General features: G+C 37.8%; 1 protein-coding gene across 4 annotated transcripts; it reads right to left on the bottom strand.

Moving 5' to 3' along the window:
• Positions 1–274: 274 nt before the first annotated feature.
• On the bottom strand, positions 275–40,818 carry fignl2 (fidgetin like 2). Of its 4 annotated transcripts, XM_049462864.1 has the most exons (4): positions 40,647–40,818; positions 37,659–37,806; positions 22,089–22,192; positions 275–7,685 (listed from the first exon to the last, which is right to left on the bottom strand). In XM_049462864.1, the coding sequence occupies exon 4, from the start codon at positions 7,669–7,671 to the stop codon at positions 5,659–5,661; it is 2,013 nt and encodes a 670-aa protein (XP_049318821.1). In that variant the 5' UTR covers positions 7,672–7,685; positions 22,089–22,192; positions 37,659–37,806; positions 40,647–40,818; the 3' UTR covers positions 275–5,658. The 4 variants fall into 4 exon arrangements, with proteins under 4 accessions (XP_049318821.1, XP_049318820.1, XP_007257936.3 ...); XM_049462863.1 differs by lacking the exon at positions 22,089–22,192 and having other exon boundaries at positions 275–7,682; XM_007257874.4 differs by lacking the exon at positions 22,089–22,192 and having other exon boundaries at positions 40,647–40,817.
• Positions 40,819–60,948: the final 20,130 nt, after the last annotated feature.

Below are 60,948 nucleotides of genomic sequence, written 5' to 3'. Positions count from 1 at the left end.
CTAAACTTTAATATGGAGCCCCCACAGTCTTACAAAGTTAGTTTTTGCTTTTCTACTAACTCAACTGGCTAAATCACCAGGGTCCTGATTCCTGTTCCAGTTTTCTTTCAATTAATCATCTGCTAATGAATGTGTGTGACCTGCCCGCCCCGTACCGCAGGGTCAGGAGAGGATACGAGCGGAGAGTGCGGTTAGGCAGTTTATCTTGGTCGGCTGCCAACTGGAGCGCAGTCGGCCACAGGAGCGTGAGAAGTGAAGCCCAGTCCAGTCCACATGTTGACATATTCTCTTTAATATTGTGTGATACTTTTCTCTTAAAATACAGTCTTTTCTGAGGTAGACCATTACAGTTCAAGAACATTATCATTTTTTAAAACAGACATCAAAAAAGACATGAAATAAATACTTTCATGTACAATATGTCACAAAAAAATGAGGTAGAAATGGTTACAGAAAATGTACAAGAACAAGAACCAAGAACAAAGTTACTGTACTAATGGATTAAAAACAGCTAGGATGTGCTGGATGTGTTGGACAAACTGTTCATTAGATCATTAGTTAGGCCTGTATACTATGGCAGTCAAACAAATATATATATATATATATATTTACGTTGGAAGGTGTGTAAAAAGGTTGAACTCTTATTTTGGATTATATTGGCATGATCTATAAACTATGCAACATCTAAAGCCCTAAAATGTCCTAAACATGTGATGATGAGCTAACCCTATAACCACAAAACAGCAGTAATGACATTTTAGTTTGAGAATTTTGCAGCTGAATGAATGTTCGTAAAACGACTTGCCTAAAGCCGCCAGACCTTTGGTTCAACTTTTTTGATTTAACCACTTTTTGGTTTGCCACTGACTGGAAACACTTCAATATTATTGTCACTTCAATATAAGCCACTGTGTTTAATTTGTACATTGTGAGAAGAGCCCATTATCTAAACGATCCTGTATGTTTTGTATCTGTTTTAAAAAAGCAATTTTTATTATTGTTATATTATTAATATTTAAAATCATAATGCTACGTGATTTAAAAAGGTGTAACTGCAGTCTATTATATATAACTTATACAGCTCTGGAAAAAAAATAAGAGACACTTAAAGATGATGAGTTTCTTAGACTTTACCAAATTTAAAACCAAGCTGAACTGCTTGAATTTTTGCACCAGGAGTAAAGGCATAAAGTTATCCAAAAGCAGTGTGTAAGACTGGTGGAGGAGAACATGCCAAGATGCATGACAACTGTGATTAAAAACCAGGGTTATTCCACCAAATATTGATTTCTGAACTCTTTATGACTTAATGAATATGAACTTGTTTTCTTTGCATTATTTGAGGTCTGAAAGCTCTGCATCTTTATTTTTTTTTCATTATTTCAACCATTTCTCATTTTCTGCAAATAAATCCTCTAAATGACAATATTCTTATTTGGAATTTGGGAGAAATGTTGTTTGTAGTTTATACAATAAAACAACAATATTTCTTTTATTTAAACATATACCTATAAATAGCAAACAAATAAAGTGGTTTCTTAAATTTTTCCATAGCTGTATGTTATCATTGACATAAAATAGTAAAATAGTCCCAAAATGACAATAATATTGTTTGTAAGCGAATTGCAATTATTATTATTATTATTATTATTATTATACAGCACCCCCAACCCCCCCCCAAACAAAACAGTTATAATAAAAATGATCTGATACCTGTTAGATACCTTTGTTTTGTATGTAATTTGTTACATAACTAACATGGTGTTTTCAGATGGGGCTAAAATCACTGAGACACTGATAATAATAACCCCCCATCTCATCCATGTAAAACTAATCCTAATAAAAATAATACAATAAAGCACATACATTTGTCCATTTTCATTCGATTTTTCGATATCTAGTGTGTATCTAATGTGTATCAATGATGTAACAACATCTGAGCAATTCTTTCTGACTGCCAGTGAACGCTGTGAATCGTTTTTGCGCCAATATTTAGTCTTTTTATCTCGTTTGTAACTGTATTAAGCAGAAAGAACAGATCTCTCTATGTCTGTACTGAGACCAGTAGAAAGCAGTGGTCTCTCCACCGGATCAATAATTCTAAAGTGTGTGGAGTGAGAGGACGAGTCGACTGGGTTTTGTAGTTTTTCTTCACTCCAGCACAGATCAAGTACCCGCGCTATTGACCCGCCCGTACGCCGATGACTGAAGCCACCAACTGGGCCTGCAGGGTCATATGGTGCTATAGGGTTACTGGACATCAGGGAGAATATGGCCACTCCAAACGGCAGTGGTGATGTGGAGGAGGTGGGGGAGGGGAGCACAGTGAGCCACATGACCACACAGGGCCGGACCAGGCCTGCGGTGGGGGAGGGGGAGGGGCCGGCGCTATTACATCACACTACAGGCCATTCAAACAAGCCAACACACGGCCCAACCCAAACAAGCCCATACACGGCCTACAGCTCTCCAGCTACTGCATTCAGACCTTCACAACTTTTACTCACCTTTTTTATTATTAGTGCTGACCTTTTGAACCATTATTAATGAGTTTTTATATCTTTTAAATATCTATTATCTATTATCTATTATATTTTGTTACTAATTATCCAGGTAATTTTAAACATGGGCTCATGGACAGGCCTTTAGAAGGGTTTAAAGGGTGGTAACATGATATGCATGATTATCACATGAAAATTAAATAAAGTTTACAATTTACTATATTTTGTGATATTTTGTAATACAATAAGTAATCTGATTTAATATATCTGAATTTGTGAAATAAATCTTGTCAGAAATGTCAGAAAATGTCAGAACAGAATCAGAACGGTGGGATTTAAAGACCCTTAAATTATTCAGTTTACATACTTTTACATATAATTAATACATAATGCTGTTTTAGTGGAAAAGGTGTTGAATTGTTACTATCACGAGAAAACCTTAAATAGGTAAATATATATATATATATATATATATATATAGAGAGAGAGAGAACAACTGTTGGTTTATATTAATAATAACGTGTGGTAGCAATAACAAATGTGGTTGATGTGATAAAAAATATGGATTGATGTGAAAAGAAAAGCAATGTTCTAGAGAAATATATCTACTCAGAATATATTTTAGTGGTGGTGATAAGAAACTGACATTAGGACTTTAACTGTTTACTTGTATATAAAGAAAAAACTTTTGACAGGCATTTTAAATAGCTAAAAATGGGTTTTTTATTACCTAAAGGGTCATTGCTCTTTAAAAGGGTGTAACTGCATTATTATGGTATTATATCAGTGGCATAAAATGATCTTAAAAGCACAAAAATATTACTTATTGTTACTTATTATACTCATTTCTGGGATAATATATGGTCCAAAATAAAAACATTACTGGTCAAAACATTTTTTTCATCCATGACACAAAGTTAAGAATAACTGGCAGATTTAAATGTGAAAAGAATTGAAGTACAAGGTTTTGCAATACAGATGATGATCATATACTAAGCAGGTATGGATTTCATGGTAACTGTGTGATAGTAATTTAGATTATAAAATATATTTGTTCTGAAGTTTTGGTTATATGTGGTTATAAGTCATTCAGTGATGTTTATCGGCTAAGTTGGATGCATTTAAAGGGGCCTATATCTAGTTTTTGGTGTTTCTGTAGTAGTTTGGTGGGACGGGTCTGTGCAGAGATTCTGTAAGTGTGGTGTTGGTGAAACTAAATGAAATGCTGAATCTGTTGTCTTGCAGTAAAAGCAGAACACTGAGAAACTTCAACATTGGTAGAAGCTGCTCCCTCTGGATTGTCTACATGTTGAGCGTGTACGCGGTCTGCGTACGTGCGACACATTTACAATCAATTATTAGACATGATTAGCTGCCAATTGCATACAAATGTGCTCTGATTAATCTTTGGGTTGTTTACTATTAAATTCTAACTCAGGGTACTGGCAGTACTGGCTTATGATTCTGCACAGTCCGTGTGTTTTTAAAGATGCACCAAAGTACATGTATTCATTATAGAACTGAGTGTTTCTCTGAACAGTTTGTCCAACAAAATCCAGCAGCATGGTCTGTTTATCTACTATAACATTTCATGAAGACAATCATCACTGCATCGAAATCTACATCAGAAATAAAGGGGGAAAGGATGAGGGAAATATGTATTTATATAGAATTACAAAAATGTGGATTTTTATGGCATCAGACATCCTCTGAAATACCTGAATTACATTCAATGTTAGTCTTTGTAGCATTTTCAAGTTTCTCCTATGAGGTAATACCCCAGCTGCAGTGTGTGTACAGGTCTGTGGCGGGTTTGTCTCTCACCTCTGAAAAACACCTCATTTCTCACTACTAAGACCCTAAGGTTACATACATTCTTTATCATTTCTGAGGTAAAGAAATTCTTCCTGAGTATTTCAAACAAGACTACATATACTAAGAAACAAAACAAAACAAAATCAGAAGAGTAAGCAGAAGAGAACACTAGACGTCTGAGGAACCCATTCTTCTCGCTGTTGTGTCCAAATCCAAAGCAACTGTCTCAGGAAATTTGGGAAAACTGGATGAGGAATGTGGAATGAACTGCAGGAAACTTGCGCCGGAGGTTTATGGGTTTAATACCCTCAGAACACAATCTCTGGTCAGGTTTCTGCTGCCTAAAGTGTATTATTGTACGTTTTTTTTTTGTTGGTTTTGATGGTTTGTTCAGTGTACAGAGAAGATTGTTGTGCAGACAGTAAAGTCCAGTCTTTATCTCTCTTTTTCTCTCTCGTTCTCTTTCTCTCACTTCTTCTCTTATCTTTCCTCTGATATCTTAATACTATTTGGGTAGTTATGCATACACTGTTCTTAAAAAGACCGCTCTTGGACAAAGTGCACACGATACGACCGCGGTCTAACAACGACCTTCTCATTCTCACACAGAATACTGTTGGTTTCAAACAGGTTGTATAACGGTGGTTGCCTTTTGGTAAGTCGCTGTTGATAGTGTTGCCCTGGGCAGATAATATTTAAAACAAGTTATGGTGCTTCTTTGATCATTTTTGGTCAAATGCGTTATTACGTTTTCTCCGATATACCCCAAGCCCTTTATCACCAAATGATCGTTTTAAAATGAGTCACTCTAAAATAATAAACAATATAATGCCATTGGAGTGGACTGGCAATAAATATGATTCTGAAAATTGCAGTTAACAGGGGTATTTCTCCAAAATAAAAAAAAATATCCAGGTTCAATCCAGGATCAAGGCTAGTCGGATTTCTAGTGAAACTCCAGAATATATTTCAGATTTCCTATCCAGAAAAGCAAGCAACTAACAATTGCCCCCTTTCCAAGAAAAGCCTATTATTAATTTCTTTGGGGGAAAAAATAAAGTATATGTATATTTATAGAAAAAATAACACACCACGGCATGTTTCCAAGAAAACAAAACGAAAAGAAATTGCATTCAATCCAAAAAAAAAAAAAGAAAAACGCTTCTGCACCAATAAAACATCATCTCCCAACAAATAAAAAAAAAAAAAACACTTTTTTGGCTGCAAGTAAGTAGCTACAAAAAAGGAAAAGGAAAAAAAACAACTAAACTTTTCTGAGGCTTTTAAGCCTCGACACCGAACACAAGATGTAGCAGTCCCGATCCAGTGGCTGACCTTTCTCTCAGTGGCTGTTTATCTTGATCCATTCCATAAAAGTGTCAGGTTCTTTGGGGGTGCCGTGTGGCCGCACCTTGCAGAAGGCGTTCTCGAAGTCTTTGAAGGCAGGCGAGGAGGAGAGGCCGGCGGAGAGGCCGTGCATTTGGCCGGTGGCCGAGGCGGCTGATGCCAGGGCCTGCTGGCAGAGCTGCTGCAGCTCCATCATGGAGAAGTTCTCTGCCCGCTGCAGCACAACGGCCAGCTCCCTCTCGCTCAGGCTGCAGCCTTGTGGTGCCAGTGCCTGCAGCACCACCTGCCTCCGTGTGCCCAGGTCCGGCAGGCCCACGTGGTAGCGCTTGGACATGCAGCGCAGGAGCGGCTCCTTTAGCAGGTCTGGCCGCCTCGTGGAGCACACCAGAAGCAGTGGGCAGGCCTGGCCACGGTGGGTCTTCTCCAGGTGGACCTGCAGCTGCTGCCTGAGCCCGTCCTCCTCCTCGATGGCCTCCACCTCGCTCAGCAGCACCACAGCTGGCTGACGGGCCGAGGCGACCGAGAACAATGTGGCTAGCAGCTGCTCTGCCTCGCCCTTCCATTTGGAAACTAGTGTGGCACAACTAAGCCTGTAGAAGGCAGCCCCCAGCTGGGAAGCGATGCAACGCGTCAGTGTGGTCTTGCCACCTCCACGTGGACCAAACAGCAGGACGGTTCTGGGTGGGCGCACAGCAGGATCAGGGCGCAGTACAGGCCAGAGAAGGTCCTCCTCCAGGGCCTCTTTGACGCGATCGTGTCCGGCCAGTTCTGTCCACAGCGGGGCAGGGGTGCAGTCCTGCAGCTCGCTGTTGACCACCTCCAGGAGGCGCTGGTCTATGCTCTTCAGTTGCTCAGGACGTTTGTGTGAGAAGCTGTGTTCCACTCCTCCGTTTTCCCCCGTCATTGCTGCAGGAGGACTGTAATCGCCTGCTGCTCCATAAGGTGGGGACATCAGGGGCTTCAAGCCACTGTACTTGCCTACCTCGTCGCCCCCCATGCCGGACTGGGACGAGGGTTTGCTAGGCTTGAGGGTTTGTGGGTCTACAAAGCCATTGCCACGACATTCTGCTTTGTCACCAACACCGTACGCTGAATCTCCGCCAGATTTCAAGGGGTCATAACCGTACTTTCTGTACCGCGAACCGTCCCCATCTTCTTCATCCAGGCCCATCTCAAATGCTTTTCTCTTGAGGGATCCCCCAGGCTCTGAGCTGCCCAGGCCGCTGTTCTGATAACCATAGCTGCCCCCCACCACTGTAGGTCTTGAAGTGATTGGGGTAGGGGCGGCGATGCCCGAGGGCAGGTAAGGGGCTGTGGGGTGGCTGTAGGTTGGAGGGAGGCTAGTCTGGTGTGGGTAGGTGCTGGGGGGGTAGTTGTACACAGGAGCAGAGGGTGTATAGCTAGGCACGAGGGTGGGAGCGGACTGAAGGGCATGCAGAGGGGTTGTGGGAAGTGCTGAGCCAGCTTGAGGGCAGTAGCCTGAGGAGAGGTAGGTGCCATTATAGCTGGGGGGATACTCGCTGGAGTTTGGGCCGCTGCAGGAGCTGCTCCCGCTGTAGCCCGAGTCCGACAAGTTGCTGCTGACCGCCGAGACAGGCGGTCCTGCAGACGTGGCCACCACCTTGGGGCCAGTCAAGGAGTCATGGGACGAGGGTGGTACTAAAGGGTAAGCTCCATCAGTGCTGTGTGTAAGAGGCCAGGGCTCTAGTTCGCTCTTCTGGCTCCCATTGAGGGCTCCGAAGGCCCCGGGCTCAGGGTAGGCGCCCACAGCTGGGCGCTCGTAGGGCGAGTCCAAAACGCCAGAGTATTTCTCAGCATAGCGTTTGAGCAGGTTGGAGGCAGTCAGGGCAGAAATGTCATCGTTGGCCCAGGCGTAGCTGTAGGAGCCGCGGCCGCGGTGAGGGTAAAGTTCGGACTTGTGGGCCGGGGAGGAGGTCGTAGAGGACACGTCCAAATGCTGCTCAGGCCATTGGCTCAAGGGCTGTGCATGCTCCGGGTTCCAGTGCATCTTCAATAGGCCTGCTGGAAACGGACAACACACAAACACACATTATGTTACAACATGAAACACTGAAGGGGGGATAGATTTAGATCTAATTCACTCAACATGCTGAATGGGGTAGGGGTGGGAGTGTGTGTGTGTGCGTGCGGGGGTTATTATAATCTCCTGGAATGCTCCTTTGTTTTTCTATGAAATAATATCAATTAACTAAATTATACTCAGATTTCAAATCACTTTATAGGGTAAAGGTTAGTCAGTATGCTTTGGTAAATTTTTTTAAATTAATTATGAACTAAAGAGAATAAGAATACGAAATCATTTTACTTTAGTAGCTTTAGTACTTTATTTGATCAATCTGAAATGATGTTCTATGTAAAACCTTCATGTTTAGCTACAATCTTGAACAAAAATGCTTAGAAAAAATAAACAATAAAAGCTTTCAGCTGTTACACACAATGTAGAGTTGTTTAAAGCCCACTATAAAAACCACAATTTAAAAAAGGAAGTCCAGCAAACTTTCTTTATATGTTGAACTGTCTGGATAAGTCTTTTTCACGTATGAACTCCAAATATAACCTAGAATTTATCCTGCCAATTCCTTAGTACAAAGCCTTTGAAAAATCTACATGAAAATCTACCTGATCTATTATATGGACTCACTTGGACATTTCCCAGGGGGACTTGTAGGGTAAAGTCTGAGTAATATTTGGTTCAGGTAATACACATATTTACAATCACACATATAGGCTCCATCAGTTAATTTCCAAAGACAGTTAGGGTATCTAAATTAATGAAGAGAGCAGGCAAAATTCAGAGAGGGTTTGTTATGGATAAGGACTCTACTTTTTTAAATTTAGTAACTCATGACATGAACTATGGGTCAAAATCCATGCAACCAAATATATTTTATATTCTGTCCAGTAAATGTATTAGATATTTGATCTGAGTTCTATATGTTTTTGCCTTTACTATGCCTAGCATGCACTTGTCTGCTATGTTTGCTTTACACTATGTCATAAAACAATGTTTCAGGCATTAGGCAGGGTCATTTTGACTGATTATATGTCTCAACGTTCTTGTAATGTGGTGTTTAAGCTTTTAGACACATTCAATTTGTTAGACTTTACAGTACCACTTTAAAATAAGACTACCTTTATAAAGGGTTTATAAATGGTTTACAGTTAGTTTATCAATGGTTACTTATTAGGTTGTAAATGCCTTAAAAATCATTAATTTTCCATTATAACACATACATAGAAAGGGCAACAATATGGATGGCTGTGGGTTCACTATTTGGCAAACAACAGGTCCTTGCTGCCCTTTCTACGTATGTGTTATAACTGATTATTAATGATTTTTTTAAGGCATTTACAACCTAAATAGTAACCATTAATAAACTAATTGTAAACCATTTATAAACCCTTTACAAAGGTAGTCTTATTTTAAAGTGGTACCGACTTTACATTTGCCACCATTTTATTTAAATATCATTATATAAGTTTATTAATGATTTAATTACACAGAATTTTAGAAAAAGAAAAACAACTTCCTCTATATTATTAAAACAACAAACACAGTGAGATATGAGAATGTTTGCTTGCTAGTTTCCTACACACACACACACACTCTCTTTCTCACACACACACACACACTCACACACACAAAAAGAGTATCTGTGTATTCCCCTGTGAGTATGAAAGGAGTGGATTTGTTCTTTCCCAGTTAGAGCACATCCCTGCCATGTGCGAGCATCTGCAGCCTTCCCAGAGGAGCTATTGTTATCACCCAGCGCATGTTCCACTGAACACCTCCCCACCTCCACCTCAGCCCCTTCACAAAGCAATTCTCTTAAAGCCCTCTGCAGCCCGGCCACAGAAGGGTGGGGTGGGGTGGGGTTTGGGCTTTGGGGGGGGGGGGAGAAAAAAAGGGGGATGGGTTTGTAGAAGAGAGAGAATAGTTGTGCTACTCATTGGCTGCTTCTCATGAAACTCTGCTCAGCGTGGAGTGGCTTTTCCTCTGGCGGTCTTTGCCTCCGCACCCTGTGATTCATTATGCTGGCTTAATGCTGAAGGGTTGAAAGAGGGACTAATAGAGTAATGAGCAGGAGGAAAAAAACTAAACAGACATCTCTCTCTCTCTCCCTGCCCCCCGTCCACACAAACACCAAATTCTCTCCCTTAATTCCGTTTGGCTGGAGAGACGCTGGAGAGTCATGTGAGAAGAGGTCAGTTTCCTCTGAGAGGAACTTCAGAGGAGCTCAGAAACTGTATCCAAAGTGCATCCAACAATAAGGACAGCATCTAAAAAAAGAATATTCAGTACACTGCTAGAAAACATAGCAGAGCAAAGCTTTAAAACATGGAAAGCTTCCGCCAAGAGTTCACCAACTCTGGGAGTAAGATGCTTTGTGTTAAATGGTCTAGAGCAGGGGTATTTAATTAGAATTCAGTTCGGTCCAGTTAGAGAAAATTCTGTCAGGCCAAGGTCCGGATCGACCTCATTTTTAACTTGTGTTATGATTTAGTGTTTTATCCTGTATAATGAAAAAGCATAGTAGTTCTATCAGTATTTTATGTTATCAACATCTGAAAGACAATTTACAAACAAATTACAAATACTATTCAGTATATTTCAACAATATTTATTGTTTTAAACAGGCCTGTCACAATAATTACATTATTGAGTTATGATACAATAAATGGAAACACCCTCAATAATATAACTTATCGAGTCTATTAATGTGAATCTGTAAGTCAACTTTGTTTCAAAATGCTATATTTATTTTATATGATTTTTATTTATATTAGATTTAGGCCTGCCTGAAACAGCAGTTTTGTTTTATTTAATATTATCACTGTAAGTATGTTTTATAAATGTAGTATTTTAATCTCTTTTTCTGGAGCGCACCATCTGAATTAGCCTTTTTCGCTTTATTCTCCGCCTGCTGCTTCTCACTGCGTACTTCGCCCGTGTGTGCTCTGTGCTCCCGAATCTGCACAGATCTGATTGGCAGAAGAGAGTGTTTGGTGATCTTACAGCGCACGTGATTGGTCTGTGAGTTTACTGCGCCGCAAAGCACGTACTGCATACCGTAAAGACAAGAAAAGTTCTGCTGCTTTAAATGAACACTGTCAGAATTAAATCCTTCTCAGTAGTTTATCGGTTTGGGTCCACATGGAACAATGTCTGGCTATTAGTGACCTCTGCTCTGAAGAGTTAAGAGTAAGAGCTTGATCACTGAAATCACTGAAGTCATTCATTTAAAATAACTTACAAATAATAAAGCATCCAACAATAAAGGAAACATCTTAAAAAGCATCTTCTGAAAACTGCTAGAAAACATAGCAGAGCAAAGTATCAAAGCATGGAAAGCTTCCACCAAGAGTCCACCAACTCTGGGAGTAAGATGTTTTGTGTTGAATGGTCTAAAGAGGCAAGAGTAAGAGCTTGTGGTTAATATGCATCTACTAATTACACAGCAGAACATCTTCTAAAGGCTGTCTTTGTGATGGAAAGGACACTGATAGTCACTAAATCACTTAAATCATTGAGTAATTCATTTGAAATAGCTTACAAATCATAAAGAATCCAACATTAAGGACAACATCTTAAAAAGCGTCTTTGGTAAACTGCTGGAAATCCCAACAGAGCAAAGCATCAAAACATGGAAAGCTTCCACCAAGAGCCCACCAACTCTGAGACTAAGATGCTTTGTTTTAAGAGTAAGAGCTTGTGGTTAATATGCATCTAAAAAGTACAGAGCAGAACATCTTCTGAAGGCCTTCTTTGTGATGAAAAGGACACTGATCATCACTGAGTCGTACAGCTTCCAACAAAAAAGACAGCATCTAAAAGAGCTTCTTTTGTAAACTGCTAGAAAACATAGTCGAGCAAAACATGGAAAGCTTTATCTGACCCACATGTTGACCCATTTTACTTTAACCAGTGTGGACATGCACACTCCAGGGCTGAATCTAAATAATCTGAAGAGCTAAGAGCTTGGGTTAATCTGTATCTACCAATTACAGAGCAGACCATCTTCTGAAGGCTGTCTTTGTGATGGAAGGTGCAGATCATGAAGGTTTGATTTCTAAAAGCCAAAAATACATCACAGATCACAGGGAATACAAGAACAAGAGCGTCATCCCATGGTAGCAAACAGATATCTACAGTCCATCATCCTTGGGAATAAATATAATTGGTCTAAAGAGTTAAGAGCTCTAGATAATATGCATCTACCAGAACATCTCCTAAAGGCTGTCTTTGTGATAGAAAGGGCACATTGAGAAGGTTTGGATTCATGATAATTGAGTCTAAAACATATCACTGATAATCCAACAACAACATCTCCTGAAGTCCTCCTTTGTGATGAAAAGGACATTTATAGGCCTTCTCTGCCTTTGTATTTTTTGGCACACATGTGACACTGCCTTGCCATGAGAATGCTGGCCAGGGTTCAACCTCACTCAAGATAACAAGATAACACCTAATAACTTAGACATGTGTGGGTGTACCCAAGCCTTCCCTGCCCTAAAATAATACTTCATGGTCAATTTTCACACTGCTCTCCCATTGCTTTTGTCATTTCAGTGTACCGGTACAGTGTATACAACATGCTGACCTAATTTATCACTAGACTGTGAAAAATGATTTTTTTGACTTTGTAAATATAATTAAGTTTATTTAAGTACAACCTACAAGAATAATCTAGTACAGACTAGTTACTTAAGAATTTCACATCAAACTACTTGGTGTTTCTTTGTAACTGTTTGTCATTAGATACATTTGTAAATTTTAGTCTAAATGCCAAAGTAAAATTTAAAAAACTTTTAAAAACTGAAAATTGCAAGAAAAAGGTCTTTTACAGGATTTACGCATGTTCAGTGACATCAGCTTTAGTTCCAAGTAAACTTTTTTCTCATGGAATTAAAATTAATACCACAATAAATACAATATTTGGCAGGTAAGCATTACTAAATAATTTTTTTGCAAAGTTTTGCAAAGTAACATTTACCGAAAAAAAAAATGCAATTAAATACACTGAGATTTATGAGTAAATATTACTTGAATATATGTACTGTTAAATTTACTTGCTGTTGTTGCGTGTAAAAAAAATGTCCACGTTTTTTTAAGTAAATCCTACTACAAGGACCCGTGCTGTGCATACTATGACTATGACCTACTCTGGGGCTGGATTTGAATGGAGTAAAAAGTTATATAAAGACTGACTGGACTGCAGAAGATGTGTTGGATACATGTGATATAAGAGTGCATTTTTCTCTTTCATTTAAACATCGAATCTTCTTCTGATCTGAAGGCCTCCTTTGTGACGGAAGGCACGCTAAAAGCAGCCACGTCATGAAGGTGTTTGGTTTCCTCTTGGCAGAGCCATTAGCTTGAAATTCCTGGCATAGCTTGGCATTATTGAACTGTCACAGTGCGGCCCGAGGTGAGAGAGAGGGAAAACGTAGAGGTAAAAGAATAAAAAAATCCACAAGTCTTCATTACAGAAAGCACATCTCTGCCTTTAGAGGAGAAAGTGATGATTCATTATTCATACTTCTGCTAGTGTGCGCGGCTGGGCGGGGCGGGGTAGGGGGAGGGCCGGCGCTGCTGCTGCTTTATTGCCATTTAAATCAAAACTCAGGCTTATATACTGCGTTCTCCTTCAATCTTCCCTCTAAACTTTTCCCTCCCCCACTCCAGCTCGCTTTCTCTTACTCACTAGCTCTCTTTCTCTCTCTCTCTCTCTCTCTCTCTCTCCAGATGGCCACTGGACTACACCATGTCCTTCATATTTAACCCAAGGACTGTACATATTCTGATATATAACTGAAAAAATCTTAAAAAAATAAATCCAGCCTTTTTTCTGGTTTTTGAAGTGATTACATTAAAAGTTACAAATTAAAGTTCATTTTTCATAAGATCTAGTAAGTTCTACACTTACTAGAGAATCATGAATGTCCACATTAAGAACCATGTATTTTAACCCATATTTCAAAAGAGAAAAAATGCATTTAATTGACTTGATTTTAATTTTTTTAATCTGATATATTTGATTTCAGCAAATAAATGCATCTCTTTTTCTCCAGCAAGTGCACAAAGTGTTCTGTCGGCAGCAGATCTGAAGATTTGAGCTGTGGGTCGTGGGTTGTTGTCCAGGCTGCAGAAACAGTAGACGTCCTGCAGGCTATTCCCATCTGCAGGCTGTGGTCAGAGCAGGGGCTGTGGAGCCCAATAATGGGGCCAGTGCGTGACAGAGATGGATGGCAGCCCAGGGGAGCTCATAAAACCTGCAGCAGAGAGGGGAGGGGAGAGAGTGGACAGCAGACGCTCTGGCCAGTGTGTGCGTGTGCATGCGTATGTGTGTGTGTGTGTGTGTGTGTGTGTGTGTGTGTGGACAGGGCCTGACATTAAGGAACTCAGCCAGGCGGCCAAACTGCTGTCCACTCCATCAATATACATGGAGCCGTGCGCACAATGCCTGCTGTACAGTCCATCAATATACACAGAGCCGTGCGCATGTGTGCACACGCACACTCACATATACACAGTTTTGTATTTATATGCATGCATACACAGACACTTATAGATACATAGATATACATATAGATATTGATTTACTCTATATGTTCAAATATCTATGGACACCCCTTCTACTGAATGCATTCAGCTACTTTCAGCTAAATGCACCCATTACTGACACAGATGTGCAAATGCACGCACGAGCACTGCCAAAAGAATAGGACTCTCAAGAGCAGATAAACAAACAGCTCTGGACAAAATTAAGACATCGCTTCAGTTTCTGAATCAGTTTCTCTGATTTTGCTATTAAAAGGTAAATGTTTGAGTAAAATGAACATTGTTATTTTATTCTATAAACTACAGACAACATTTCTCCCAAATTACAAATAATTTATTTGCAGAAAATGAGAGAAATGGCTGAAATAACAACAAAAAAGATGCAGAGCTTTCAGACCTCAAATAATGCAAAGAAAACAAGTTCATAGTCATTAAGTTTTCAAAGTTCAGAAATCAATATTTGGTGGAATAACCCTGGTTTTTAATCACATTTTCATGTTTTCATGTATCTTTGCATGTTCTCCTCCACCAGTCTTACACACTGCTTTTGGATAACTTAATGCCACTCCTGGTGCAAAAATGCTTTGATGGCTTGTGATCATGCATCTTCCTCTTGATTATATTTCAGAGGTTTTCAATTATATATATATTATATATATCGTTGCTGTCACGATAAAACCTGGTATCTCCAATAAAATGGCAACTTTTCAGGTGAAAGGAAAAAGCTTTCTAAGTTTCAGTGAAAGTTAATGTAAAACAATTTATTTCCAAGTCATTCTGGAGCCTTTCTATTGGTCCATTCATCATGAAATTTGGAAACAATGTAAAGAGCAGCTGCCAGATTCACATTATGTCCCAAAGTGTCATTTTTGTGTTACGTAAAACAACACACACACACACACACACACGCACTCACACACACACACCCCATGCGGCCGGAGCGCCTGCTGTCCACTCCCCCCCTCCCCACACACAGACCCTCTCCTCTTTCCAACTGGACTGCATGGATGAGCTTTTGGGATGGGAGGAGATATCTGTGCCCACATGAAGATGAAGAACAGGCCTCCTTCCACATTCTGACCTTCATCCACAGCAACTCACGGCTTCCTTTTGTCCTCTAACCTCGCTAAACGCTCTCCCGTCCAGCATTAAATGGACCGGACACAAGCTAGAGGCTCGCAATTACGTCCCGGCCTGCGAGAGCGGGGGTTTAAAACACCCCAGCAAAAGCGTCTCACAGTAATCTGGACTGGGTTTAATCCACACTCCTGATTAAATCATAGCCCTTCCACAGATTCATTTACTCCAGCCCTGGGGAACCAATAGTGAGATTAGAGCGGGGAGAGGAGGAGGATGGGGGATTGAGAGAGGGATGTAAAGCGTTAAATTATTGCGGAATCAAAATGGGAGCGCAAATATCATTAAGACAATATTAAGAAATGACATATCACGTATGAGCTCTTCACCAGCACATATGAGCTCTTCTGAGTGGATCTGATTTTTTTCTGAAGCACTATTAAAGGTAGGGATGGGGAAATGATTCAGTTAAATAGATGGAATAAGTGAAAAGACTGAATTATTCAGAGTTTTTTATTAGACTATGCAATTGCAGATGGACAGATAAAGATTAGGTAGAAAATACTGAAATATCTCTTAAAAAATTGTATATATTTTCGCTTACATGCAAAAAACTTGTCTCTCTGAAATGGTAACTTTATAATATAAGGAAAAAAGGGCTTAACTTTTACTGGAAGTCAATGTAAAAATATTCATTTTTGGAGTATTCCTATTGGACCATTCATCATAACATTTAGACATGATGTACAGAAGTGAAAAAGGTCAAAATTGAGATGCAAAATTGAAGTTTTCGCGTGACAGACTGAGAAAAAATGTTATGTATTTTTTATTTTTACACAAGATCCTTGCAGGAGGAGGAAAAAAATAACTTTAAATGGACGTCAATGTAAAAATACCTTTTTCTATTTATATCGGTTTATTCATAATCAAATTTCAACACAAGTACAGACCAACTGCAACACTCACATCAAGTCGAAAAAGGAAAAACAACAATAATCATGATTCAAGGAATTTACACGACAACATAAGACGATAAGTTCTGTTCTTTTGTAGCGCAGTCCCACTGATAGCACGAAAGCTGGACTCATAAAGATGAAGCCAGGCTGGTTTAAACCAGGATTTACCTCTCTCTCTATCTCTCCCTCAACTTAAGCTCCACATATGCCTCTCCAAACACACCCAGATAACCATAAGACCAGCCCGGGTCACACGTCGCCCACTCCAGCGCCATAATCAACATGGGAAGGCGGCTAAGTAAACAGAGGCACTGCCTCCGGATTAGGAGCAGCGGCCGCTCTGCACCGGGCCGGCCCATTGTCCACACGGGGGCTCCTGGCACTGCTTTGTGTGAGTCTGCGGGCCGGAGCTCGGCCGTGCTGCGCAGGTTTCTGGGACGGCGGGGGAGACAGATGTTTCCACTGACCGCCTTACTGTCTCTGCGGCTATTGTTGAGGACGGCCGGTCCTGTTGGTTCTGAGACAAAGGAGAGGGATCCTATTGTCAGAGGCCTGCCTAATTATGGAAATCTTATTAATCTATTCAGCGCTGGTCTGCTGACAGCTTTTGTGCTGCTCTGGGATTTATGGAGGGAGTTTGCCTGTGTTGTTTGTGTTGCATCTTGCATTTTTTTCTCACTCTCTTTCTGTGTTTGGGCTTGTTCTGGGTTTGACACCAATAGAGCAAGGATGGGAGATGGGTGATGAGGGGTATTTATCACAATATAGGTATATAATCATGATAAACTGTCACAATATACTTTTTTATATCAACAATGATATCAGATATAAAACACTCAGATCTGGATAAATAAGAATAATTAACTTCAACTAAAATCTACATAAAGACAACTTTACAGTGGTTGGAAAAAAATCCCCTAAAAATACAGAACTCCAAATCATTTTGGTACATTTCTATTGGTCTAATTATCATAAAATCTGGATACAGTATACAGAGCCCCTGCAAGATTCACATTATGTCAAAAAAAAGAAAAAAAGAAAAGAAAGTCACGGGTGGGCGATATGACAATAGGTTATCTTTATAACACAATATATGTATATAATCATTATAAACTGTCACAATATACTTTTATTTTAAGTATAGCAACAGTGTTATCAGCTCTAAAAGACTAAATGAATAATGAACAGTTATATCAATGGTATACAATCCTCACTGTCCTTCAAAAACTCCTTCAAAAACAAAAATCTAAATAAAGACAACTTACAGAAGCCATTTTGGTCATTTTGGAGCATTTTTATTGGTCCATTCCTCATTAAAGTTGGACACAATTTAAAAAAAAAAACCCGCAAAATTCACATTATGTCAATAAAAGAAAAATTTCTCACGATAAACTTTTTTATAAAAACATTAACACTCTAAATTAATAATGAACAGTTATACTATATCAATGGTATATAATCCTCCAAAAGTCCTGCAAAAACCTCCAACAAAAATCTACATAAAGGAAACTTTACAGTAGAAGGAAAAAAAACCTAAAAATACAGATTTCCAAGTAATTTTGGAGCATTTCTTTTGGTCCACTCATCATACAAATTTTATATAATATGGAGATGTACTGCAAGATTCACATTATGTCAGGTTGGCGAAATGATGATGGGTTATTATTATCACGCTAAACTTTCTCAATAAAGTTTTCAGAGTGTATCAACAGTGTTCTTAGACATTGGACAGTATAAATAACTAAAAAACAGTTATATAAATGATAAATCACATGAAAATGTTCAGAAGCAAGCAGCTGATTAGTTTTTTTAACATTATGACAGCTTATGACAGTGTTCTATTTGGTTTCTTTTCACTAACAAATTACAATTATTGGAAAACATAGAAGACTAAAAAGCTTTATAGGATTTTTAAAACTATGGCTCTGCTGTTTAGATGATACATTACATTATATAATTTTAACTTCAAACTCTCCAAAAACTTGCAAACCTCATCTACCACGTTAACTAAGAACAGCTCTTTTAGTTACGTCACTGATCTTTACAATAGACGTCATCTGGGACAGAAGGCGGGGAGGGTCAAACCACCTGCTAGGCATCTTTAGATTCGGTTCCCAGCAAAACATTCCCTCCCTGCCAGGAGGATGAGCTTTCATTACTAAAAGTCTGAGTACATGTGGTTCTAGTATGTAAACTAGGAGCCCAATGCAAAATAAATTAGTTATATTGTATGAATGTATTTTGTTTTTACTTTCTTTACTTGCTATTGCTGAGCATTCCACATGCCACGCTGGAGCTTCACCCTGGGTTAATAATGTTTTATAGAAGCATTCATAGACATATATTCTTACCATAGTTACTCACCAGTTAGGGATGCACTATAAAAAAAAAAGTTTTTACAGGCTTTTCCCTGTAAGTTTCCCTGTAAGTGTAAGTTTCCCATTTTTTCTCTTGATAATTACTGTTTCCAGATTTTCAGGATACTAACTGCGAATTTTTTTATTTTTATCTGTCAAAAAAAAGAAGTTTGTTGCATTTCACAATTTTACAGCATTGTAAAAATGTTTTCTCGTGATGCTTTGGGGTTTATTCAGGGTTTATATTTAGTATAAAGAAAGGACATTTTGATAAGTATTACTATTTTGGGTTTTTATGTTCTAAGAGACATTTTGGTGAGGTTGGCTGAAAGTTTTTGGGTAGTTTAAAGCCTTAATTCATCATCATGATGGAAACTAAGCTGAGACTAAGATTCAGGAGGCGTGTCAATATGAGAAACCTCCAGTTTAGAGACCCTGTATAAGAACATCCTGTTAATTTAGTTAAAAACTGTGTTTTTTAATTATTTAACCCTGTTTAAACCCCTTATGTTTCAGCAGAGGTCTTTATTAGTTTATGAGGGTTTTAGTAATACAGAAGTACTGATTTAACTTAATGTGATAATTTTGTGAATGAATAGTAAAATAAGGTAAAAGAAAAATTAAAGTTTTTTTTAAATCTAACGTTATTTTAGTTTTTTGAATAATAAAAAGTGTATAAAAATGTTATTTTCTGGTTGCAACAACATTCATTTGCCATTTTGTAACTTACTTAACTCTTAACCATTTTTAATTTTTTTTCTGGCATCCCTGCTGCTAGAAAATAACTGTTTTTAGCATAGATTTTTTTTTGAATGTGTAAAACTATACAATTATCAACACATGGGGTGTAATTATGTAATAATGAGCCTAATTGCTGGTCTCTGATACCAGTGAAACATCAGGTCTGAAATATGGACTCCAGAATTTCTGTAACGTGAGAAGAACAGACTGGAACCCACTGCAGTTTCACAACTCCCCTGGGGTCCACATGCTCTCTCCATCTCTCTCTCTCTCTCCATCCGCCCCACTTTTGTTTTCCTGTCCTGAGAAACAAAACCCACTCGGATGCAACATGCCTTCTGGGACAGGCGGCCATTACCGCAGGCCGAGAGCAGAGCTCAGAGAAACCGCTGGTGAACAAGAGCAGAAAGAATCAATCCAATCAGACCAGCAAACCCCCAGACTCCTACCTCCACCCACAGCCCCGTAAACCGGCCTGAAGACCGAGAGGAAAATAGAGATGGAGAGCCTCCACCCCTCCCTACCCCTCACCCACACTAAACATACTCTAATAAAGTCCCAAAAAAGATTATTCTGAGTAAAGCCATGAAGAACTGCTGCTGTTTTCCTAAATAACCTCTCCAGAGATGCTTTTCAGAGTGGAGATGCTCCATGTTATTAAAGGGTTAATTAAAGGGTTTAGAACCTAATATAATTAAAAAATGTTTAATATCATTATATAAGCTGTATAATAATAAAGCGAGCAAAGAATCCATTAAACTTAAAGCACTCATTTTCTACCTTTTTTGTAAACTTCACTTCTACACCATTAAAACATTATTATTTATTATTTTTTTTTGGCTAAATGTACACTAATAAAGGTACCAAATTAAAATCCTTCGCATCATTCTACACTTAATAGAGGGTTTTAGAGCAAATCACTATTTATACATTTTTTTAATAAAAAATATTTGATTTAAATAAAATTATTTAAATCAGTATAATAATAATACAACAGACTAAAAAATGCATTAATCTTATAAGAATCTTTATGCAAACACTCACTTCTACAGTAAGACTTATCATTATTATTATTCAGGTAGAATATGTATGAATTCACACTAATATTAAAATTTACTTTTATTATTAAATTGCCATCCATCAATTTTTTCCTTAAATCTACATACAATATGTATGCAAATTAGTTTAGAATTAATTTATATAAGACCTCTGTATATATATATATATATATATATACTATATACTTATAATAATTATACTGTATTATATATATATATACACTTTCTAAGCATGGTATTGGGCTAAAACACTACTAATAAATCCACACAAATAGGCGGGGCTAAATGCTTTATAAGCTGTATAAATATAAATGTGCTGCTTTCCATCTCAGAAACAGGTTAGATATTATTTGGGCTATTTAGACTGCATGAAGTTAATCTAGTAAAACTAGGACTGCACAATACATTATTTAATCATCATTATCACAATGTGCATATGAGCAACAGATGTATCGCAGAGTTGCAGCATGTGCAATGTTTTGTGTAATATCAAACAGATTTTTTACAATTTTTTTACTTTTTGCTGCTTGATACAAAATAACAATGCACATTAGTTTTAATTTCCGGACATATCTACCAGAGGCACAATGTATCTGCCAAATAAAGGTTTTAATGTTACAACATTTATTGCAGAAAAAACATATTGAAATGACAGCTTTTTACAGTATTGTGCATTAGGGGTGGGCAATATTATATCGTATACAATATATCGTGACACAGAAATATCATGATATTAAAAATCCATATCATGATAATAGGGCTGTTCTGTCTTAAAAGTAGTCTATTATTTACTGTGAAGCTTTAGGTGTATTTATTGTATAATTGTTTTAGTTTGCAGTTTATATGCATGCACTAAATATTCTGCAATATTATTTGCTGCATTATATTATTTTATGCTATATTATTTATTTTGCCACATTATGATTATTCTGTTATACTATTATACTATATTTCTGAAATTAATGAATTATTTTAGTTTTCCTATATCGCCAAGTATATTGTTATCGCAAAAATACCCTGAAATATCGTGATATTATTTTAGAGCCATATCGCCCACCCCTATTGTGCATCCCTAGTACTAACCATAGTACTGAACTATGTAGTGAACAGTACATTCTACAACAGTGTTCACAATACAGATTGTATCGACGGACACAGCAAGAGAGAGAGAGACAAGCAAAAAAAGAAAGAAAAAGAATGAAAGAAAGTAAGGAGGAAAGAAAGAAGAGAAAGAGAAGGAAAGATAGTAAGAATGAGAGAGAGAGAGAGAGAGAGAGAGAGAGGCTTGTTTACATGAATTAATCATGTCAGTGCTCGGAAGATAAGACAAGAGCCAGCGCTCCAATCATTAGCTGATTTGTATTCAGCTCAAACAGTGCAGGATCAATGATTTAGGCAGAGCGGTTTACAGAACTGTAGAAAACACTTTCAGCAGTTTAGTGGAGTGGAATGAGTCCAAATGTATTGCTTAGGTTGGAGCTGGAAGATCACAATATAACTGTTGATTTTGAGCAATACAATATAATTCCAGTATTTGTGTTTGTGCCTGAAAACTTATGAAAACTGAATTTTTCAGTTCACAAAATGCATCCTGTAATCAAAGTCAGTCAGTGGCTGATGCTGTAAGCAATCTACACACAGTTGATTATTACCATTGGAGGAGAGGGAGTGTCTGACATGCACAGAGTGATGCCCTCAATGACTCCTGAATCCTGTTAGTGCCCACACCATTGGCAGACGGCTGCACGATGCAGGACTGCAACAACAATGCAACAACATCTTAGCATTTGTTAAAATATTGCTATCACTTTAGAATAAGGCTCCCCTTATAAAGGGTATAAAAATAGTTTATAAAGGAGTTTATTAATGGTTATAAATTAAGATGTAAACATCTTAAAAACATGAATAAGCATTTACAGTGACAATGACTTTTATAACTATGTAATAAAATAATATAGAAAGTCAGTGTAGTCATTTAATATGTTATTATAGTTAAATGAATAAAGTTATTAACAGAAATTAAGTTAATGATGACTAATGGAAAAGACAAAGTAAGATAAACATCTGAGGTCATTTAAGTAAGATCTGAGGTTTAACAGTTTAAATGAATGTGGAATCACTATTTGGTACATGGCCACTGTTGTCCTTACTATGTATGTGTTGTAACTGCTTATTAATGGTTTATAACCTAATTAATAACCATTATTAAACTCCATTATTAAACATTTTATAAAGGAGCTTTATTTTAAAGTGTTGCCACAATATCTTATAAACTATATACTGTATGTATATAAGCTTTAAAGCTTAGTGGGTGGTGAAAGAAATGTATTTACATATATGGGCAAAGGTGATGAGATATTTTCTCCTTCCTTGTTTGTTCTGAAATCAAGGGTATTAAAATTAGTCTATTTTTTTATTTGGAGATCAAAATGAACCTATTGGCACCAGGCCAAACGCTAGCATTGAGCTGTGAAGCTCTGTGTTCTCTGGAATTAGTACGTTTTGGGAAGGATGATTTAGGGAGTTTGGGATGAGGTGTGGTATAGTGGTGCTCATCCAATAAATATATTAATCTTTCTGAAGCTCTTATTGTGGAATACAACTTAAACTTTATTCAAAAGGAATGCATTATAACACCTGACTTTGGGACTGTGCTCGACTGAATATTACTGGGCCTCAGAGTAAAAGTACTGACCCAAGATTAGCCCTTGGATCAGCTGTCTAACTGGATTCAGAGTATCGTAAAAGGTAAAACTTCTATTAAGGCATTCTTAAACTGTACGATTTGATAAAAACTGCACTTTTTTTTACTTATCTGTCCTCTGTTGCTAAATGTACATCATTATTTGTAAGTCTCTTTGGAAAAAAGCTTCTGCCAAATGTAATGTAATGTAAAATATGGGCCGACGTCAAATGACATTTGTAATCTGCACACATGTAAAATATTCTCAATATTCACTGCTTGAACCGAGTAGCTGCTACACCAGAGCAAGTCTACAATCTGCAGGCTACTGGAGTATTGGAGAAGAAATTCTCCAGGCAGGTGTGAGGTCCCGGCAGATGAGCAGAAGCTCTCTGCACACTCTGCTGCCGTTAGCCTGGGATAATGCCCCCGCACCGGACAACGGGCTGTCGTTATTTATAAGCCGTGCATAATGGGGCTTTGCTGAGAAAATTATTATAAATCTATGCATTAGTCACAGTGATGTGATCAATCAAAAGAAACCCAATCCCAGCGCTGCGCTCCTCCCCGGCTCTCTGGAGCTCATCTGCTCCCTCTTTCATGGCCCTAAAAAGATGTAATAACAGAAGAGTTGGAGGGCTCTTACGAGTTTTCACACCTGCTGCCCAGTGGCCTCTATTCACACAGGCCACGCAGGATCCCTGGAGGAGAGGGCCTATCTTCTGGAGTGGCAGTGAAGGATCTGCTCTTCTATCTCCTCCTATCTGCTTTAACTCTCTCTCGCCCTCTCTCTCTTTCTGCAGCTCTGTGTGTGTGTAATCTTTAAGCTTTGAAGGCATTATCGCTGCTCCACACGTTCCTCACTGTAAGTGCAGCCAGCCGTGTGAGATCAGCCCTGATCTGTCCTGATTACGGGCCGCGCGCTGTTTACACCGAGAGGAATAAGGAATGATAAGTGCACTGTGGGAAAGGGAAATGGGGCTAAATCTGTGTACAGCCTCATCCGGACGGGATTAGTTTCTCAGGGGGGGCGTCTGTGAAAAATATTTCACACTTCTACTCAGTCATAAAACTCTTGCACCAGACTGCAATTAAAAAAACAGGAGGACCAGTGAGTTTTTTTTGGCTTTCTCGGTCACGTGACATCATCATCGCGTTCAGTAGCTCCTTCATTTCCACTTGCTGTTGTGTTTACTACATGGTCTCCATGGAAACACACATCCAAAGTGTCTCTATTATCCAAATCTGTCTCTAGTAGATATATAATAAAATATGGAAACAGTGTACATTTTTTTTTTTGCTACAAACAGCAAAAAGTTGTCCCCTGATGACCACATTTTAGGCTATTTTTGCGATAACAATATTAAACAAAATTTTTGGGCAATGTTATTGTGTATGATATGATATGGCACAACCATTAATTAATACTATTAGATACTGTAAGGTATATACTGTATGCTAATCTTAATAGTGCTGCTTTTGTGGGCTGGTATATAAAAAAGTGTGGGTGGGATCACAGAGTTTATTGTTACTATATACTTAAAATCTACTCAGTATTAGCCATTAGTATGTAATTGGTCAAATCTAATTATGTCAAAAAGTGAAGAACAGCAGAAATGAAGAACGTTTTTGCAAGACAGCAACGATTTATACATTACATTAAGAACAACTGCCAGATTTATACTGCCTAAATCCCAGTTGCTTACTACACACTACTCACTCAATACTAGGGGTGGATGATATGGTCCTAAAATAGTATCACAATATTTAAGGGTATTTTTGCGATAACGATATTTTTGGCAATACAAATTCAAAACATTGAATTTAATGAATGAAGATACAACAATTTTGCATTTTGCGAGACAGCAACCATATACAATACATCAACACAATTTTCAGTTTAGATCCTTCTGGCAGCAAATACTGCTGCAGGAGAGACATAAAACCTTGTTAATTTCAATGGAAGTCAATGTAAAAAACTGTTTATTTCAGGTACTTTTGGAGAAAATCAATTGGTCCATACATCAAGAAATTTTAACACAGTATAAGGGACAGTTGGCTTGTTGAAAAAATTCAGTAATCTAAAATTTGACAAAAATGGAGATACTTTTTATACTTTTTCATTGGACAGCGACAATTAACAATTAATTCTGTGCATCATCTTCAGCTGTGCTCTGTATCTGAAGCTGAGGCCTGCAGTGGTCATCTGCACAGAACGGCAAGATGCTCATAATTTTAGGAACAACACCCCCACCCCCCCTGGTCTGCTAATTCACGTCCACAAATGGCTCAAAGCCCCCCCACCCAACCACACACACACACACACAGTGAGCCACCCCCTCCCCTATAAGAAAAACAGGGTCCCTATTTTCTGTGGCTGCAGGCTGGGTTTAGGTCATTGTGTCCACTAATATATCAAAGAACAGCTGTCCTAAGGCTCTGTGATGACCAATCACCCCCTCCATCTGTCTCCCTCACCCAATTCTCTCCTTCATCTCCTCCTTTTTCCCTCCATCCAATCTCTCTTCTCTTTCCTTCTCTCTCTCTCTCTCTCTCTCTCTCTCTCTAGATATATATATATCTCTTTCCCTCCATCCCTCCCTGCCCCCTCTTCCAGTCCCAGCGAGTGTGTTGCATTCCCCTCCGTTAAATCCCCTGGCCTCCCTCTCGTTCTCTCTCTTTTTCTCTCTGTCTCTCTCTCTGTCTTTGTTTGTTTATTGACTGACTCTACAAGCAGCTCGGGATTTCTCTGTTTGCGCACTCGCGAGTGAATGGTGGGACTGCGGCTTAGAGCCGGAGTGAAGGTGGTCCGTTAAAAAAAGTGGATCGAGACACAGCGTTCTGCACACGGGCCGCGTCTATTTTCATAATTCTCCTCACAGAGGCCTTAATTAGGAGAGCTATGGAGAGTTACGCACAGGGACCTCCAGCCCTCAGATTCCTCTCAGCCAGTCAGCTGCATGATGAGCAGCAGGCAGACAGCAGACATGAAGTCTGACCAGGCCGGAACAGCCTTAAAGCAGCAGCCTGGAGAAATTGGTCAAATTCAGCCCCATCAACCCAGATAAAACTCAAACAGCTGAGGCATTTCTTTAGTTTTACACTGGGTCTATAAGTCTGACAGTGTATAGCTAACAATTAACAAAACCATACAGCCAACTAGTATTGTGAAAACTGGACGCCTACATGATCCTGAATTAAAACTGCATTAAGACTAGGGCTGGCCCGAATAGCGTTTTTTGAGCTCCGGATATTCGGCACTGATTCGAAGCGAATATTCGAATATTCGTTTTTAAAAAAAGAGGTAAAAAAAGAGGTAAAAAAAAAAAAGAAAATCACGGCCCCCTTAAGACATATTCACCCCGGATTTTTGGTGTTTTTATCCCGGATTTTTGTTTTTCACCCCATATTTTTTCTGTGTTTTTAGCCCAGATTTCTTTGTGTTTTCATCCCGGAATTTCTGCTGCCGCACACCGCGTCTTATCTGCTGCGTAAGAATAAATAAAGAAAATAAATGATGTAATTACTATTATTATTAGAAAAATAACAAACAAAAATAAACCCAAAATGTTGACAAAAATATAGTCTAACGAATAAAAAAAAATAAGAAACGAAAAACTCCACAGGACCAAAGAAAATTACTAAGACATGTAATACTGAAAAAAAAAACGGAAAAAACAAATACGCGTCTGGGGATAAAAATTAAACAAACCAAACAACACTCAAAGAAATAAATGTATATATAAACAAAACAAAAGAATGGACAAAAACAACAATCCGTTAAAAAAACTCATTTAAATCCATTAAAAAACTCATTTAAAACAATCACAGGCTTTTTGCGCAGAATAATAAAAGTTTCGGTTAGTTTCAGTTTCAAATCATGAAAACAGCTCACCAAAACCTCAACCTATCCTTTATATTTGACAATATTTGATTAACTTACAGGTCCTTACTTATTTTTATTTAACTGAACTGAGTTGTAAATTATTTATAGCCTCGCGCTGAATTCATCTCCCGCTGCGAAAGAGAGAGAGAGAGAGAGAGGCGCAGCGCATTTTGCCTGATTTTAATTAACAGTACATTTGTTGGCTTTAGTAAGTTTAATAACATTAATTTTAGTATACTTGTCAGATCTTATTTATAAAAACTTTTTTTAGAAGACAGAGGTTATTCTGCGCGCAATGCCGCGCCGCTGCGCCAAGCACCACTTTGCGTGCCTGACATTTCAGAGTGCTGGACGAGATTTTAATTCATGAATTAATATATTTAATATTTTAATAAATTTGCCCTGGTGATAAGAAACGAATGCTAACATATAGCTTTATATTTCTGTGTATTTCAAATGTTTTAAGTTTTATGTAATTGACGGGCAGCACCACGCGCCAGATTGACAATGTGCTTTATTTTTCAGATATAAAAGTGAAATTCAGTTAAATAATAGCAAAGTTAACTAAAATAAATTTATGTTCAGTCAAAGTTATTTTCTCTTTTAATTTTCCATTTCAAAACTCCAGCATTTGAGTGAGAATAAGCATCTGTTGAAATTTTTAAACAGCAGAATGCCTAGTTACAGTTATTTAGTCTGTGTACTAAACATAAATATAAATCCTTATAACTGACAGAAATAAATATAACTAATAATAATTTATAGTTACAGTGCAGATTTTTAAGTATATATATTTTTTCATAGTTGATTGCTGAAGGCTCTGGGTGTGGTTTATTTTTATGTGGTAAAGATGTGATGGTATGGAGTATTTTGGAGCGCAGGGTGAGCAATCGCGCTAAGCTTTTTTCCGCCGCCAAGATAGAAACACGCCAGAAATTTACCTCAACACACATCATTTCCAGACCACCACGCCCATCGGTGTTAATATATTCCAAAGTCCAACGCTATTTTAAGGACGCGTGCAAGGCCTAAAAATAGACTGTTGACGGGTGGCAAAGCGCCACGCTACACGCCTTGTGCGGGGTGTATGATAGGGCTCTTTGTCTGTATGCGCAAAGTTTAAAAAAAGTTCATTCAGCTGCTAAAGTAACGTGCAGTAACGGAGTGTCGAAAATGGTAACGGCGTTATAGTTACAGTCATAGTAATTAGTTAGATTACTCCTTACTGAAAAAAGTAACGGCGTTAGTAACGCCGTTTATTTTAACGCCATTACTCCCAACACTGTCGTCTGGATTAAACTCCCGCTCCAGCCAATAACAGTTCAGTTCTGTCCCGCACGCAAGATATTCTGACGGGACCCGCGAGAACAGAAGTGGTTAGAGTGAGGTGGAGCTCTGGAAAGTAGAAAAAAAACGAATATCCGAATACCAAAATTAAAAACCGAATACCTACTCAACGAACGAATATCCGAATACCCGAATATTCGGGTCCAGCCCTAATTAAGACACGGGTTGAGTAATTTCAAAGCACTGTATTGCTGTCACTGTTATTTCCTCACACTCAAACTTTTCTTTATTATTCCCCAGTGGGAAAATGTATTTGTCCAGCAGCAAACAGACACAAAAAAATACACACAAATGTACATCACAAAAAAATCAACATGACCACGATGAAAAACAAGATAGCAATAACATAGTAATAACAATTTTATACAGTCTTATAGTGGTAGTAATGAGGGATCTCTTCTAGGATCAATAGCTCAAGAACTGCTTAATGCAGAAACTTCTTTTATCTATTTATATCTGTATAATACTGTCTACATAATCAGATTTTTTTGTATAATGGATTTTACAGCTTTATAGGTGACACTGTATCCGTGGGACTGATTTTTTAAAATGAGGCTTATTATTTAGCAGCCAATCAGAACACAGCTCTTACACCTCCTATGAACAGATTTTTATCAGCTAAGTGTATTATTATAAAGTGATTATCCCAACAATAAGACTGACATTGCTTGTAAAAACTCCAGAACACAGGTTCATAAAATCTACAGATATATAGATATCTCATGGGGAAGTTTTCTCCTGAACTCCTTTAGCCAGAGCCCCAGTGAACGTGTTCATTTCTACCTCCAGATCAGATAATGGAATCAGATCATGACAATAAATAATACTAGACCCTCATGAGGAGAGATTTGGAGTTGTGTTAATAAACACAGTGATATAGAATGACTCATTAATTAGTGATTTAATTCTGGCACAGTACTGTTTTCTATACATATACATAATAAAGAGAGGCTGCAGCATAAACGCATAAAGCATAAATCGCATAAATCTCAAAGTGCATCTCACAAAATTAGAATATCATTGAAAAGTTATTGTATTTCATTAATTCAGTTGAAAACGTGAAACTAATATATTATATAGATGTATTACACACAGAGTGATCTATTTTAAGTGTTTATTTCTTTTAATGTTGATAATTATGGCTTACAGCTAATGAAATCCCAAAAATTAGTGTCTCAGAAAATTAGAATATTATATAAGATAAATTGGTACTTTTGGCAGTGTGGGCAGTGTGCCAAGTCCTGCTGGAAAATGAAATCCGCATCTCCATAAAAGTTGTCAGTAGCAGAGGGAAGCATGAAGTGCTGTAAGATTTTGTGGGGAAACAAAACTGCACTGACTTTAGACTTGATAATAAAACACAGTGGATCAACACCAGCAGATGACATGTCTCTCCAAACCATCACTGATCATCAGTAAATTTTACATTTAATTTGGAAATCAAGGAAACAGAGTCTGGAGGAAGAGTGGAGAGACACACAGTCCAAACTGCTTGAGGTCTAGTGTGAAGTTTCTACAATCAGTGATGGTTTGAAGAGATATGTCATACATATATAATAATATATGAGAATCACATTTTAAACTGAATAACTGAAATAAATACTGAAATAAACTTCAAGAAGCAGCAGTTCAAGAAACTTCAAATGTCAAACGTGTCAAACTCAGCCGATCGACTACAATCAGGTTAAAGAGTAAACACAAATGTGTATATTTGATTTCTGACCAAATTACCACTTTAATTGGGAGTGTAATCACAGGGGGCTTAATGAGCCGGCCTACACGGCGATGAGTTGAAGAGGACGGGGCGGGGGGCCGGGGCCAACTGCGGACACAGAGAGCCGAGCGCATCTCTAACGCCTGCTTTTCTACGGGCCCTGTTATTTCTCCATCCCACACAGCACGCCGAGGCCTAATTAAAGCCCATTCACACCCGCCGCTAATGACCCCCTCACTCATTCACACAGACACTCCAGCACGCTGCCTGTTTACTCAAGGGCCCCCCGCGCCCCTCCAGAGCCGCATTCAGCCTGCCGCTCTCATTAGGGTGGATGTGTCGGAGCTCATCGTTACGGCGCTCCAGAAGCACCCAGCGTGCCCCTTTCCCTCACAGCGCCCTCAAAAGCCTTAATGACTTAACAGATGTAATCAGAGTGCTTCAGCAGGACGGGCCTTCTTTCTTCTTTCTATTTGGCGAGGCAGGGAGGGAATGAGGTCATTCAGAGGGAGATGTGGCGGTTGTATATGTTTCGCACTTCAAAACAAAAAAAGAAAAAGAAGGAGAAAAAGAAAGAGAAAAGAAAGGGAAAGAGGAGGGATATATATATATATATATATGTGTGTGTGTGTGTGTATATATATATATATATATATATATATATGTGTGTGTGTGTGTGTGTGAGGAGGAGCAGAGCGGGCCTCTGAGCAACAAGAGTTAGGGCACTCGTGGGCGGCTGGCCTGGGACTGATTTAGGACTGTGTTTGAAGTGCAGATTACAGATTCTTTGCACCAAATCCCTGCAGGAGTATCTATGGCCCCAGGAATCTCTCTCAGATTTCCTCCAGGTCCACAAAGAACCGCTGGCTGAAAGGTCTGTGGAGAGGTAACACTTGCAGGAGGCGCAGGAGGTGTGAGGAGGAGACAGCCTGAATGTGTATAAATGAATGTGAGAGTGAGAGTGAGAGAGTAAACTGACAGAGCTGTGTGTGTGTGTGTGTGTGTGTATGTATGGGTGAGTATACGTGTATATGTACATCTGCTGGGGCCTGACTGATATATCGTCCGGCTGATAACCCTGAGCGATGCCGGGCCAATGCCGGCTCAGATTTTTGGCCAGCCACAAAAATACCACAGATAAAATTACAGATAAAACAAATATTCAGGGGTTCATTTCACATACTGTATATATAATATGTACTACAACAGCAGATGAGGTTATGATGAGTTATCAGGACTTTTAACCCCTTTAAATCATTTAGTATACATTACTTTTTAGGACCAAACAGCTGCATGTACGTGTACGACCCCCTACGACATAAAAAACATGCATTAGGTGAACAGGTGAGTCCCAATGAGAATAAATATATATGTAAGAGAGAGACCCTATAACAATATAAGTGTACTATATCTATGTATAAATATGTGTACGACACCATATTATAAAGTGTATATCTGCATTAAATTGAATTAAGCCTTATTAGATTATTTGAGCATGTTAGGTCCTATTAAAGCAACTATATGCGTAAAATGTCCAAAGCTCTACGAAAGAAGGTGTATATTCATGCATTGTGTCTCAAGTCCCTATGAAAAATCATGAATCTGCATGGAAGTGTGTGTGAGACTGTATAGAAAAGTGTGTATCTGCATAATTGTGTGCATGCCCCATTTAAAGAAAGCATGCAAAAGTGTGAGACCCCTATCAATACCCTATTTAAAAGTGTATATGTGTGTGTGGGGCCCTTTTGGAAAGCATGACTCTGCATAAATGTGTGTGACACTCAAATAGAAATTGTGTACAATTATGCTTTAGTGTAAAAGTGTGCAAAACCCTATCATAAATTTAATATATCTATGAATAACTATGTGCACTTGTCCACAAGAGCAGATGAGAATGAATATGTCTACACTAAAAATGTGCATATAATGCATGCAAAACCCTGTATGGATATAAGTAAGTGTGTATATATATATGCCTGTATGTCTGTACAGCCCCCTATGAGAATATGTGTATGTCTGTATGTATGTGTTTGCATGGAAAACACCAGCAATGCTAGTGCTGGGAATACTGGCTCCCACCACAAAGAACATTCCAGCATGGACGTGACACTATTCACATGTATACCATACAGGCCTGTGTTCAGATGACTCAGACCCTGAGGAAACATGAGCAGCAGGGAGCGGGCAGAACTTCATCACGGCCCTCACGAACTTAAGACCTCAAGATCCTGTAGCTGTTATGTTTTGGGTTTGCTTTTCTCTCATTGTAGTCCATTTGAAAATAATGGTATTTTTTACATTGTGTATAATACTAACTGTGGACCAATAAAGTGATGGATCAGATAAATCATTTAAAGTGACAGTCTGTAAGTTTGGGGGGATTTAGAGACATCTTTGTTGAGAATGTGTTATTGTATAGAGCATGGTGTAGAGTATGTTTAATGCAGGTTAATGTAAATATTAGATATTTAAGATGAGAAATTCTGTGATTAAGATTATATTATTTTTACCTACATGTAGACAACAATTACATCAAAAAAAAACTACCAGACCACTTTATTTTTAGAATAACTATATTAGACACTGATACTATTACCAATTACCAAACAGGGTGATGTATGGGTTTAGAGGTGGTAGGGCAGGACGGAGAGCTGAATGGCTGAGATATTATTGATTGACTGATCTGCATATTGTGATGTGCCTGTGTACTAAAGTACACTGACACATAATCGTCGCCTATAGCACAGTTGAACCTGAGAGCGCGCTGCTGAGGTGGAAATTAACACAATAAAAGTGTTCAGTTTTTTAAAGGTTAGGAAATGTTTATAAAGATTTTAGGCATAACTGGTGTGTTTTATTACTTTAAACTTATTACTTCAAACAGTTATTAATGGAAAAATAATAGTTTAGGGTTTAGTGGCTTTTTAAAAGTAAAAATCTCAGGACATTCTGCTTTAACATGCATTAATCAGTCAAAGGATGTTATTCCTCCTACAGTTAACATCTGGCAGCTTTTCCTACAACACCGTCAATATATTAGGGGTGGTGAAAGCTGGAGCGGGGCGGAGAGGGGGTGGAATTTGCCTGTGTTTAAGTGCTTAGAGAGTAAACATGAGGGATATCTAACACCCGCGTGTGCAGTCCTAACTTCACTCTACACATTCAGGAAGACACACATACACACACACACATACACAAACAGCCTGTTCTCATCAGACCACACTCAACCAGCGCTCCTTAACCAGCACCATACCAGACCAGTTCCCTCAAAGCTGCCCAGCCAGGGCTGAAACACTGGACTAACAGGCTCTGTCCAGTTCCTCTACTCGCTCTCCAGCCAGGCCAGAAACAACAGCTCTAATATAACACAAAACACAAACTCACAGACCATGTCCATGAAGAATGTGAAACATTCCAACAGGCTTTTGCTGCTTTATTGAAAATGTGCACACAAACACACATTCACACACATACAGAGGCTCTTAATTCCCCCTAAAAAGCTGTTTTATTTCCTAATGTTCTATATAAATAAAGACAAAATTAAGAGACTACTTAAAAATGATGAGTTTCTTTGATTTTACCATCAAACCAAGCTGAACCAATTGAATGTTTGCACCAGGAGTGGCATGAAGTTATCCAAAAGCAGTGTGTAAGACTGGTGGAGGAGAACATGATGCCACGATGCATGAAAAGTGTGATTTAAAATCAGGATTATTCCACCAAATATAGATTTCTGAACTCTTAAAACTACTTTATGAATATGAACTTTGAGGTCTGAAAGCTCTGCACCTCTTACTTGTTATTTCAGCCATTTCTCTTTTTCTTCAAATAAATGCTCTAAATGACAATATTTTTATTTGGTATTTAGGAGAAATGTTGTTTATAATGTAGTTTATAGAATAAAACAACAATGTTAATTTTACTCAAACATAAACCTATAAATAAAAAAATCAGAGAAACTGATTCAGAAAAGTGGTCTCTTAATTTTTTGTCCAGAGCTGTAGACAAAAAAATTAACAAAAACTTAAAACTTTAAAATAAGCGCACACATACAGAGGGTCAAAGAAAGCTCAAAGAAAGCTTTACTGTTTTCTTCTGTTTTATTTAAATAAAGCCAAATTGTCCGTCATGTTGTTTAATTTGCAACCAGAGCCAAGAGGCAGAGCCCTTCCCTTCCTCCAGAGCAAGCATGTCTCTCAGACCGCCTTCATTGAGTTTACAGAACAGAAGCAAATCTTACTCTTAAAAATAACACAAAACAGTAGTTTACAAATAACGTCTTTTAGGAATGTGAGACATTCCAACAGACCTTTGTTACTTTCTTAAAAATGCTCACACGCACACACACACACACACACACACACACACATGGTCTCAATAGTCCAAAGGAAAGACAGGACATTAACATACATTATTAATTATCATCCTATACTCTGAATCTATCACAGTAGTGAGCTTCACGTTCATAAGTAAAGTCTGCAGATCCAGGGTGAAATGAGGCTAAGCCTCCTCTCAGCTCATGTCACTTTAGGTAAGACTGAAAAAATGCAGCTTGTCAAGAACCGTTGGGCGAAGATCTGACTAATTGACATGTTCAGACTTAAGCCATCGAGCGAATTCCAGCACAGAAGATGCTCAGAGCGACTGCAGTCCTGCTATCTGTTAAACAGCAGTGAGATCTCCAGCCCTGATAAAGTCTGGCGAGATACGCGCCAGTCCAGAACGCTGTGACTCATTCCTCTGGACACACAGAAAACACAGAAAGTGAATCTTCTGTTTAGACAGATTACTCAACACAACAGCAGGACGGAAGGGCTTTCAGGCAGACAGAGGGTTTAGCAGCATGTTCTAACTATATGGAGGTACAAGCAGAATAGTTTTGCTACAGGAAGAAGTGAAAATTAATGTAACCTTACTTGGAAATTATTCATATTGGTGTGCACCCAGTTCCCCTGTTTAAAATAGTGATCACCCTTTTTCTCAATTGCTGGTTAAACTCTGTTAGCGGTGTCTAGTTTGGAAGGAGATACAAAAAGTGTCTGACAAAAACCTATTACTATTGCTTTTTAACCCTTTCAAACCTGAGTTATATTGTAATATCCAGTAATGGACAAATATTAAAACAAAACATTTTCTGCTTGTAAAGCACACAAAAAAAAGAATCTAATACTCTTATATAAAGTCGAGTAAAATCCAATTAACTAAAATATTTAATTGTTTTGGTCAATTGTATTGGAAGCCTGTGTTTAACATTTTAATTTTAATATTGACCTTTTTATGTCAACAAACTATTCCCCCACAGTAAAATATAAACATGATTAAAGTGTCTAATTCAAATAAAAAAAAAAAAAAAAATTAGCTTTTATTACTTTGCCTCGTTGGCATGCTCCAGTGCCTGAGCTGCCATTATTTTTTTTCCAGGAAAGAAGTGGGCGGGGCTTATCTACTGTTTTATTGGCTTGTAAACTTGTTGATTGGCTGGTTCATGCTCAGTTAGATGGTTTTATTTGCAACACAATATTCCACAAAAAAGGAAATATGAAATGTAATGAACGTAATGGACGCAGGGTTTGAAAGGGAAAACCCTTAAAGTTAAACCCTTCTCCTAGCTGTGAAGCATGGTGGTGGGAGTATGACCTATTGCGGATGATTTGCAGCAGCTAAATCTGAATGCCTTGCTTTTATTAAAGTTTTCAGCAATTATATGTAGAATGCTTTAACCAGGCAAAGAACAATTAAAACTCATAGTTTTACTATAACTATACTGTTCATAGAACCACGCTCTTTACTAAAGAACCCATAAAGAACTGTTTTTATCTACCTAAAGTCTTGATCACCTCTTTTTTTCCAAATATATGAGGCATTACATGTCTTCACTTTTTATTAGAACTACATTGTGATGTCTACAATATTCCCAGTCAATTTACAATCAAATCTCACATATACTAATACTTCTTGATTTTGCTGCAATTTGTACTTAATTAAAATTTTAACTTGTAATTAAAATTAATCTCATTTATGTACAATAACAGCAGATTCCAAACTCTTTTCTGCAGTATTGTACATGCTGAATCACATTTCAGCCCAGGATGAGAAAGGCCTCTGTGCCGTTCATTATTATGTAATTACATCTCAGATTGATCAGACTTGGCGGAGGGCTCTGATTTGTCTCCCTCTTTTCATGTAGCTGTCAGGCCGATAAAGCGGAGCGGAGGCGAGCTGAAGAGAGTGGCTAAAGTAGCTCTTCAGGCCGCTGGGCCGCAGAGAAAAAACCCATGCTGGCTTACAAACAATGCTGTTTTGGAGAGGGCTCAAATGAAGCCTAGCAGGGGGGTTTAGGAACGGGGGCCAAAACTGGACACGTCAGTTATTAGGGCAAGCGAGAAGAGAGAGGACTGTGTGTGTGTGTGTGTGGAGGGGGGTGAGTAGAGTAGAGAGTGAGTAGAGAGTTGAGCATTGCTAAGCTGAGCTGGGTTTCGGCGGACACTGTCAGAACAACAGGGATTCTACTGCTAAAGCCATCAACCCCCTTCACTCCCCACCCTCTCCTTCCTTTTCCCTCCATCCCTGACATAAAACATGCTTATAACTCTTTCAAAAATCAGGTCTCTTATTAACTTTAGAGTAATTAAGATTTTAAATCACCATACAGCAACTACTATAAATGATTTAGAAATTAATATGGAATTTGCAGGATTTACACTAAAGTTTCCCATTTAAAAACTATGCTATGCTATGCTATGCTAATAAACTAGCTGGACAATATTGCACAACGAATGCAGGAAACAAACACTGTGGTTCCCTTTCCTTTTGTTCTACAGAAATAAAGCCAAAATTCAATCTTCCCCATATTCAACATGTTGCTAAATTTGCGACCATACTCTCCCTAATTTGGTCATGCAGCACCTTTCCCTCAGGCCTCAGACAGAAGTGTGTCTCAGCCCGCCTTCATTGAGCTTACAGTGCAGAATTAAAGCAGATATTCCACTGGATACCAGATTTGTCCAGTAAGTGTTAAAGTTTCAACAGTAAAGTCCCACTAGAACTCACCAGCTATTCATGTAATAAACAGAAAGCAGATGGTCCCTCCAAGACAAGGCTGTCAATCACTTCAATCCTATGTCTAATTTTGCCTTTTTACATTATAACAGAGTACTGTTTCAGAAAACAAAAAAAGAACTGTTGGAATTAGATAGTTTAGAGGAGAATAAATAAAAAAATGTGCTGTTTTGTCTTTAAACATATGAGGATGATAGGAGCTACAAAAAAAATAACATAATAATTGTTATATGACCATGTTATAGATCGTTTATAGATTTTTATTTTAAAATGACTTAATCTAACATAAGCTGAATTAAAACTTCAATTAAGGTCAAACAAAGGGTTGCATTCTAATATTCTTTAAAGCTTTTCCAACTTTGAGATACTATCTACAAAAATAAAAGAAGGCATTTGTGGGCGGAGCCTGGAGAGATCAATTACTTTCACACTCAGCACAGCACTAACAGCACTGAGATGTTTTCCACATGGAGGGAGCAGCAGAGCACAGCACATGGAAAGGGCATTAAAGTATGAAGCATGCTGGGACTTACTATATGGAACAATGGGACTCAGCATTCTGCGGACCTGGTCTGGTTTAAGGTGACGGCGTTGCAGGGAAACCCAGTGTAGCGTCTGTCCGGCTATAGTCCATCCCTGGCTTGTGCTCGCACGAGGACACTACAGCTCCAGATCCTTCCCCTGAAACAGCAGGACACACACACGCTTAGGGTGGAACATATCAACATAAACACACACACACGTGCAACTCCGTCACACACACGCGTGTGCGTGCACAGGCAATGTCATCATGCTACTCACTCACTACTCACACAAACAAACACAAAAAAACACGCACCCACAAAACTTTAATGAACAAATCAGACTGTAAATGAATAGTGACAGTCGTGGAGACCCTCAGCCCGGACCCTCAGCGCTCCCTCTTTGGGCTGGACACACACAGAGGCATTCATTAAGGGCTGGCACGCAGGCATTAAGCTGATTGTATGGCTGCGTCCAGCCTCTAAAGAGGGCTTTCTAAAATCTGCCTCACAAAAAGCAGCCCCACGCATACCACAGTGCGGCTGCGCTCTGCACCCAGCAGCCATAAACACCGCACTTTCACAAGACCCAGCACATTTTAGCCCAGCCCGCATTCTCCAGCACAGCTCACACACAGCTTTTACTGCACACATGGCTTTCCACACCGAGAAGTTCTCATGAGAAAAATGAAACACAGCTTCTCTTTCTTACTCTTCTCTCTTTATTCACATTTATACTGATTTACACTGACTTACAGATAAAGAGTTCACTTGCAAAACCATAAATACATATAAATTGTTTGAAATGTATGTTTAAAAAAGTATCTGTTTTTGTATGTTGTCGCTGTCCAATTAAAAAAAAAAACAAGTATATCCATTTTTGTATTTAATTTGAACACACAATCTGTCCTTTACACTGTGTCAAAATATATTGATGAATAGACCAACAGAAATTCTCCAAACTGACCTGAAATAAACCCTTTTTTTTCATTGACTTCCACTAAAAGTTAAGAGGGTATTATCTCTCTCCTCTAAAGCTGCTGTTGTGGAGATACTTATTTTCATTGGACAGCGACAATATGAATAATGTAAATATAGATAGACACACAATGTAACTTTGTACTTTGTTATAATAATGTAACTGTATATATATATATATATATATATATATATGTAAAAATCATGTATCTCCAAAAGAGCAACTTTACAGGAGAGACATAAAACCTTCTTAACTTTCAGTGGAAGTCAAAGTAAAAGGAGTTTATTTCAGGTAATTTTGGAGAATTTCTTTTGGTGTATTGATCAAAAATCCTCAAAAATTGATTTACTTGAAAAGAAAACACATTTATTTGAAAAAGTAGCCTAAACAGAAATATTTTAAATTGTATTAAAAATATAAATAAAATATACCATCAACAAAAACCAAGAACATTTACATATGTATTATTGGCTATATATATGTATCTTTTTTTTCTGAATGATAACTTAAAATCCTAAATCTTAAAAAGTTTCATTAGGATTTTAAGTTATCATTCAGAAACTATAATAAATGATTTAGAAATGACCATGGAATCTGCGGGATTTACACTTAAGTTTATTATGCAATATATATAATACAATTACTACATGTACATAATAATGTAGTTATATAATTTATATATAAGTATATAGTATATTAGTTGCTTTTGCTGTTGCAATTTTGTTCTTTGGCTAGTATCATAGTTGTATATAATCCCATATTGACCAATTTATCTCCTGACCACAGGTTAATAATTTTAAGTATTTAAATATATTGAATTTACTTAGTCACTTCAATTGCTGTACATATTATTCACTCACAAATGAAAAGACAATAATTATCAGCACATTTAATGCATCACTTATATTTTTAATAAATGATCGATTAAAGTGGGAACCAACTCTGTGGTCAATGGTCACTAAACAGTTAAAGATAACCTAAAAAAAAAGAGACTGCCCAGCAATCAGCAAGGAAACACACTGAAACTCTGAGCTAAAACACTGTAACCCGAGAGCAGAACGCTGAACGCTGTTCTGTTTCACCAGAGAGCTCAGAGTAGCTCACACATGAATGAAAAATATTACATAATCATGCCAGCCAAACAATGCTGCTTCTTACGCTGCGTTAAGAAGCCTGTGCACTGAGCACATTCTGACACAGCACTACAAACACACTTTAATTCAATTCAATTCACAGCAGCATTACAACACACTACATCTTCTTCCATCAGAAAAAAACCCTATATAGCCTTATAGCCACCTTAATACCATGCTATTACTATGCTATAACATAGTTAACAGAAAAATGCATATAACTATGTAATGTTAACAGACCATTCAGCTGCACTGCAAACAATTAAAGACATAAAAAGATATAAAATACATTAAAAAGACATTAAAAGAAGGAATATGCATATAAAAAGAACTATGCAGCAAGATGGATAGTTTAGGTTGAGGCTTGGCGGTAGCATAGACACGAGCCTGCAGCAAAGTCAGAATGGAACAGATACAGTTCAAGCTTTCTGCACCAAGAGTTTTAAAATCCTATTTCCTTCCAATTAGGACACATTTGCTAAATATCTAAATGTAAAAATCAAGAAAACCATGCTTCAAAAAGTTACACACTCAGAAACTCACTTAGAACAGCGTTTGAACAGCCCATTCTGCACACATGCATGCTGCCGCAAACATCAGAAACATCAGAAACACAGCTTCTGTAGGCTTTAAAAAAGAGACACCTGCATGCAGGAGTGCCGGGGAGTGCCAGATACAACCTCCCTCCATACACACACACACAGAGAGAGGAGTGAGCGTGAAGGAGTGAGAGAGTGGAGGACTCAGAGTGCACATTCTCAATCATTTACAACTCCAGAGCAGCCCAAAGCTCCAGCCACACAACCTGCTCACTTTACCCAGCAGATGAACAGAGAGAGAGGGATAGAGAGAGAGAGAGAGACAGTGTGGCACTGAGCCAAAGCTTACCTCCTCATGCCTGCATTTCTTCATCAGATTCAGAACCAGTTAGATAATCCCCGGACTGGTGCGTGTGCGTGCGCATATGGGTGTGTGTGTGTGTGCAGGGCTATGGTTTTTCCACATATGGGACACGACTCAACTCTCTCCCTCACTCCCTCACTCCCTCTCTCTCTCTCTCTCTCTCTCTCTCTCCCTCCAGTGACAACAGAGCACACACACACTCACACACACACACTCACATTCCCCCTCCCCCACCATTCCCATCCCCCTCTCCCTCCTCCCTCTCTGTCTTTTTTGTTAAAAGTATTTAAGCACAGAGAGAGAGAGAGAGAGAGAGAGAGAGAATAAGAGAGGTGGGCAGGAGGAGGGTGGGGGCAGCTGACCAATCAGGCTTGGAGGTAAGCGAGCGCTGGCCGGAGAGAGAGCGAGAGACAGAGAGCGAACAGAAACAGAGAGGAGGCAAAGAGGTGGGAAAGATGGAGAGAGCGCAAAGAGAGAGAAAAAGTATAAAGAGAGAAAGGCAAGAGACAAAAGCAAGACAGAACTGAGTGAGACATAAAGGAGAGACTTTGAGGGAATAAAAGAGAGACAGACAGAAATGAGAGAAACAGGAAGAGGAGAGCAAGACAGAAATGGGACATTGAAAAAAAAGAGAACGACCAGAAGTAATGCGAGAGAAAGAGGAGCATGAGACAGAAAGGAGAGACATCGAGAGAATGATGAAGGGTGAGACAGAAAGGAGAGATAGTGAGAGAATGAGAGAGACAGACAGAAAGGAGAGAAAGAGGGAAAGGATCATAAGATAAAAAGGAGACAGTGAGAAAAAGAAAAGTGTAAGACATAAATGAGACCGTGAGAGAAAGAGGATAATGAGATGGAAAGGAGACAGTGGAAAAAAGAGGATCATGAGATAAAAAGGAGACAGTAAGAGGTAGAGGAGCGTGATACAGAATATAGACAGTAGGAGAAAGTGGATCATGAGACAGAAAGAAGACAGTAGGAGAAAGATGATCATGAGATAGAAAGAAGAGTGGAAGAAAGATGAGATTGAGAGAGAAAAAGACAGTAAGGGGAAGAGGAGTGAGACAGAAAGGAGACAGTGAGAGGAAGAGGATAATGAGATGAAAAGGAACAGTGAGAGAAAGAGAAGTGTGAGACAGAAAGGAGACAATGAGAGAAAATGAGAGTGAGACAGTAAGGAGTAAGTGAGAGAAAGCAATAGGCAGAAAAACCTTTGAGAAAAAGAGGAAAGTAAGAAAAAGAGGAGAATGAAAGACATAGCCAGTAAGAAATGAGAAAGAGAAAAGGAAGCAACATACAGACAGAGAAAATATGGAAAACAATCAAATACAAAACAACTAGAAATGAATGAGATATTTTAATAGAAAAGGAGAGAGAAGGAATCTGCCCTACAGTAAATTTGTCAGTCAGATGTGATAAACGGTTGTGAAATACTGAGCAGTTCTGTCCACACTGTCCACAAAACAGCTCCTCCTCTATTAGAGACACTCTGAGAACTGACCATAACCACAGGCTTCACTCAACACACACACACACAAACACACACACACACTGACCACTGCAGCAGACAAACCACATCTTACAGCAACACTGATCCTCCTACAGGAGCTCCTGCAGACCATCAACACAATCTGGAGCTGTTTATTACCCGCACCAGTGTCCTCTCTGCTGGATCTGCTCAGAGGATTATTGCCCACTGTAATGAAGATCAAAAACTGACAAAAATATCTGAAGCTAAATTTAGTATATTTAAAAGTTTTTTTTTTAAAGAAACCCAAACTATCAAATACAGTAGACTTTTTCATACATTCATACAAGGTGTTTGTGTTTAAACTTTTCAACTTTGCAAATCTTACTTTGAAGTGTATTTCTTTTTTATAAAGAAAAATAAAGAAATAATAATAGAGAGATAATTGAGAAAGAGATGAGTGATACAGAAAGGCAGTGGGAAAACGAAAGAAACAAAAAAAAAGAGTGAAAGAGGAGAGTAAGACAGAAAAGACACAGTGTGATAAAGATACACAGAAAATAGAAGAGAGAAAGAAAGAAGAGTTAGACAAAAAGAAAAGTAAGAAAACATAAGAGAAAGAGAGAGAAAAAAAGAAAGAAAAAACAGACAGGGGAGTGAGAACGAAAGGAATACAGTAACCAATTTTGGACTAATTTTATATTATGTATTTTTATTTAACACCAAATTTCACCACTGTTCAAAACTATGTCTTTTTAAAGCCATAAATATTTCAAATTTATCAAACGTCCGGTAATTTTTATATTTTCCTTTTAATTCAGCAGATCTTCCCACTGGGTAGTAAACAAGTAAATTAAGTAATCTACACAGATTTCTCTCCTAAAAACTGTTTATTTAAATGAGTAAAGAGCTTTGTTCATTTCGATATTTTCAGCAGTACAGTTAGTAGCAGCGTGGTTAGCAGCGCTTAGTGGGAGGTAAATGCCACTAGACAGTACCACACTGAGGAACCCTGAGAGTTTCCATAACCGAGGGCGCTTTCAGCTAGCAGTTTGTCCCGCGTAGCTTGTTTTAACACGGTAAACTTGCAGATTACAGTCCAATATTCTCACCTCTGAACAGCGAAAGAGCTAGCGCTGCGGTTAGCGGTTAATGCTAATACTGCTCCATCCTCAGTGCTGGAAAACTAAACTGATCGGCTTTACTGCTCCTTACAACCTGACTAGTAAAATTCATACAGAAGGTGCACCGGATTAAAAGGCGCACTGTCCATTTGGGGAAAATGTAAAGATTTTAAGTGAGCCTTACAGTGCAAATAATACGGTATATCAATTTTTGAGCTCCAAACACAAGGAGATTTTTCTGTATGTTTACACACATAAAACCCCTGCCAACATTTCTACTGCATCCAGATTACGTGTGTGAACATATAAACATGTATATATACACACACATATGGTAAGGCTACTGTAACATTCAGCCTGTTAGCCTGTTAGCATGGGCGGAGCTGCTGAGCAGATCTGTTTACACACACTTCCTCCACTCACGTTTCCACAGGTGGGCTGAGTCCCGCACTCTGAGATATTTTTGGAGCACTCCAGCAATTCTCAAGAAGTGCAGAGCATTTGTGTGTGTGTGTGTGGGAGTGTGTATGTGTGTGAGTGTGTGTGTGTGTGTGTGTGGTAGTCACTGCAGCACAGCTGAAGGGCTGTTTTTAGAGCAGTGCGCTGTGCCATCCACCGTCCACCACTGATCCTGTTACACACTCTCTTAAACACTTCAGCCGGCATCCACACAACCACAGTGTTACACCACCATTCATCTACACACACACTCCCACACAGACCACCAGCTAGTGAGACCCCCCCCCCTCCCCACCCCGATGGGGTCCTAATCATGGGGGTCCATCTGATGGATATTTAATTCAGGTTTGGAATAAAATATAAAATAGAATTGACTCTAATTTATTCTAGCTGTTATAAGCTGATGTTCAATAAATTATTTACACATTTTTACACAATAAAAGTCCTAACAATAAAACAAAAATAAAAAAAAACTGCCAAACTGTATATATAGGTATATAACATGTTATTACACTATATTACTACATCACAATAATGACTTAATATAGTGTTAAGAAAGATTTTTCTACATTTGATGTATCTAATAATATAACACGCCCATACATGGAGGGTTCTGAAAGGCTGAATTTTTAATAGCTATTTGTTTTTTTCACAGTTGTGTATTTTGCGTTTTTACATGTGACTTGTGAATTTCAGTCTTTATAAAAAAAACTTGTGTTGTATCAAGCTTTCTAATTTTCTTAATCCCATTTTTATTTTGACAGTGTTAATACACATTATGCGCTTGGTTTCCAGGCTGGGTGCTCTAGATAGCACACACAGTATGAAAGGACAGCACTGCGACCTTCACTGTGAGCTGTGAAGGTGCTCAGACCAATAACACTGACAGCATATCTGAAAAACTAGTATAGTATAGAATAAACACACCGTAATGGTATTGTCTAATGGTTTACAGTTTGCAAAAATAGGTGAATCAAAAACAGTTGGACAGAAAACAATATAAGTACAGCATTTTTTTTACATTTTATTTATGATTTTGAATATTATTATATATAAATAAATATAAAATATATAATATAAAATAAAAAAACACTCTATTTAATGTGATATTATTTTTACAAATGATTTTTTTATATTTTTAAATATGTAAAGGCTGTTATTAAAGTCTTTTTAAAAATATAACATGGATGTGCAAACAAGACTCAATTTCAATGTGATCATAATTGTACAAATCATGGTACATCATTGAATATGTGCACATGTCTATCACAATCAGCTTCTGATTTATGTGAATTCATATGAGTTATATACATTTTTTTTCATCAAATGAATCATGATCACAATGACGTTTCAGTATTTACAATACTTGTTCATGATTTCCTGAAGATTTATACTGTTTTATTATTGTATTAAATTGTAGTTAAGTTGGAGAGTTATAATCCCTTATAATCATAATTTCCTACAGTGTTGTATGATATAGGGGATTATAAAAAAGATTACAGTGAAAGAATTTACAACTGACACTAATCACTTTATACGTTCATGATACAACATATCCGATGTGAGTAATCTCATTAAAACCAAGTAAAACCAAAGTTCAGGGGCCCTAGATGTTAAACTCTATTTCCTCTTTGGTAGCTGAATAATAGGAGGTTATAATGTAGGTGGAAGTGACTCACTCTGAACCTCAAACACTGTTGCAGAACAAATTTAATCCAAAACAGAACTGGAAACTAGGCCAAACCTTGTCCTGAATCCTGACTCAATATATTTACATCCCCAAAATTTACACAAAAGCAACCAACTACAGAATTATTTAGGGTGCGTCCCCATTGCATACTAATTACTAATACTAACACATTTTTGAGTAACGGTATGTAGTATGCAACAGTATTTCATGTACTAACCTGCCTGTTTCACATTATTATGATTAGTACTGTATACAGTACATACCATCAAGTATCAGTGTGTATCACACAATTGGGATGTAAAGCGGAAAAGCTGTAAACCCCTAAACCTAAGGAGAACATGGTGTTGTTGATACTGGAGAGCAGCTCATCACCCTCAACTCAAACTCTGATAGTTATGAAACCTTATGAAATCTTTCTTGACCCACTCAAAATGACAGACACATTGACCCTGGCCTGCAAATAAGCAAAAAATGTATAGGAACTCAAAGGTCTGTGTTATGCTAATAACTAATGCTAGCCTTTTGCCATTCCTTCTTTCCTACATTAATGCAATTAAAAATCAAACTTAACAGCTTCAGCTGAACTAAACTGTAGGTAAACACACATCAAAATAGAAAGCAGCAAATCAGAGGAAGGGAATGGGAGCTAGGCTAAAAGCTAACAGCTAAAAGCTACAATCTCTTTAGCTGTTAACAGTCACACATCACACTGAGAGAACACCAGTAATTACAGTATTTCTGCTACAGTGTTTAATCTATGCTGTCATTTACAGTTTGAGTGAGCCCGTGGTAGCAGTATAAACCAGCCAATTAAAGCTACACTTATCGCCTTAGCTTTTTACTACAAGCCCCCCCATCAAAAGAAAAATCTAAATTTATTTGTACAAATTCTCAGGTAAAAATAACAAGGTTGCAAATGAGCTTTTATTAGAATTATGCATGTACTTTTTATGAATTAAAAATAATCAATAAATGCATTTTTTAAAACTTTCGAGTTTAACAGGCCACAGTCTAGAACATAGGCACACAGGATTTTGAAACGTTACTGTTTTATGAATTAAAAATAATCAATAAATGCATTTTTTAAAACTTTCGAGTTTAACAGGCCACAGTCTAGAACATAGGCACACAGGATTTTGAAACGTTACTGTTTTATGAATTAAAAATACTCAATAAATGCATTTTTGAGACTTTTGAGTTCTAAATGTTCACTATAGTGCACTATATAGTGAACAGGCCATAGTTTGGGACATAGCCTTAAAATATTAAATTAATGCATTTTATCGGCATCTTTGAGTAAGAAACATTTAAACAGATTAATTAATAGTATTTTGTGTTTGCTGGAATTGTTTAAGTGATAAATATAAAACTGCAGTCTTATAAATAGTGCACTATATAGTGAACAGGCCGCAGATTGGGACATATCCTTAAAATATTCAATAAAGGCATTCTCTGTGATCTTTGAGTTATGATATAATTGTGTTCAAAATTACATAGTTATGATATAGTCGTGTTCAAGTGCTTAATGTCAAATACTACTTCCTAATAAAAGTATACTATAAAGTGAATAGGCCAGTTTGGAACATAGCCCTAAAATATTCAATTCATGTATTCTATTCGCACCTTTATTTAAGAAACATTTAAAACAGATTAATTAATAGTATTTTGTGTCTGCTAAATATAAAACTGCAGTCTTATAAATAGTGCACTATATAGTGAACAGGCCTCAGTTTGGGACATAGCTTTAAAATATTCAATAAACGCATTCTTTGGCACCTTTGACATAATATAATCATGTTCAAAATGATATAATTATAATATCGTTGTGTTTAAATGATCAATGTCAAATGCTAGTTCCTCATAAAAGTGCACTATTTAGTGAATAGGCCACAGTTTGGGACATAGCCTTAAAATATTAAGTTAATGCATTTTATTGGCATCTTTGATTAAGAAATGTTCAAAACAGAATAATTTGTAGTATCTTGTGTCTGCTGGAATTGTTTAAGTGCTAAATATAAAACTGCAGTTTTATAAATAGTGCACAATATAGTGAACAGGCCATAGTTTGGGAAATATCCTTAAAATATTCAATAAATGCATCTTTGCACCTTTAAGTAATCATATAATTGTGTTCAAAATGACATAGTTATAATATAGTCGTGCAACAGTTTTGAACGTAGCCCTAGGCTTCCCATCTGAAAAACGAGGGGCGAGGCCGGCACAGGGTTTTGTGTGCAAACCTATGCAGTGGGATGCGCTCCGGCCGGTGTCCGGCAAGGCAGGGGGTCCGACCCCCAAGCGAGGTACCGAGCGAGCGGACGGGCAGTTTCCACGCCAACTCCACACAGCAACTTGCCCCATCAGCATCTATAAAAAACTATCCTTTCCTCAGACAAAGGCCTTTTATTCTAATGCTGCCATTCAGCAGCACGTCTATTCAACAGCAACTTCCTCACAAAAAGACTCAACTGACACTATTCTCCGCACTGCTCCAGGGCTAAGCACTGTATCACTGCACAAAGACCCGAGTGAAATAGTAGACCAGTTTTAATCTCCTATTTAAAAAAAAAAAACTCTCTGGCGAAGTGCCTAGGTCAGAAAACATCACTCACAATCAGTAAACAAGGGCCCGGCCATAACGGCACACATGCACCGTGCACACACACGTGGAGTTTATACAGAGAGATGAGCTTTATTACAGATGAGTTCTGTGTTTGGACTGATAGTAACGGGCTGATGAAAGTGTGAGAATGACTGCATGTTGGCAGGGCAGCGTGAGGATGTCCATCTCGCCTCCAAAGGGGAAAAAATCCGCTGTTAGTGCTGAGGCAAGCAGTCTGACCACTGCAAGCCTGCTGAGAGCAGCACTATCACCAAAACCACCACACTTCAGAGAGAGAGAGAGACAGAGAGGGAGAGAGAGAGAGACAGAGAGAGAGGGGCTTAAGCTCCTGTGAGTGAGTCAGACAGGTGTCACTCCGCCAAATCATCCAACAATCAGCGCTGACCGTAAAAAGTCCCACAGTAAAGCCATTTACAAACACAAAGTCTTTAAGCCACATTTTTGCAACAACTCAATCTAAAATGACCTATTATAACATATGTAATTCACCAGCCATGAGACCAGATGTGTCTGAAATTTGTTTTTTTTTTCATTATTTATAGGAGTTTTAAAACCAACAAATAAAAATGTATACTCCACCAGTTACATAGAAATATTTTTTTGTGTTAAAACTGTGATAAATTGTTAAAGGAATAGGCCAACATAGTCAGGACACAGTTTAATATCTTTTGTGTGCTTCTACACTTTACAACATTCTAATGTTGCTAAAAACTGAACTTAAATTTAGTTGTTGTAAAAAAGATTTGACACAGATAGAAGTTACTTCAATATTTTTCTCTAAATATGAAAAGCAGGCAAACAGCAAGTCATACAGTTTCTAATGGTGTTTTTATACTTGTCCTGAATAAATCATAAAGTACCTAGGACTGATTCTGGGCTCATTTGGAGAAAGAGCTCATTATCGCTGGTTTGTTTTCACACACAAAAATTTGTGCTGAAAGTTTGCTTATTGTTATTTTGATTGGAGAAAGAGACCACCAGTTTCAGAAGAACCAGAGATCAGCAGCCACATTCAGCTTTGATGGCAGATCTGCTGTTTTCAGCTCATCCCAAATCAGCCATCACTTTTTTACTGTTTACTACATCATTTCTTAATTATCTCTCATTGTCTTATTGTCTCTTGTCATCATGCCTTTAGTATTAATGTACAGTGTAGCAAATTAATAAAAAACACTGACTGAAAAGTTGTTTATTTAACCTGTACTGTACTTCACAAGTTTTGCCATTATATGACTTACTGTTACCTTTAAAGTGGCAGTCTGTATTATTTTGTTTCTAAACTGAAATCAGAAGCATTTCTGAGTGGAGAAGGGACAAAATATTGTGTTTAATGGTACCAGTGTGCTGGAACCACCATTCCTGCTAAGCCTAACACTGTATATTAATTCTAAAAACTGGGGTGTTGGGCCGCTTTTCGCGGGAGTTCTTCTGCCCACGTCACACGTCTTTACGCACTTACGTCACATGTACAGCCTCTTAAAAAGGATCTGGCTGATTTTACTAAATGCGAGCGGCTGGTGGAGCAATGGAGACTTCAGAAGGGGAACCTAAGACCTCAGTAGCTCATTCACTCATAATAAAAACAAAGAAAGTTTTTGACCGAGCATAACCTGGAATCGGATTCATCCGCTCTGAAAGGAGACCGCATCACACCCGCCCAGTTTAAAATGATTCTTCCGCATGCTCTGTGTAATTACCCATTCTCACCACTTACTGATATCTGCTTTGAATATGGACAAAATTACAATTACTTTACATAGCTAAAACCAAGGCCTTTACTTTTGTCTGCTACTTGACCTCCTGATAAAGCACCAAACGTGTCGTGGGTGAGGGCACTGATATGATAATTGTGTAAATCTGTTTTCCATTAGAACTACTGATTTAACTAAGCCACCTGAGCGCTGAAACTTCTCAGGAGTGAAGGCCAGTGCGGGTGAGTTCCCTCAAAGCGGCACGGCACCTCCGGACAAAAGCCCCGGCACGCTGCCGCTGACCCACGGCACCGCCAGGCTTGTAGGTCACATCAACAATCCGAGCATGACCTCAGCGCCGGCCATCCTGCGCTTTCACCAGCTCCCTGCTCTGCCTTCCGTACAGTGGCGGGGTTCAGCTGCTCCGCTGACGGCCGTGTGATGAATCAGGCTAATAAGTCATTGGGCTGAGTGAGATCAGCCATGCCCCACAGTCACCCCCCACTGCTGCTCATTAGCTAGCTGGAAGAGCCGACCTATTCAAGCAACCCCCTTCAATGAAGACGCAGCCGGGCTGACTTTCCTCCAGCTTTTTTCTCCTCTATGTTCCAGCAACGCCAAACACAGGAAAAATTCCAGCAGAGTGCGTCAGACCGGTCCGTTCCCTTTTAGGCCTGGTCCTGGGCGACAGCTGCACGCAGCTCAGTAGGTCCAGGAAATAATGTTGAGCCTTTTTTTTCCAGCTTGATCCGAAAATAAGAGGAGGCTATTATTAGCCAGCACCATTCTAGAGCAGGAGAGAATGTCCCTCCTGAAGACATGTGCTCACTCGCCGCCTCAGATGTTCTAGCACTATAATCGGCTCCATCTGAATCCAGGGTTACTCGAAAAGTAGGCCTACCGCAGAGGGTGACTCAGAGGGCAAAACACTCTGTTAGAGGAACAGTTTGGCTGAAGAACAGTTACACAAAAAGTTATCAAATTCTGGCAAAAAGCAAGAAACAAACTAAACAATACTGAAGCAAACTACAGACCTCAGTCTCTTACTATGTTACGATCTGTTAATCTGTTTTTAACTATAAAACATACATCAATCAACCATGTCAATAGAACATCTACAGTCTACAGTGACTGTATCAGGCAATTAGTGAACAGTCAGTCAGTTAGGAACAGCATGGCAGTTTGCTCCTGTATTGTTTGTGCAAATATCACATCAGTCCTATATGCTTTGGTTATTTGGTTAGAATTTGTCTATGGAACACCACCAGCAAAGTACAATTGAGATGGAGGTATATTTTTAAATCAGTTATGTTTACACTAGTTAAAAGTAAAAATGGATTTTTACTTTCTGGGCCTGGACTACCCACCTCTGTGTGTATGTAACTAGGTTTACATAGGATCTCTGGTGGATTTTGCAGATTTTACATAGACTCTAGGCCTAGGTCAGTGGCTGAACTGCACTTAGTAGAGCATTACACATGTTGTAAAGTAACATATGACATTGCAAAACATTGCAAACTGTTATTAATGTAAAAATGTATTTTTTTAAGTGCTGTCTGTCTCACTGGTGTCACAGTGCTGTTAGCCAATCAGAGGCAATATGTTTGTATGTATGAATAATTATGAGCAAGAGCCGAAATCCTATCTTTTCTCCCCGTCCACTCCTCCACGGGACTAAAGCAGCGTTATACCTGATCACCGGAGCACTTTTGTTTTCACAATGAACAGCTCACATGGCATTCATTCATACTAGAGACCACAGACATAAAAAATAATAATAATAAAAAACACAATGGAATTATTCTGCAGTTTATTGTCTCTTTATTTGTAAATAAAAACAAGATTTATGGTTTATTCTACTATTACTGCCTAATTATGTTAGTGTTTATTCTGTCAAGTGTGGCCTTCAGTCCTACTCATGAAGACCTTACTAATGGGGGAGCTCACTTGTCCCAGACTAATTTAATAGAAAATGTTGGTGATCCATTTTATGTAGAAAGTTTAGACCAAAAAATAAGGTTTTATTAGAATCTTCACAAAGTTTAAATACAAAAATTAAAATGATTATTTTAAAAATGTACCAAACATTAGAAATGTGATGATATATGCTAATGCTCCACACAATGCTAATTAACAGGGTATCATTAGCGTCTCATTACATTAATAAGGGAACATTGTGCTAATATTCCTGTAAGGTCACTGGCCCTGTAGAACTGACAAATGCAGTAATACAGGTAAAACTAATAAAAGAACAAACAATACATCAAGTTTAAGATACAAAATCAATGCTACTGCCATGATGTGAATCAATAATGTGGTCACTGAGCTCACGCTTTACTGAGAGAGAGTCCAAAAAAGTACAGAAGATGCAGCGCACCAAACAAACAACTATATATCTATTTACAGCTCTGGAAAAAATAGCTATTATATGTTATATAGTTAGTATATGTTTGAGTAAAATGAACATTGTTGTTTTATTCTATAAACTACAGACAACATTTCTCACAAATTCCACATACAAATATTGTCATTTAGAGCGTTTATTTGCAGAAAATTAAAAATGGCTGAAATAACAAAAAAGATCTGAGCTTTCAGACCTCAAATCATGCAAAAAAGTTCATACTATTTTTTAAGAGTTCAGAAATCAATGATTGGTGGAATAACCCTGGTTTTTAATCACAGTTTTCATGAATCTTGGCATCATGTTCTCCTCCACCAGTCTTACACACTGCTTTTGGATAACTTTATGCCTTTACTCCTGGTGCAAAAATTCAAGCAGTTCAGTTTGGTTTGATGGCTTGTGATCATCCATCTTCCTCTTGATTATATTCCAGAGATTTTTAATTTGGTCAAATTAAAGAAACCCATAATTTTTAAGTGATCTCTTATTTTTTCCCAGAGCTGTATATACATAAACTGTCTCAAAATTAAATTCATTCATTTTAATGAGAATAAATAAAATACATTAATAAATATGTCAGCTTTCTTAAAAAACAAACAAACAAAAAAAAAGCATGATTTCTAAGTCACTGGATACTTTCAGTCCTGCTGGTTTATATGTCAGGCTATAACTGTGTGTGACACTGATGTAAGTATTGATTTAGACATTTCAGAATATTGGGTCTATTTGGTTTTATGATTGATTTGATCATAAATCTTTCTAATTTTTGGACGTGTGAATCTGGCGATTGTTAGATACTATTGTTCTATATACTGTGTAAGAATTTCATGACTAATGGTTTTTATTCAAGTAAATTTGCAATTTTGGAGTCACAGTTTTTTGATTTGGGATTATGTTCAACAGACCTATAGAAATGATAAAAGAAGAAAAAACATTTTCTATTTTTTTATGTAATAAACTGTTTATAGACCAAGACTAAAGTTATAGTTTGCTCTTTAGTCAAAAAACCTAAGGAACCCTATAGAATATCTTATAGTTATACTGTTTTCTATGGGATTGTGATAGTGCTAATGCTGCTAGAAATAAACATTTAAAATTAATTACAGACTTTTGGAGATATTTTATGTTGTGATTGATTTTTGTGACTCATTGGGAGGAAAGAAACTTTTTACATTTTTGATTTTGGATTGTGTTCAACTTTCATGATCAATGAGCCAATAGAAATTACATAGAAATAAAAATAACTATAACATATAGCTGTCTCTAACATTTTATATAATTTATAAATAACAGTATGTTATACAGTAAAATATATATCTTTTACCAAATGTGGTCAATAAAACCTGAAGAAAAGCCCTGTTCAGTAAGGCTTAGTTTTGTGTTTCCTATAGGATTTTAAGCACTATGTTAATTCTAGTGGCTAATTCTAATACACATATATATATATATATATATATATATTTTTTTTGGCTTATATCAGTTACAGATTTTTGAAGATATTTTATGTAGTGGCTGACTTTTGTGACTTTATTTATTTGTGTCTCTAATTTTTGATATTTTTGTTTTGTTCATATTTTATGATGAATGGACCAATAGGAATAATGCAAAATTACCCCCAAAAAAGGAATTTTGTTGTTTGCTGTTTTGTTTTCGGGTTTTTGCTATATTTTGCTATATAACTTTCTTAGTCTTAATCATCTGGGAAATGCTGCAGTTTTGTTAGTTTTGGACTTGTTTAGACAAAAGCATGAAATAAAGGGAGTGTATGTAAACAAAAAGCTACTATAGCCTTTTTTATTTTCCCAGCTGCAAATCTGCTCCTACAGAAGTAATCTGTGGCCGGTGACACAAAAGCATTTGTGTGAGTAAGCATGTGTGTGTGCGGGCATGTGTTGGGCAGTGTGTGTGTGTGTGTGTGTGTGTGTGGTGATAATCAGTGGCAGGCAGCTCGGGTTTGGTGATATGATTTCATTAGTGCGGCGGGGTGAGTGCTGGGGCCGTGCTGGAGATTAGCTGTGGATGAAACTCAAGCCCAGCACCAGTTGCCCCGGTAAAAGGAGGCGGCTCTGAGGAGAAGGGGGGGAAGAGGGGTCAGGCGGATTATTACTGGGTGGTTCAGCTGTTTATTATTCCAATTCTATCTCTAACAGCTGAAAATTGGACCATTAAGCAGGAGCCTGCAGCGGGCTGGGGGGACGGACGCTCCAGTTAGATTTGTAATCAGTCATTTAGCACACTTCCAAAAAATCTCACATCATCTGCGTCTCTTAACCCTCCTGTTACACTGAAACGGGTCAAACTGAAAATACAGGACAAGTATTTTTAATCATTTTTGGAGCTTGATCTATTTTCTGCTGAGCTTAATTAATGTAATTAAGATGTAAATGAAAAATGACTAATTTAAGCACTGAAAAAAAGAGATAGAGGCGCAAATATATATATATATATATAATTTTGACCAAAACTGACCAAATAGTTCTATTTTCTGTTTTTATCTTGGGAAAAAATTGAAAGTCTCATTCCTTTGTTTTAAAATTAATTTTAAACAGTCTAGTTGTGGTCTCTAATATGAACAAATATCTTTCTATTTAGCCCTGCTTTAGGTCACTAAATTAGTGGTCTGTGAAGAAAGACAGGATTTGGTTCTCGCTCATGAATATTCATACGTGTAAATATATAGCCTCTGATTGGCTAACAGCACTCCAGTAGAGAGCCGTGGCATTGAGAACGTTTCTTTCAGCTAAACTAACGCTTCTAAACTCTTACTTCAGACTTCGGTGCTTGGGCAGTTTCACCACGTGGAAGCCCCAGAATCTGCTCTATACCATAAAATCCTACGCGAACGACGCCAACTTTGACCAGTGTGCATATACAACTCAGAGAGACCTATAGTATTTCACAAAAAACAGAACAAGAAAAATGGATTTTAGAGAAAGGACACCATGATTTGTAAGGGGTGAAATTTGAATTGCAATGAATATTAAATATATATTTATATGGGCTGACCTAAACATTATTTTTTACTTTTTATAGAAACTTATATTCTTGGAAAGTTTTTTAACATAACTACATTTTGATTGTTAAACATGTGTCAATTTGCAATGGGAACAGAGGGTTTCTTGGTTAAGAACTCCTTATAAATATAATCTTAATAGGAGGGGTAAAACTCCTGCAATTTCAATTAGCAAATTTATGACATCCTTACAACAGCCTTAATTCCGTATATAAACGTTCTAGGGTTTCAAGCCGGTGCGTAACCAATAGACCAGTATCTTAGCAGCACGGTGCTTTGTGCATCTCAGCAAAGGATACTGACCTATATACACCAGCAGCTCATTTAAGAACAACAATGATATTTTATTCTTTATTCTGTTTATTGTTGAGTCTGCACCTATAGCAATGGATTTTGACGATTGACTGTTGTCATGGTTTTAATCAGTTAGTCGCACACCTGTGTTTTCCACCACCAAAATAGCAACAAATAGCCAGAAATTTACCTAAACACTCCTCACTCCAGACCACCACGCCCATCAGTGTAGATTTATTCCTAAACTCTGATGCTATTTTAACAGCGCGTAGTCGCAAGGCGTGACTGTTGAAGGGGTGTAAGATAGCAAAGAGCAAGGTGTACGGCAAGGCCCTGAATCTTGCAACACAGAGTTGACGCAAATATGGAGCCAATCAGAGCACCCTCAAATCTTTAGGCCCTCCCACTGAACAGTATGGTTAGCTAACTGTGCTGTTAAAAACTGGGCTCAAATCATTCGGTGCTAAACCATGTCTGTGTGAGCTGTTCTACCCTGGAGTGGAGAAGAGGCCACTGTTCCCACATCACACACATTACACACAACTCTTCTGGGCCCTTAAGCTCTTAAATCTTACTCATTTCCTCCCACTCACTCTCTCTCATTACTAAAAGAAAGCATTATACCAACTCTTAACCAGGGAAAATACTGACATATTGATCAGAGAGAGAGAGTCTCTCAGTCTCAGAAAGTCAGCTCTGTATCTAAAGCAGCTGTAACTCAGATCCAGGTTGGCTGGAGTGGATCATCTTAAACTGAAACCAATCCATAGCAGCTACAGCAGCAGCAGTGGCGGCCCTGTGACCAGCTCTCCTCCCACGCCTTCCTCACTTTTCTCATCCGGTCACGTCCACGCTGCTGCTAATCTGGCCCGGACCATGTGACACAGCCCTGAGAGAAACATGAACTTCCATCCAGAGTCATGCGGGCCTACCGTTCACACTCACCAAAGGTCACCCGTGGTGTTATTCAGATTTTCAAGGGTGTCCGAATGCAAACAGACAGAGAGAGAGAGAGAGCTGACATCATCGATTATATCAGTGATATCAGTAATCGAGACTTTAATTCATGTAAATTCATTTTAATTGAGTACAATAAAATATAATAATAAGAATTGAATAAAACTACAATACAAGTTAAAGCATATTTTATAAGCTTCCTAATCATTCCAACATTACAACCACACTATTTGCACATATTTTTTGGGACACTGGTTTAATTTATTATTTGATCCTTTATATATGTCTAGATTTTTGTCAAGGTTAGATTATAGTTTTTTAACTATTATGTCCTTGTTGTTATTATCATATTATAAATAATAATAATAGTTAACCCCATGGTTTAAGTGGTCTGTTTGGCCTATTAGAGTTTATTTTGTCCTATGCATTTTAACTCTTATGATCTTTTTAATTATTTTTGTAATTTCGGCTGATGATTATTTAGTGCATTCCTAGTCATGAGAGCTCAGATTTCAGACATGTTCATTGTTCAGATTAATTGACATCTAATTATTAATGGGGCTGTAATCTGTGAACAAGTGCAATATTTTTGTTAAACTAATACGAATCATTTCAAATAAAATGTATTTTTGTTAAAATAATCAATCAACCTTTATTTTTACTTGGGATTATATGTACTACTATAGTACTATATTAGACTATACACTTAAATACTACAACAAAGCATGATTGCAAGTATAATACTATCGTACTATATAGGAGCCTTCAATAATACCTCATAAAAGAGCCTAACCATTACCTCATTGTATTCTGTATGACACCTCATATTTAAATAATACATTGTACTATATTGAGCACTGGAAAAATTAGACCACTTCAGTTTCTGAATCAGTTTCTCTGATTTTGCTATTTATAGGTTTATGTTTGAGTAAAATGAACATTGTTGTTTTATTCTATAAACTACAGACAACATTTCTCCAAAATTCCAAATAAAATATTGTCATAAAGAGCATTTATGTATTATTATAATACATAATAATACAAAATTCTATACTGTTCCACTGCAACAGGAAGTACATAAGCTTTCTACAACATATGCTATTATCGCAGCATCTCAGTAAAGCTGTGTGTAAAGACTAGATAAGATGCTATATCTCAGAGTGGGTTATCCACATATATATACAACAACCTTAATAGCAAGCGTGAAGCAAAGTCTTGTATTTCTTTCCTCCCTGTGTGTGTGTGTGTGTGTGTGTGTGTGTGTGTGTGTGTGTATGTGAGTGTGTGTGTGAGTGATTGGAGTGGCTGAGCTCCTCATGAAGCAGAAAGAAGAGTCAGATGAGGAGGATTTAAAGCTCTAATTAAAGACAGAGGATGCCTAATCCAACAGCTCCAGGGCCCAACTCCAGTTACTGTGGCTAATCATTCACACTATTACCAGCAGTCAGGGTTCAGCTTATCCATACTCTGTGTGTGTGTGTGTGTGTGTGTGTGTGTGTGTGTGTGTGTCTGTGTAATAAAGAGATAAATAGAGAGAGAGTGATGGGATGGGATACTAAATGTTTTTGCCCTTAGGCATAAAATTCACCTAACGTGTATTAGACAATGGACTTGTATAGATAGAGAAGGGTTAAAAAAATAATGGTTCACTAAAATACATAATAATTATATTGTATGTAAATATTACATATGTAAATATTGTTTGTGTTGTTAAATATCCGTAATTTACCACTTTTGAATACACTACTATAATACTGATTATATATACTACAATAGTACTATACTATACACTATACTATACCATACACTTCCTATATAAGAGCCTTCAATAATACATTATGGTATACTGTAGGACACCACACATTTAAATTATACATATACATTTATTATACACTATTACAAATTTATTATAAAAATACTATGTATGTGCACATTACAGAATACACTCTTATTGATCTTATATACTAATTTACTACTAAGCTACTGTTAATTAGCGTATTTTAAAACTATTATTTACCTTTTATCATATAGTGTATTGTTGTAAGTATAGGTTTAAGACCACTTCAAAACAAATAATAATAATGATTATAACTAGACAACATTTCTCCCAAATTGCAAATAGAAATATTGTCATTTAGAGCATTTAACTGCAGAAAATGAGAAATAATCAAATGAACAAAAAGCTTTCAGATCTCAAACTATGCGAAGAAAGTTCATATTGTAAAGTTTTAAGAGTTCAGAAATCAATATTTTGTGGAATAACCCTGGTTTTTAATCACAGTTTTCATGCATCTTGGCAGGTTCTCCTCCACCAGTCTTACACACTGCTTTTGGATAACTTTATGCCACTTCAAGTAGTTGAAAACTCATCACCCAGAGCTGTATATACATACTTAAATCCATAATAGTACATAGTTCAATTAAGAACATACTACTACAGTACTACCTAAACATACAGTACATACTACAATAACAAATTATGGCACATTTATTTTACTGTTAATATATTACTGTAATATTGTATCTATAAATACAGTATTACAGTAATACTGTATAACTGGGGGATACTTACAGTTCTCTATTATACTCTATTATATGTAAGGAAAAAGATTATATGATATATTTTACAATTTTAACTATAGAGTAGTATTTTATTATATTACGAGTTAGTTTTATTATAGTTATTATTGCACAGCTGTGTCACAGTGGTTTGGCATCCTTGTGGGTAATAAATCTGATCTGTATGAACTCTGTAAATCCTCTCAGTGTTTCGGTCCTGAGAGTTAAAGTGTGAAAAGTGACTTTTAGACCACAGTGCAGTCTGTGTGTGTATGTGTGTGTGTGATTGTGAGTCTCGCTGAGCATGCAGACCTTCTCAGGGCTGTTGTCCTGCATCCCCCACCCTGCAGCACCTGATGTCAGAAGCTTTAAATACACTCAAACTTATGAGCTGAGCTGGCAGACAGAAGCACATTTACACAAAAACATCAGACAAACAGAACATCACACACAAATACTGTCAAAGAGTTAGAACCTACATAAGCAGGTCTAGTAGAGATTACTGAACAACTTGACACAGTTTGAGATGAGTGTGTGATGATTTACCAAAGCTAACGGGTGACGTATAACCTTCATTCACTACTTTAGTCTTGTAGTTATAGAGTAAAACTTCAGAAACAAACTTCAGTTGACCTGAACTATCAGTTTAGATTATACGAATTCAAGAATTATGGTAACCATATTTTAACCATATTTATACAATGATTAGTTCCGATCTCACAATCTGATTGGTTGAGAAGTGTTCTAACCATGTTGATATTTGTAATAACAGCACAGCCTTCTCACAGTAAATCTCACACTAAAACGTGGACGCGTTTCCGAGTAACGACATATACACACAAGACATTTTTGAATCATCACCTCCAGAAGCAGCAGCAGCAGCAGCACTAGCTTAGCACAGGCTAGCACCTAGCCAAGGCACGCTCGCCTGCACCCCACATAGCTGGCTCTTCTTTTGTGGAAAAAAGGGAAAGAAAAACCATCAGTTACCTCGGCCACAGTCTGACAGCCGGAACAGTAACAAGCCAGGCTAGGCTGACCTAGCCTAACGCTAAGCTAATGCTAAACTAAAGCAAGCTACACTAACCTAACCACAGTCCAGCTGTCTAGCTAAATAACAAACTCCAGGAAACAGGCAGAAATGCTCGCAAACGCTCAGCTTTCACATGAAGACGACTCCACGGAGCAGGAGAGGAGAGTTTCAGCATTATTTCAAGGTCCTAACGTTCACCATTTTTGCTTATTCCGAAGTTTAAATTCAAGCCAACACTGGTGGTGTTAGCCTGTATAAAACATACGCTGTTTTGTAGTTCTGTTACAGTTCTGTTAAAATTCACTTGTTGTGGACCTACTTTTTGGCGGAAGGCACAGTTCGTTTTAAAGCATATTTATTATCAATTTCTTGAGGTTCTTTAATTTATTTTCTTTATTCATTCCCTTAAGTTATGGATTTATTGCCATCAGTTTTACAGAATTTGACAACTAATATTCTTTGCCACAGGTTAACGCTATTTATTTGATTAGCACCACCATGTGAAGCAATAAAGCAGTCCGTTTTCGATACGATTGAAACAATATAATACAACATATCGCAATATCGATATATTATACCATCCCTACTTTCAACAGTACAAAATCACTGATTTCTTATAAATAAAGAGAAATGGTTTATAAATGGTTATTGACTGGAAGGGCTCAGATGTCTTTGATCTGAAGTTAGCCTGTCACTCCTTCAGTCAGAGAGCACTTCCCACTGCTGCTTAAGGAAAATGAATGAAATGTAGTGCTGTTGATTTTCTCTCTGTTAGTCAATGACTGATAACTGTAGTGCAGGAGCGCTACTGACGTATTGATCAGACACAGATTCCACATCAGAAAAGACAATTCATCTGTCAGGATTGTATCTGACAAGCGGCACTAACTAGAGGAGATCAATGACACAAACAAGTGAGGACATTCCATTCCAGGATTTAGGTATATATACAGCTCTGGAAAAAAATAAGAGAAC

The sequence above is a fragment of the Astyanax mexicanus genome, chromosome 13 (assembly GCF_023375975.1).
Source record: "Astyanax mexicanus isolate ESR-SI-001 chromosome 13, AstMex3_surface, whole genome shotgun sequence".
NCBI classification, from domain to species: domain Eukaryota; kingdom Metazoa; phylum Chordata; class Actinopteri; order Characiformes; family Acestrorhamphidae; genus Astyanax; species Astyanax mexicanus.
The sequence above is the reverse complement of the archived record's forward strand: the minus strand, read 5'-3'. Positions and strand labels throughout refer to the sequence as shown.

What these genes read in the sequence shown, in the direction of transcription:
- fignl2 (XM_007257874.4), bottom strand. Translation starts at nt 37,683, where the DNA reads ATGCTGAGTCCCATTGTTCCATATA. An exon ending in GAGTCCCATTGTTCCATATA is followed by an intron (nt 7,686 to 37,658) that starts GTAAGTCCCAGC and finishes GTCCGTTTCCAG; the next exon opens with CAGGCCTATTGAAGATGCAC.